Here is a 72,089-nt window from a genome sequence, read left to right as displayed (position 1 = left end):
CCCCCCCCCCCCCCACCCCCCCCCCCCCCCACCCCCCCCCCCCCCCACCCCCCCCCCCCCCCACCCCCCCCCCCCCCCACCCCCCCCCCCCCCCACCCCCCCCCCCCCCCACCCCCCCCCCCCCCCACCCCCCCCCCCCCCCACCCCCCCCCCCCCCCACCCCCCCCCCCCCCCACCCCCCCCCCCCCCCACCCCCCCCCCCCCCCACCCCCCCCCCCCCCCACCCCCCCCCCCCCCCACCCCCCCCCCCCCCCACCCCCCCCCCCCCCCACCCCCCCCCCCCCCCACCCCCCCCCCCCCCCACCCCCCCCCCCCCCCACCCCCCCCCCCCCCCACCCCCCCCCCCCCCCACCCCCCCCCCCCCCCACCCCCCCCCCCCCCCACCCCCCCCCCCCCCCACCCCCCCCCCCCCCCACCCCCCCCCCCCCCCACCCCCCCCCCCCCCCACCCCCCCCCCCCCCCACCCCCCCCCCCCCCCACCCCCCCCCCCCCCCACCCCCCCCCCCCCCCACCCCCCCCCCCCCCCACCCCCCCCCCCCCCCACCCCCCCCCCCCCCCACCCCCCCCCCCCCCCACCCCCCCCCCCCCCCACCCCCCCCCCCCCCCACCCCCCCCCCCCCCCACCCCCCCCCCCCCCCACCCCCCCCCCCCCCCACCCCCCCCCCCCCCCACCCCCCCCCCCCCCCACCCCCCCCCCCCCCCACCCCCCCCCCCCCCCACCCCCCCCCCCCCCCACCCCCCCCCCCCCCCACCCCCCCCCCCCCCCACCCCCCCCCCCCCCCACCCCCCCCCCCCCCCACCCCCCCCCCCCCCCACCCCCCCCCCCCCCCACCCCCCCCCCCCCCCACCCCCCCCCCCCCCCACCCCCCCCCCCCCCCACCCCCCCCCCCCCCCACCCCCCCCCCCCCCCACCCCCCCCCCCCCCCACCCCCCCCCCCCCCCACCCCCCCCCCCCCCCACCCCCCCCCCCCCCCACCCCCCCCCCCCCCCACCCCCCCCCCCCCCCACCCCCCCCCCCCCCCACCCCCCCCCCCCCCCACCCCCCCCCCCCCCCACCCCCCCCCCCCCCCACCCCCCCCCCCCCCCACCCCCCCCCCCCCCCACCCCCCCCCCCCCCCACCCCCCCCCCCCCCCACCCCCCCCCCCCCCCACCCCCCCCCCCCCCCACCCCCCCCCCCCCCCACCCCCCCCCCCCCCCACCCCCCCCCCCCCCCACCCCCCCCCCCCCCCACCCCCCCCCCCCCCCACCCCCCCCCCCCCCCACCCCCCCCCCCCCCCACCCCCCCCCCCCCCCACCCCCCCCCCCCCCCACCCCCCCCCCCCCCCACCCCCCCCCCCCCCCACCCCCCCCCCCCCCCACCCCCCCCCCCCCCCACCCCCCCCCCCCCCCACCCCCCCCCCCCCCCACCCCCCCCCCCCCCCACCCCCCCCCCCCCCCACCCCCCCCCCCCCCCACCCCCCCCCCCCCCCACCCCCCCCCCCCCCCACCCCCCCCCCCCCCCACCCCCCCCCCCCCCCACCCCCCCCCCCCCCCACCCCCCCCCCCCCCCACCCCCCCCCCCCCCCACCCCCCCCCCCCCCCACCCCCCCCCCCCCCCACCCCCCCCCCCCCCCACCCCCCCCCCCCCCCACCCCCCCCCCCCCCCACCCCCCCCCCCCCCCACCCCCCCCCCCCCCCACCCCCCCCCCCCCCCACCCCCCCCCCCCCCCACCCCCCCCCCCCCCCACCCCCCCCCCCCCCCACCCCCCCCCCCCCCCACCCCCCCCCCCCCCCACCCCCCCCCCCCCCCACCCCCCCCCCCCCCCACCCCCCCCCCCCCCCACCCCCCCCCCCCCCCACCCCCCCCCCCCCCCACCCCCCCCCCCCCCCACCCCCCCCCCCCCCCACCCCCCCCCCCCCCCACCCCCCCCCCCCCCCACCCCCCCCCCCCCCCACCCCCCCCCCCCCCCACCCCCCCCCCCCCCCACCCCCCCCCCCCCCCACCCCCCCCCCCCCCCACCCCCCCCCCCCCCCACCCCCCCCCCCCCCCACCCCCCCCCCCCCCCACCCCCCCCCCCCCCCACCCCCCCCCCCCCCCACCCCCCCCCCCCCCCACCCCCCCCCCCCCCCACCCCCCCCCCCCCCCACCCCCCCCCCCCCCCACCCCCCCCCCCCCCCACCCCCCCCCCCCCCCACCCCCCCCCCCCCCCACCCCCCCCCCCCCCCACCCCCCCCCCCCCCCACCCCCCCCCCCCCCCACCCCCCCCCCCCCCCACCCCCCCCCCCCCCCACCCCCCCCCCCCCCCACCCCCCCCCCCCCCCACCCCCCCCCCCCCCCACCCCCCCCCCCCCCCACCCCCCCCCCCCCCCACCCCCCCCCCCCCCCACCCCCCCCCCCCCCCACCCCCCCCCCCCCCCACCCCCCCCCCCCCCCACCCCCCCCCCCCCCCACCCCCCCCCCCCCCCACCCCCCCCCCCCCCCACCCCCCCCCCCCCCCACCCCCCCCCCCCCCCACCCCCCCCCCCCCCCACCCCCCCCCCCCCCCACCCCCCCCCCCCCCCACCCCCCCCCCCCCCCACCCCCCCCCCCCCCCACCCCCCCCCCCCCCCACCCCCCCCCCCCCCCACCCCCCCCCCCCCCCACCCCCCCCCCCCCCCACCCCCCCCCCCCCCCACCCCCCCCCCCCCCCACCCCCCCCCCCCCCCACCCCCCCCCCCCCCCACCCCCCCCCCCCCCCACCCCCCCCCCCCCCCACCCCCCCCCCCCCCCACCCCCCCCCCCCCCCACCCCCCCCCCCCCCCACCCCCCCCCCCCCCCACCCCCCCCCCCCCCCACCCCCCCCCCCCCCCACCCCCCCCCCCCCCCACCCCCCCCCCCCCCCACCCCCCCCCCCCCCCACCCCCCCCCCCCCCCACCCCCCCCCCCCCCCACCCCCCCCCCCCCCCACCCCCCCCCCCCCCCACCCCCCCCCCCCCCCACCCCCCCCCCCCCCCACCCCCCCCCCCCCCCACCCCCCCCCCCCCCCACCCCCCCCCCCCCCCACCCCCCCCCCCCCCCACCCCCCCCCCCCCCCACCCCCCCCCCCCCCCACCCCCCCCCCCCCCCACCCCCCCCCCCCCCCACCCCCCCCCCCCCCCACCCCCCCCCCCCCCCACCCCCCCCCCCCCCCACCCCCCCCCCCCCCCACCCCCCCCCCCCCCCACCCCCCCCCCCCCCCACCCCCCCCCCCCCCCACCCCCCCCCCCCCCCACCCCCCCCCCCCCCCACCCCCCCCCCCCCCCACCCCCCCCCCCCCCCACCCCCCCCCCCCCCCACCCCCCCCCCCCCCCACCCCCCCCCCCCCCCACCCCCCCCCCCCCCCACCCCCCCCCCCCCCCACCCCCCCCCCCCCCCACCCCCCCCCCCCCCCACCCCCCCCCCCCCCCACCCCCCCCCCCCCCCACCCCCCCCCCCCCCCACCCCCCCCCCCCCCCACCCCCCCCCCCCCCCACCCCCCCCCCCCCCCACCCCCCCCCCCCCCCACCCCCCCCCCCCCCCACCCCCCCCCCCCCCCACCCCCCCCCCCCCCCACCCCCCCCCCCCCCCACCCCCCCCCCCCCCCACCCCCCCCCCCCCCCACCCCCCCCCCCCCCCACCCCCCCCCCCCCCCACCCCCCCCCCCCCCCACCCCCCCCCCCCCCCACCCCCCCCCCCCCCCACCCCCCCCCCCCCCCACCCCCCCCCCCCCCCACCCCCCCCCCCCCCCACCCCCCCCCCCCCCCACCCCCCCCCCCCCCCACCCCCCCCCCCCCCCACCCCCCCCCCCCCCCACCCCCCCCCCCCCCCACCCCCCCCCCCCCCCACCCCCCCCCCCCCCCACCCCCCCCCCCCCCCACCCCCCCCCCCCCCCACCCCCCCCCCCCCCCACCCCCCCCCCCCCCCACCCCCCCCCCCCCCCACCCCCCCCCCCCCCCACCCCCCCCCCCCCCCACCCCCCCCCCCCCCCACCCCCCCCCCCCCCCACCCCCCCCCCCCCCCACCCCCCCCCCCCCCCACCCCCCCCCCCCCCCACCCCCCCCCCCCCCCACCCCCCCCCCCCCCCACCCCCCCCCCCCCCCACCCCCCCCCCCCCCCACCCCCCCCCCCCCCCACCCCCCCCCCCCCCCACCCCCCCCCCCCCCCACCCCCCCCCCCCCCCACCCCCCCCCCCCCCCACCCCCCCCCCCCCCCACCCCCCCCCCCCCCCACCCCCCCCCCCCCCCACCCCCCCCCCCCCCCACCCCCCCCCCCCCCCACCCCCCCCCCCCCCCACCCCCCCCCCCCCCCACCCCCCCCCCCCCCCACCCCCCCCCCCCCCCACCCCCCCCCCCCCCCACCCCCCCCCCCCCCCACCCCCCCCCCCCCCCACCCCCCCCCCCCCCCACCCCCCCCCCCCCCCACCCCCCCCCCCCCCCACCCCCCCCCCCCCCCACCCCCCCCCCCCCCCACCCCCCCCCCCCCCCACCCCCCCCCCCCCCCACCCCCCCCCCCCCCCACCCCCCCCCCCCCCCACCCCCCCCCCCCCCCACCCCCCCCCCCCCCCACCCCCCCCCCCCCCCACCCCCCCCCCCCCCCACCCCCCCCCCCCCCCACCCCCCCCCCCCCCCACCCCCCCCCCCCCCCACCCCCCCCCCCCCCCACCCCCCCCCCCCCCCACCCCCCCCCCCCCCCACCCCCCCCCCCCCCCACCCCCCCCCCCCCCCACCCCCCCCCCCCCCCACCCCCCCCCCCCCCCACCCCCCCCCCCCCCCACCCCCCCCCCCCCCCACCCCCCCCCCCCCCCACCCCCCCCCCCCCCCACCCCCCCCCCCCCCCACCCCCCCCCCCCCCCACCCCCCCCCCCCCCCACCCCCCCCCCCCCCCACCCCCCCCCCCCCCCACCCCCCCCCCCCCCCACCCCCCCCCCCCCCCACCCCCCCCCCCCCCCACCCCCCCCCCCCCCCACCCCCCCCCCCCCCCACCCCCCCCCCCCCCCACCCCCCCCCCCCCCCACCCCCCCCCCCCCCCACCCCCCCCCCCCCCCACCCCCCCCCCCCCCCACCCCCCCCCCCCCCCACCCCCCCCCCCCCCCACCCCCCCCCCCCCCCACCCCCCCCCCCCCCCACCCCCCCCCCCCCCCACCCCCCCCCCCCCCCACCCCCCCCCCCCCCCACCCCCCCCCCCCCCCACCCCCCCCCCCCCCCACCCCCCCCCCCCCCCACCCCCCCCCCCCCCCACCCCCCCCCCCCCCCACCCCCCCCCCCCCCCACCCCCCCCCCCCCCCACCCCCCCCCCCCCCCACCCCCCCCCCCCCCCACCCCCCCCCCCCCCCACCCCCCCCCCCCCCCACCCCCCCCCCCCCCCACCCCCCCCCCCCCCCACCCCCCCCCCCCCCCACCCCCCCCCCCCCCCACCCCCCCCCCCCCCCACCCCCCCCCCCCCCCACCCCCCCCCCCCCCCACCCCCCCCCCCCCCCACCCCCCCCCCCCCCCACCCCCCCCCCCCCCCACCCCCCCCCCCCCCCACCCCCCCCCCCCCCCACCCCCCCCCCCCCCCACCCCCCCCCCCCCCCACCCCCCCCCCCCCCCACCCCCCCCCCCCCCCACCCCCCCCCCCCCCCACCCCCCCCCCCCCCCACCCCCCCCCCCCCCCACCCCCCCCCCCCCCCACCCCCCCCCCCCCCCACCCCCCCCCCCCCCCACCCCCCCCCCCCCCCACCCCCCCCCCCCCCCACCCCCCCCCCCCCCCACCCCCCCCCCCCCCCACCCCCCCCCCCCCCCACCCCCCCCCCCCCCCACCCCCCCCCCCCCCCACCCCCCCCCCCCCCCACCCCCCCCCCCCCCCACCCCCCCCCCCCCCCACCCCCCCCCCCCCCCACCCCCCCCCCCCCCCACCCCCCCCCCCCCCCACCCCCCCCCCCCCCCACCCCCCCCCCCCCCCACCCCCCCCCCCCCCCACCCCCCCCCCCCCCCACCCCCCCCCCCCCCCACCCCCCCCCCCCCCCACCCCCCCCCCCCCCCACCCCCCCCCCCCCCCACCCCCCCCCCCCCCCACCCCCCCCCCCCCCCACCCCCCCCCCCCCCCACCCCCCCCCCCCCCCACCCCCCCCCCCCCCCACCCCCCCCCCCCCCCACCCCCCCCCCCCCCCACCCCCCCCCCCCCCCACCCCCCCCCCCCCCCACCCCCCCCCCCCCCCACCCCCCCCCCCCCCCACCCCCCCCCCCCCCCACCCCCCCCCCCCCCCACCCCCCCCCCCCCCCACCCCCCCCCCCCCCCACCCCCCCCCCCCCCCACCCCCCCCCCCCCCCACCCCCCCCCCCCCCCACCCCCCCCCCCCCCCACCCCCCCCCCCCCCCACCCCCCCCCCCCCCCACCCCCCCCCCCCCCCACCCCCCCCCCCCCCCACCCCCCCCCCCCCCCACCCCCCCCCCCCCCCACCCCCCCCCCCCCCCACCCCCCCCCCCCCCCACCCCCCCCCCCCCCCACCCCCCCCCCCCCCCACCCCCCCCCCCCCCCACCCCCCCCCCCCCCCACCCCCCCCCCCCCCCACCCCCCCCCCCCCCCACCCCCCCCCCCCCCCACCCCCCCCCCCCCCCACCCCCCCCCCCCCCCACCCCCCCCCCCCCCCACCCCCCCCCCCCCCCACCCCCCCCCCCCCCCACCCCCCCCCCCCCCCACCCCCCCCCCCCCCCACCCCCCCCCCCCCCCACCCCCCCCCCCCCCCACCCCCCCCCCCCCCCACCCCCCCCCCCCCCCACCCCCCCCCCCCCCCACCCCCCCCCCCCCCCACCCCCCCCCCCCCCCACCCCCCCCCCCCCCCACCCCCCCCCCCCCCCACCCCCCCCCCCCCCCACCCCCCCCCCCCCCCACCCCCCCCCCCCCCCACCCCCCCCCCCCCCCACCCCCCCCCCCCCCCACCCCCCCCCCCCCCCACCCCCCCCCCCCCCCACCCCCCCCCCCCCCCACCCCCCCCCCCCCCCACCCCCCCCCCCCCCCACCCCCCCCCCCCCCCACCCCCCCCCCCCCCCACCCCCCCCCCCCCCCACCCCCCCCCCCCCCCACCCCCCCCCCCCCCCACCCCCCCCCCCCCCCACCCCCCCCCCCCCCCACCCCCCCCCCCCCCCACCCCCCCCCCCCCCCACCCCCCCCCCCCCCCACCCCCCCCCCCCCCCACCCCCCCCCCCCCCCACCCCCCCCCCCCCCCACCCCCCCCCCCCCCCACCCCCCCCCCCCCCCACCCCCCCCCCCCCCCACCCCCCCCCCCCCCCACCCCCCCCCCCCCCCACCCCCCCCCCCCCCCACCCCCCCCCCCCCCCACCCCCCCCCCCCCCCACCCCCCCCCCCCCCCACCCCCCCCCCCCCCCACCCCCCCCCCCCCCCACCCCCCCCCCCCCCCACCCCCCCCCCCCCCCACCCCCCCCCCCCCCCACCCCCCCCCCCCCCCACCCCCCCCCCCCCCCACCCCCCCCCCCCCCCACCCCCCCCCCCCCCCACCCCCCCCCCCCCCCACCCCCCCCCCCCCCCACCCCCCCCCCCCCCCACCCCCCCCCCCCCCCACCCCCCCCCCCCCCCACCCCCCCCCCCCCCCACCCCCCCCCCCCCCCACCCCCCCCCCCCCCCACCCCCCCCCCCCCCCACCCCCCCCCCCCCCCACCCCCCCCCCCCCCCACCCCCCCCCCCCCCCACCCCCCCCCCCCCCCACCCCCCCCCCCCCCCACCCCCCCCCCCCCCCACCCCCCCCCCCCCCCACCCCCCCCCCCCCCCACCCCCCCCCCCCCCCACCCCCCCCCCCCCCCACCCCCCCCCCCCCCCACCCCCCCCCCCCCCCACCCCCCCCCCCCCCCACCCCCCCCCCCCCCCACCCCCCCCCCCCCCCACCCCCCCCCCCCCCCACCCCCCCCCCCCCCCACCCCCCCCCCCCCCCACCCCCCCCCCCCCCCACCCCCCCCCCCCCCCACCCCCCCCCCCCCCCACCCCCCCCCCCCCCCACCCCCCCCCCCCCCCACCCCCCCCCCCCCCCACCCCCCCCCCCCCCCACCCCCCCCCCCCCCCACCCCCCCCCCCCCCCACCCCCCCCCCCCCCCACCCCCCCCCCCCCCCACCCCCCCCCCCCCCCACCCCCCCCCCCCCCCACCCCCCCCCCCCCCCACCCCCCCCCCCCCCCACCCCCCCCCCCCCCCACCCCCCCCCCCCCCCACCCCCCCCCCCCCCCACCCCCCCCCCCCCCCACCCCCCCCCCCCCCCACCCCCCCCCCCCCCCACCCCCCCCCCCCCCCACCCCCCCCCCCCCCCACCCCCCCCCCCCCCCACCCCCCCCCCCCCCCACCCCCCCCCCCCCCCACCCCCCCCCCCCCCCACCCCCCCCCCCCCCCACCCCCCCCCCCCCCCACCCCCCCCCCCCCCCACCCCCCCCCCCCCCCACCCCCCCCCCCCCCCACCCCCCCCCCCCCCCACCCCCCCCCCCCCCCACCCCCCCCCCCCCCCACCCCCCCCCCCCCCCACCCCCCCCCCCCCCCACCCCCCCCCCCCCCCACCCCCCCCCCCCCCCACCCCCCCCCCCCCCCACCCCCCCCCCCCCCCACCCCCCCCCCCCCCCACCCCCCCCCCCCCCCACCCCCCCCCCCCCCCACCCCCCCCCCCCCCCACCCCCCCCCCCCCCCACCCCCCCCCCCCCCCACCCCCCCCCCCCCCCACCCCCCCCCCCCCCCACCCCCCCCCCCCCCCACCCCCCCCCCCCCCCACCCCCCCCCCCCCCCACCCCCCCCCCCCCCCACCCCCCCCCCCCCCCACCCCCCCCCCCCCCCACCCCCCCCCCCCCCCACCCCCCCCCCCCCCCACCCCCCCCCCCCCCCACCCCCCCCCCCCCCCACCCCCCCCCCCCCCCACCCCCCCCCCCCCCCACCCCCCCCCCCCCCCACCCCCCCCCCCCCCCACCCCCCCCCCCCCCCACCCCCCCCCCCCCCCACCCCCCCCCCCCCCCACCCCCCCCCCCCCCCACCCCCCCCCCCCCCCACCCCCCCCCCCCCCCACCCCCCCCCCCCCCCACCCCCCCCCCCCCCCACCCCCCCCCCCCCCCACCCCCCCCCCCCCCCACCCCCCCCCCCCCCCACCCCCCCCCCCCCCCACCCCCCCCCCCCCCCACCCCCCCCCCCCCCCACCCCCCCCCCCCCCCACCCCCCCCCCCCCCCACCCCCCCCCCCCCCCACCCCCCCCCCCCCCCACCCCCCCCCCCCCCCACCCCCCCCCCCCCCCACCCCCCCCCCCCCCCACCCCCCCCCCCCCCCACCCCCCCCCCCCCCCACCCCCCCCCCCCCCCACCCCCCCCCCCCCCCACCCCCCCCCCCCCCCACCCCCCCCCCCCCCCACCCCCCCCCCCCCCCACCCCCCCCCCCCCCCACCCCCCCCCCCCCCCACCCCCCCCCCCCCCCACCCCCCCCCCCCCCCACCCCCCCCCCCCCCCACCCCCCCCCCCCCCCACCCCCCCCCCCCCCCACCCCCCCCCCCCCCCACCCCCCCCCCCCCCCACCCCCCCCCCCCCCCACCCCCCCCCCCCCCCACCCCCCCCCCCCCCCACCCCCCCCCCCCCCCACCCCCCCCCCCCCCCACCCCCCCCCCCCCCCACCCCCCCCCCCCCCCACCCCCCCCCCCCCCCACCCCCCCCCCCCCCCACCCCCCCCCCCCCCCACCCCCCCCCCCCCCCACCCCCCCCCCCCCCCACCCCCCCCCCCCCCCACCCCCCCCCCCCCCCACCCCCCCCCCCCCCCACCCCCCCCCCCCCCCACCCCCCCCCCCCCCCACCCCCCCCCCCCCCCACCCCCCCCCCCCCCCACCCCCCCCCCCCCCCACCCCCCCCCCCCCCCACCCCCCCCCCCCCCCACCCCCCCCCCCCCCCACCCCCCCCCCCCCCCACCCCCCCCCCCCCCCACCCCCCCCCCCCCCCACCCCCCCCCCCCCCCACCCCCCCCCCCCCCCACCCCCCCCCCCCCCCACCCCCCCCCCCCCCCACCCCCCCCCCCCCCCACCCCCCCCCCCCCCCACCCCCCCCCCCCCCCACCCCCCCCCCCCCCCACCCCCCCCCCCCCCCACCCCCCCCCCCCCCCACCCCCCCCCCCCCCCACCCCCCCCCCCCCCCACCCCCCCCCCCCCCCACCCCCCCCCCCCCCCACCCCCCCCCCCCCCCACCCCCCCCCCCCCCCACCCCCCCCCCCCCCCACCCCCCCCCCCCCCCACCCCCCCCCCCCCCCACCCCCCCCCCCCCCCACCCCCCCCCCCCCCCACCCCCCCCCCCCCCCACCCCCCCCCCCCCCCACCCCCCCCCCCCCCCACCCCCCCCCCCCCCCACCCCCCCCCCCCCCCACCCCCCCCCCCCCCCACCCCCCCCCCCCCCCACCCCCCCCCCCCCCCACCCCCCCCCCCCCCCACCCCCCCCCCCCCCCACCCCCCCCCCCCCCCACCCCCCCCCCCCCCCACCCCCCCCCCCCCCCACCCCCCCCCCCCCCCACCCCCCCCCCCCCCCACCCCCCCCCCCCCCCACCCCCCCCCCCCCCCACCCCCCCCCCCCCCCACCCCCCCCCCCCCCCACCCCCCCCCCCCCCCACCCCCCCCCCCCCCCACCCCCCCCCCCCCCCACCCCCCCCCCCCCCCACCCCCCCCCCCCCCCACCCCCCCCCCCCCCCACCCCCCCCCCCCCCCACCCCCCCCCCCCCCCACCCCCCCCCCCCCCCACCCCCCCCCCCCCCCACCCCCCCCCCCCCCCACCCCCCCCCCCCCCCACCCCCCCCCCCCCCCACCCCCCCCCCCCCCCACCCCCCCCCCCCCCCACCCCCCCCCCCCCCCACCCCCCCCCCCCCCCACCCCCCCCCCCCCCCACCCCCCCCCCCCCCCACCCCCCCCCCCCCCCACCCCCCCCCCCCCCCACCCCCCCCCCCCCCCACCCCCCCCCCCCCCCACCCCCCCCCCCCCCCACCCCCCCCCCCCCCCACCCCCCCCCCCCCCCACCCCCCCCCCCCCCCACCCCCCCCCCCCCCCACCCCCCCCCCCCCCCACCCCCCCCCCCCCCCACCCCCCCCCCCCCCCACCCCCCCCCCCCCCCACCCCCCCCCCCCCCCACCCCCCCCCCCCCCCACCCCCCCCCCCCCCCACCCCCCCCCCCCCCCACCCCCCCCCCCCCCCACCCCCCCCCCCCCCCACCCCCCCCCCCCCCCACCCCCCCCCCCCCCCACCCCCCCCCCCCCCCACCCCCCCCCCCCCCCACCCCCCCCCCCCCCCACCCCCCCCCCCCCCCACCCCCCCCCCCCCCCACCCCCCCCCCCCCCCACCCCCCCCCCCCCCCACCCCCCCCCCCCCCCACCCCCCCCCCCCCCCACCCCCCCCCCCCCCCACCCCCCCCCCCCCCCACCCCCCCCCCCCCCCACCCCCCCCCCCCCCCACCCCCCCCCCCCCCCACCCCCCCCCCCCCCCACCCCCCCCCCCCCCCACCCCCCCCCCCCCCCACCCCCCCCCCCCCCCACCCCCCCCCCCCCCCACCCCCCCCCCCCCCCACCCCCCCCCCCCCCCACCCCCCCCCCCCCCCACCCCCCCCCCCCCCCACCCCCCCCCCCCCCCACCCCCCCCCCCCCCCACCCCCCCCCCCCCCCACCCCCCCCCCCCCCCACCCCCCCCCCCCCCCACCCCCCCCCCCCCCCACCCCCCCCCCCCCCCACCCCCCCCCCCCCCCACCCCCCCCCCCCCCCACCCCCCCCCCCCCCCACCCTCAATTTATGGCTACCAATCTTGATCCTCTTTGATCTGAGATTGCAAATGCCTTAACAGTCCAGGTGCTCGGGAGCAACAGCCGCAGAAGGCCATTGCTTTCACATCCTACATGTGAACTCCCAAAGGCACCTGGTGGGCCACTGCGAGTAGCAGAGAGCTGGACTAGATGGACTCTGGTCTGATCCAGCTGGCTTGTTCTTATGTTCTTATGTTCTTATATCTGCTGTATCCTGTTAATATACAACAGAATAGGACCAAGTAACCCTACTAATACCTTAAATTGCTTTGTTTTACTGTATAAGAGAATGTCTACCCAGTGGCAACTGTCTCTGACTTGATACCATTGCCTTGCAGTAAAGTTATTGTGCAGTAATAATATACACCATTAATAATATACAGAAAACAGCTCCCTACTCCAAGGTACTGTTTCTATTTAGGCCGATTTACTGTTGCTCTAAATGAGTGCCAAAGGACTATCAAAATGGATTTTGAGGAAGGATGTGAAAAAAAATTAGATATAGGACAGCATATCAATATTTGGAAACAGACATTCAGGTTGGGGATCTACAATAGCATGCTGGCCAAACTCTGTTCCTCGTAGGGTTGCCAGGTTCCCCATCCATCAGTGGGAGAGGTGGATCTTACCTGGCTTAAAATGAGGACTGAAAGTGACATCATCATACTGATGATGATGTCAGTTTCAGAAGGGCTTTTTTCATGTCTATGACAATGAGGGGGGAAGCTCTGGTATTAGCACAAGTAACATCCAGAAGTAACATTATCACACCAATGACATTGAGGCCTGCTAAGATCCCTGCCAGATAGACTGATGGCACACAGGGAGGAGGTGGCCAGAAGAAGGGGATCTACTGACCCAGAGTATGAAAGGTTGTCCACAGCTGGGTACCTTACCAATAATGCACCGAAACCAGGATTCTTTATCCAGATACTCTCAAACAGCTAAGATTTTAAAATTTTATTTTAAAAAAAGGAAAAGAAATAATAAAATCAGTTCTCTCTCAGCTCTAGAGAATTCCAAGTATAAAAAACAATACAAGGCTATTCAGCCTCAAGCAGAATAATAGTAAGAAGACAACAAGAAAAATCTTAAGAAGAATCCTTCATGAATCTCTTGGAAATTAAGCCCTATCTGTCCAGTTTTGAATGTGGCCTTGTAAAAGCCAATTCCATTATCTAAAGAATAACACCACTTAAACTAAACACAAACAAAGTTCACAACTTTAGTGAGGCAAAATGGTTACATTGTGAACACCCAGCAAAACCAAATGTTGCCCCATAAAAGACCCAATATGCAAGATAAATGATCTCAAAGTAAATTTAAAGGAATATATACACTTTCTTCATACTGGGGCATACCTATAGAACATAGGTGTCAAACTCGCGGCCCTCCAGATGTTATGGACTACAGTTCCCATCATCCCCTGCCAGCAATATGCTGGCATTATGCCCTGATGAAGCTGCTGCCCACTTCAACAGGGAGGACTTATCTGACCACTTTGGGGGCATGCCCCACTGAGCATTTCTTGTGCCTCTGCTCAGCAGATGAGGGGGACAGGACTGGTGGGGGCTGTGAGACCTGCCAGCTGAAGCTTCCCAGGCCTCCCTGAACTGCACAGCAGTTGGGCATCAAGTGGGTGGTGGCAGCAGCAGCACCTTGAGGCAGAGGGGCACTCAGTGCTGCTAGCCACATCCTGCTAGTGGCACCAGTGCCACTGTTGGGGCGCACTGGCTGATGGTGCTGAAAGGACTAATGACTAGGACGGCAAGGGTGACACTGCTTGCCTCAACCTGGCCTGGCCTGCGGGGGTGGGAAGGAGGGGGAAGATGGTCAACATGCACCCCCCACACTCACACACATGATCCAAGCAAATGGCACCTGGGGAGAATGCTGCCTCCCACCCCCCATGGTACACCTCTGTTCTGGCCCCCACGGGAGTGGCAACCATAGTTCTTGAGCCAGGAACAAAACCCAAGAAATCCAGTACTCCTCACAGAATGAAGCTCCAGGCAACCAATCCTAGACCAGAAATACAAGTAATAATTCTACTGACATTATCCCAGTTCCCCATCCTAATTCTATAGGCAGATCTAGCCAGGCAAAGCAGAAATAGACAGCCAGATGATTAGAACAACTTAGAAGTCTACAGCAGCAACCACATGCCTTGAGAGTTTTGGAACCCTGGTACACACTTAGTCCAATTTCATGTTACAAAATCCGTGAGAACTTTGGATCAGATACTTACTGGGAATTCTGTATTCCCCAGATGCATTAATATCAAGAACACTAGGTGCAGGGTTACCAACTACAAGGTGAGGTCTGAAGTTCTTCCAGAATGTTAACTGATTTCCAGACTAAAAAGATCAGTTACCCTAGAGCCGTAGTGGTGAACCTATAGCACGGGTGCCAGAGGCGGCACTCAGAGCCTTCTCTGTGGGCGCACGTGACATCATCTCCCCCTTCCCCCTCGCCCAACCAGAGGCTGCTGCCGGCAGACACATTGGGAGTCACGCTGTACAGGCTGGCTGTGCACAAGGCACTCTGCCGGCTGGGGCTGAGCCTTGGGGAGGTCCTAATGATGTCACCCAGGTTTGGTGCTGTTTGGTTCAGGGGGTTGAAAGTTATGGACCCCCAAAGTGGGTGCCCCCATCCTCCATTGTTTCCAATGGGAGCTAACAGGAGAGGGGGGTACCCCTTTGAGGGTCCATAACTTTGGATCATCTGAACCAAACTTCACCAAGCTCAGGTGGTATCATCAGGACAGTCTCCAAATGAGACCCTGAAATTCTGGTGCTAGTAGATTTAAAAATGCACCCCTGACAGGCACCCCAAGAAATTTGCCCAGATTCTCTGCTCTTCAGTGCCTTGGCACCATTGTACCCAAAGGGGAATTTCTGAGTGTGTAAGCAGGCTGCACATTTTTGAAGATAGAGGCACCAGACTTTCAAGGTGACTCCAGGAGGCCCTCCTGGTAATAGCATCCAGGCTTAGTGAACTTTGCTTCTAGGGGTTCAATTTTATGGGCTCCCAAAAGGCTTATTTTGTTTCTTCACTCCTACACATGAAGTCTGCTGACTGAGTTCTCTGCACAGAAATTTCCCATTGGGTACAATGGAGCCACTGCAGAGCACAGAATCTGCCAGGCTCTTCAGGAAGTTCTATGGTGGGAAAAATTAATTAACTTTTCCCACCATAGACTTCAATGGGACTTGCTGTTATGCCCAGCTGGCTCTGTGCTGGAGATTTGATAGGGGCTCATGGGGGGGGGGGGTAATCTAGGTAGGGGCATCTAATTTCCTGCAGGGCTGCTGGTGTGAGTCTCCTGAAAGGGACCAGCCAACTTTGCAAAATTTTGTTTAGGTGGGCCAAGTGCTCAGCCATCCAAAATTTAGCAAAGTTGGCTGGTTCCTTTCCGGAGACCCACACCAGCAGCCCTGCAGGAAATTAGACACCCATGTGGTTTTTCAGTTTCTTTGTTTTCTTGCAATAAGAAAGAACTGCTAATATGCTCAGAAAAGAAAAAAAATTTAGAAATTAGAAAAATGGATAGCCAAGACAGGGGAAAATCCTTGGGACATGGATTCTTTTCATTGTCCCAATTCTATTAACACCTTTAAGGATGCCTTCCAAGAACATTGTGAGGCAAAAAGTGGCATGGGTGTAAGAAAGTGGCGTGGGTGTAAGAAAGACACTGTGGCCGCATGGGGCATGTGCCCTGCAGGAATGTGTTGGACTCCTTAAAGAAACCAACACAAAATTTGAAGAACATTTGAAGGAATCTGAGGAGAAATATAAGGCTTTACAAGTCTGACAGTAAAACTAAAGCATTTGAAGAAAAATATGAGATACTACAGACCGAATCCAAAGCCCAAGCAGAAGCATTCATTACTGAAATTACTACCCTCCATGCAGAAAAATGTGATCTCATGGTGGATAAGAGCAATCTTTCATCTACCGTAGGCAAATTTTTCTCACTCTTCAATAGTAATTGTTTTGTCTAAAGTTTGAGACCATGTGATCATTGTTCAGATTCACCAATATCATTACAAAGATTTTATAATCTGTATTTAGCAATGTTATTGGGTGGTAGTTTCTTATATATTGACCTTCCTTGGTATTAGTGTAATTACCGTTTCTGTCCAAGATGTTGGTATTGCTCCGGTTACTGTTATGTTATTCATTAATAGCTGTAGAAATTAATTCATCTACAATTTTTAAAAATAAAATATACTTGTAAAACCATCTGGTCCTGGTGATTTTCCAGTTTTAAGTGGTTTTATAGTATCCCTAACTTCTTCCATTGATATCTCTTGTTCTAATATCTGTATTTTTTCTTCTGTATCATTTCCTAAATTTTTAGCTAGATATTTAGTTTGTTCTTCCTTATCTACTTCATGAGCTCCATAAAGTTTAGTATAAAATTCAACTAATTTATTCATAATATCCTCTTAACAAGTATATCTTACCCCCCCCCTTTTTTTAATTCAGAGAGGGTATTTTTGTCTTTCTTTTCTCAGTTTCCATGATAACCACCTCCCTGATTTATTAGCTTGATCAAAAAAATTTGCCGTCATAATTTTTTACTTTCTTTCCATTTTCTGAGTACATAACATTGATAGTTGATTTTGTAATTCCTTTATTTCCTTAATTAATCTTGTGTCAGATGGTGTTTCTGTTATTTGCTTTTCTTCTAAATTTCTTCTTTAATCTTTAATTCATGTATTTCCATTTATTTTTTTAATCTACTCACTTCCTTAAGAAAGAAGCCTCTCATGTAAACTTTTCACGCTTCTCACACTATATTAATCTGCTAAAATTCATTTAATTCCTTTCTCCCCCCCCCCCATTTATTATCTCATTTTTACATAATAGATACTCTTTCAGCTTCCATAATGGCACTTTCTTTTTCTTCCTTAGTTTCCAAACCAAAGGATTACAATCAGATAATACCTTGGCTTCAATTGCAATGGTTTCAGTCATCAAACTAAGGTCTTTAGTACCCATTACCATATCTAATCTCGAATGTACCTCAAAATGCTCAGAGAAATATGTATATTCCCTTGACCCCTCATTAAATTTCCTCCATATATCTTCTAATTCAAAAAGTTCGTAAAATTTAAAAAAGGGTAATTTACCTTTAATTTCATCTTTTTTCCATTGCACTTTTTTGTCTAATTGGGTCAAAATTTCCCCATTCCAATTGCCAATAAATCCCCAACTATTCTAAATCAGCAAGTCTATCCTGTAAATCTCTATAAAATTTACTTTTATTAACATTTGGAGCATAAACCCCTACTATCAATCTTCCTTTTCTATCACTTATTACTAATTTGGGTCCCAGAAATTATTTAACATAAATTACCACTTCTTTTTTCTTTTTCTTGCCAACCACCACTAATTCTTGTTCTAATTTCTTATTTTCCAACAGAGATATATCTTTATTACACATGTGCGTTTCCAGTAAACATATTATGTCATAATTATTTTTCTTCAAATAATGAAAAACCCTCCTCCATTTTGGGGGGGTGAATTGAATCCATTTCTATTACAAGAGAACACTGTAGCTTCCATAATCAAAATTAATAAAACAAAACTTATATAATATACAGTTTTACTAATCTTACACATTATCTTTCTCATTATAGTCTCTTTGTAATTACCAATAATTCTTGTGCTTGTTGGATCGAAGTCACCCTATATCTTCTGGACCAGTATGCTGTCATTAATCCTTCCAGGTCTTTCCATTTATAATTAATATTGATTTTTCTCAAATAACTTGTTAAAAAGGCATAATCCTTTGTTTTATTCAAAATCTTAGGTGGGATTTCTTTCAAAGTTAGTATTTCCTTGGCCTCCACTTGCATTTTCTTTTTAGAATTTTTCTGTAATATTTCATTTGTCTTCATTCTGGAGAAAAAACCCCAGTATATCTCTTTCCTTTTTCATGTCATCATTTCCTCGTAAGTTAATTCTTATTATCTTAATTATGTCTTCTTCAGTCACATCTTCCTCTACATCTAAATATCTTGTAATACCTTTTAGCATCTTCTGTCTTATATTTTCACCCTTTTTTTTCAGGATGTCGCAAAAACATTATTTATATATATATATATATAATATATATATATAATGTTTTTGCGACATGTTCATGCCTGATTTTGGCGCCTCTCATGTTTAATTATTAGCTGCAATAAATTAGAGTTAAGGGGTTATTACGAGTTGTTAGTTTAGTCTACTGGCTGGTATTGTGTTTCTTGTTTTTTAGTCCCTTGATTAGTTTGTATTAGCTCAGATTAGTTTATGTGCAGCTGGATTAGTCCAGTTTGTCTGATACTGTTAGTTAACATTGTTAATGTTTTTAGTGGAGTAGTTACTATTTTAGTGGTTAGCCTGGGCCCACGTGTTGTGGGAGTCCGGGTGTTTTAATTAGTGGGGAGATAGGAGGGATGGGGCACCATCTATGGGGCCAGGGATCCCAGTGTTACTGGACGGGGTAATTATGCGACGGTAGGCGGCAGTTTCCTTATGATAGAAGACATGAACGGATATACGGTTATGCTCGCTCGCCTCTTCTTGACCTCCCGCCACACACAATACCCCAATCCCCGGCGGAATGAGAGTGGTTGGGTTCAATTAGAAAATACCCTGCTTCGGCCCCTGGTGTTGTTTAATGCCAGGTCCATCAATAATAAGACCACAGTTCTCCCCGCGCGCGATTATTCAGAGAGATCAGCAGGATGGACCTGGCCTGCATCACCGCAACCTGGTGCGCTGACGGTGAGATTGCCGCCTTCATGCAGGTCGTACTACCAGATTTCGCCAGCGGTTCACCGGACCCAACTCAGGGCCGGGGCGGCGTAAGGCAATGTTCATCATCCGCGGACTCTTATCCCCTTTGTAGGGCTGTTCCTGTCCCGGAGATCACCGCATGGAGTGTGTCGGTCTAGAGTGGTTGGCCTTGGAGAGGTTGGCTGTCCTTTTGGCGTACCGGTCGCCTAGCGCATTACCTGGGGACCGCGTGCCTGCCACGGTTGCTGGAGGTGGTGACTGATCAAGCTGCTAGCGTGTTCCCTCGACTCTATTGTCTTGGGTGACTTCAACATCCATGTTGATACCGCCTTGTGCAGCAAGTTTTCGCGGGACCTTAGTGTCATCCATACACGCTAGGCTCCTCTCCTTTAGTAAATTCTGGCCCCACCTGCTATGCAGGCCGTGGCCACACACTGGATTTGGTTTTCGGGTCGGGAATCGGGTTTGGTCGCATCCTCTATTGATAGAGTGCCATGGTCCCACCATTTTGCCCTGAAGGTCTGGGTGGACCTTGTCAGCGCTAACCCTTGCTCCAGGGCGACGGGCTAATTTATGTCGCCCGCTGAGCACTTATGGATCCAATTGGTTTCCTGAATGCTCTGCGGGATCCTGAACCTGCCGCACACTCTGGATGAGCAGGTGGAGGACTGAACTCCTGCCTCCGATGCCATCGGGGTTGTTGCCCCCCCGGCGGCCTCTGGCGGCCCGCTGCTTCTCGGCGCGGTTCTGTGGTATACGGAGGAGCTCCGGCAATATGAAACGGGGCCTCAGGACGCCTGGAGCGAAGCGCGGAGGAAATCTTCGTGACGAAGTGGCGCGCAGCATCTTTATAGGACGCTTATAAAAGCTCTTATGATGATGCGCGACGAAGCGACGGCGCTAAGAGAGCTTTCTCCTCCTCCTCTCTCACATCTGCTAGCTCTCGCCCGGCACAATTGTTCTGTGTGATTCGGTCTTTGACCTCCTTATCGGAAGGTTCTGCAAATTCCTCACCGACTATTAGCTGTGAGAGGCATTTATGAGCTTTTTTTGCGGATAAAAAATCGCGATCACTCCGCCTGGCAGAGACCTTTCCCCACTCTTTATCTACAATTAGTGAACTGGAGGCTCCCTTGTCAGCTCTTTCAGGCCCATGTTTTGCCCAGTTTTCCCTGCTCTCCCGAAGCACGCTGTTGAGACAGGGCCTTGGCTGCTGTTAGACCTACTTCACTTGTCCTCTGGATCCGTTGTCCTCCTGGCTTGTTAAGCTTTTGCCGGGAGGGAGTTACTGCACTCCCCACCTGTTGAAGATCATCAATGACTTCCCTTTGAGCAAGGAGTCTTTCCCGGTGGAGTTGAAGGAGGCAGTGGCTCCACCCACTCCTTAAAGACTATCCTTAGATCCTGAGCGATCTGGCCAATTACCGCCCGTCTCGAGATCTTTCGCTTCTGGGGAAGGTAATTGAGAGAGTGGTGTTAGGAGCAGCCTTCCAGGGTTTCCTGGATGACGACTTGATCGGCGTTTCTCGATCCCTTCCAGTCCGGCTTCCGTGCTGGGCATTAGGGACAGAGACCATTCGTCGGCCACCGGTCCACAGATACGCCCTGGTGATGCGAAAGCTTGACCAGGGGCGGATCGGCGCTGTTGGTATTTGTTAGATCTTAACCGCAGCTGTTTGATATATGGTTGGACCCACGCATCTTTTGACCCACCGCCTGGCCGCCTCAGGCACGGGCAGCACTGTCCTTCAATGGGGCCGATTGCCCTGCGCTCCTCCAGGATCGGAGTCGGGGCAAGTGTGGTGTGGGGGACCAAGCTCCTCCGGGCCCGGTGCCCACTTCATTGTGGGGTGCCTCAGGGAGCGCTACTGTCCCCGGGCTGTTATTTAATATCTACATGCACCCCTTTGCTCCAGCTGGTACGTGAGCTTTGGGCTGATCTGTCATCAGTAACGCTGATGATACTCAGCTCATTCTGTTGATGGAGGGGGGAGCGGTCATCGCCCCTTCACAGCCTCCTTCCAGCACTGTTTGGAGGCGGTTGCTGGTTGGTTGCAACAGAGCAGGTTAAAACTTAATCCATCGAAGACGGAGATCCTCTGCCTCGGCTCATGCGTGGGGAGGGTGAGAATTTCCAGTCGCCCGATTGTCACGGGAGGGGGCCTCTATTGGCGCCCGGCCCCTCAGTCCGCGAGCCCTCGGGGTCCCACCTTCGGATTGGCATCTCTTTCGATGGAGACCCAGGTGGCCCATATAACCCGGGTTGCATTTTTTTCATCTTCGGCAGGCCCGGTGGCTGGTTCCCTTCCTCTCCCACACAGACCTGGCCACTGTGATCCATGCAACGGTCACCTCCAGGCTGGACTATTGTAACTTCAGCTTCTACGCGGGCCTCCTGCCCTTGCAGTTGATCCTGAGGTTACAACTGGTCCAAAATGCAGGCAGCCCGGCTGCTCACGCGGGGGCGCCTTCTCAGCGATCATATATATTCAACCAATACTGCGCCGCCTGCATTGGCTCCTTCGTGTTGAATTCCGGATCATCTTCAAGGTATGGAGTACTTACGCTTTAAGGCCTTACGCTGCCTGGGACTCCCTCTATACCTTCGTGGGACCACATTACCTCCCCCATATGTCCCTACTAGGCCTCTACGTTCAGCGGAGGCCAATTTGCTGGTAGTCCCTGGCCCCTCAATGATGCGGCTGGCCTCCACGCGGGCCAGGACTTTTACAGCCCTGGCCCCTGCCTGGTGGAACACTCTTCCTCCAGCTATCTGGGCCCTGCGGGATCTTGGTGAGTTCCGCAGGGCCTGCAAGACAGAGTTGTTCCACCGGGCCTTTGGAGTGTCCAGCCACTGATATAAGTGCCCCCGCCTCCTCCTACATTTTGGGCCCATTACCATCTATGGGCCCACTCTTTTTCTCCCCTTCTGGGAGAGTTTAACAGGGATTGTTGCGGGCATTGCTGTTATTAGTCGTTCTTAATTGCTGCATTTTAACTTAAATTATTTACAGTCTATTATGTAACTGTTATTTTATGTTGTTCACCGCCCAGAGCCCTTCGGGGGTTGGGCGGTCTATAAGACTGAGAAATAAATAAAAATAAAATAAATAAATAAAGAGATGTCTAAGAAGATTTTTTAAATCCTACCTGTCGGTGTTCTTTGTCTTTTCTTCATTTTCAGCAGTAGGGAATGAAAAGCAGACCTGCTCTCCTTCCTAAAATACACGAAAACAGAAGAATTTGGAACATCATGTATAAAGAAATCTTTTTCTTAACATCAATTACTTAAGAGCTTTATCTTTGTCACAACTCACTACATTTCAAATCTCTGTAGATTTGGTTCACAGTATTTGAACTGCATATACTTGTCTGATCTGACCATGTCTGATCGGCTATCTTTTTAAAAGACTTGTCATTAAACTATAGGCCACATTCATGGTACTCAGTGGTGAGTTATTTTTGATTTTCAAATTTGAAATTTTATTTTCAATCCTTTCAATTATAGGTTGGTATAATTATAAATAAAATGAAAACAAGGGAATAGAATAAAACAATTAATACTAAGGTCATTCAAAAACATATGCAAGAAATCTGACTACAGCTCTTAACCAACCCACATCATTCAAAAATAACAATTTCAAAATTATATAATCACTGGAGCACAAGACACCAGAGTTAATGAGTGATCTCAAAATATAATGCCTAGCCTCTGTAAGTAGAGGACAGTATAACGCCAGACACACAACAACAACTTGCTTCAATCCATGGAATGTCTTCAAGCCTTCTAGTGTATTTAGCTGTTGGAACTGAATTACATCTTGCCAGAAAAATTAAACATCTATGTCTGAGATTTTTTTTAATCAAAAGGCTGCCTCCCCATTCATTTCATCCCATGTTACCATATCCTCAGCCTAGGGTAGGGTCTGGTGATGTTACAGATGTTATAGAATGGTACCAGATCATGCATATTTATAAAATTTCAAAGTAGAAATAACTTCACTTCCTGTAAGAAAAATTACCAGTATAACCAGTTTCTTGAGAAGTTGTTTCAAACTGCTGCACTCTATTAGAAGTAAGAAAAAAATAAAAGTAGAAGACAGATGTGGCAAGTCTCCTCCCTGCTCCTGCCTGCTGGGGCTGCACTGTCCCCTCTTCACCTTCCCAGGTGGTGTTAGACCTGGACTATGCCCCTGGCTCCAGGGGCCATGATGTCCCAAGGAGCTTTTTAGCCCACAGATGTGCAACATGGGGCAGCTGGCTCTTGACTTAGTCCCTCCTTGCCCATTATTCCACATTGCCCCGCTTATCTCTGCCTCCTCCTCTGCTCGCCTCCTCCCTCCTCCTGGTTCTAATACTACTGTGCTCTTTTCTCTGTTTACACTCCACCACTCCTTCTTCCCCATCAACAACCACCGCCTCCCTGTCTTCTTCCCCCTTCTCTCATTTATCTTCTTCCCTCTACCGGCTCCCTTCTCCTCGGCCAGGCTCGCCCAGCCTCACCATTGGCCTCCTTCCCCTCAGCCTCTCCTAAGGGCCAGCGGCTCTGCCAGCAGCTCTGCCAGCGGCTCACTGTTGCGTCCGGGAATGTCCTGTCCTGTTGGGCCTCCTTTGGCCTTCTGGCCTGGCCCATGGCCTGGCCCTTCAACCTGACATGGCTGTGGCACTATTCGAAACTGTGGGCTCAGCAACCACGTTCCTGGCTGTGCATGCCCCAAGTTGGCTGTGCATGCCCCAAGTTGCACTGCCTGGCTGTGCATGCCCCAAGTTGCACTGGCCCTGCCCGGACCTGTTGCAGGCCAATTGGGAGATCTGGGGCCAGCCGGGCTTCCAGCCTCCAGACCGCAGCCGGTGCATGCCTCCCCTGCTGCCGCCTGGCCACATGCACCCTGGGCCTCACCGGCTCTGCCTGGCCCTGCCGTGGTGGATTGGGGACTGGCTGGGCCTCTGGCCTCCAGACCATGGCTGGCATGCACCCCCCCTCTGCTGGTAAGCCCAAGGGGTGCATGGGGGAACTCAGGGCTGGGCATGAGTCCGGGTAGGGGCCTCCCGTCTGACTCCAGACAACAGGAATAAAATTGTAGTAAACAAAAGAAGGCATAATTTTTGGACACAAACTTTCATTGAATTATACTAGGTAGGAATATTAGTTTGTTTGGATATTAACTTTATGAAAGCATTGACCTATTTAATAAAGTATTATCATGAATATATTACATATTATTAATTGTTGCTGAAATTATTGCATTTAAATTAAAAGATCTTTAAAATATTGTATATGTCTATAGTACATAAGAGGTTGTTTAACCCAGTGCTGCCCCTGAATTGATACAGTCCTCAGAATTTTTAAGACTTAACATTTTAAATGTTTTGTTAGACAAAGTTTTTCTTATTCAAAAGGAGAAATTATTTCATAGGAAGTTTTTTCAGTGTTCATTAAAATCTTTCAATTTTTCCACTGGAAAATCTTAAAATGGGTGCTGTGTGGTTTCCAGGCTGTATGGCCGTGTTCTAGCAGCATTCTCTCCTGACGTTTCGCCTGCGTCTGTGGCTGGCATCTTCAGAGGATCTGAAGATGATCCTCTGAAGATGCCAGCCACAGACGCAGGCGAAACGTCAGGAGAGAATGCTGCTAGAACACGGCCATACAGCCCGGAAACCACACAGCAACCAAGTGATTCTGGCCGTGAAAGCCTTCGACAATACATTGAAATCTTAAAATGTTGTTGACCTTTTTCATGAATACATTTCGAATGTGAAACGGCGTTAGAAGCACTTTGCATATTTTAACGAAAATATTTTATAGGAGTTTCATTTCAATATTTCCCCCCATTTTCCAGTTTTTCCATTGGAAAAATGGGGGGGAATGCTTCAAAAAAGAAGACCCCCCCCCATAGTGTTCTGCATTTTCCCAAGCCCTCCTGTTTCTCTGAGGGGAAGCAATAATTGAGCCCTACCTATATTTTACTTTTAGTTTGTAGTATCATTTTTGTTTGATAAATAGTGTTATCTCTTCATTGTGGCATGATTGTGAACGCATGTGTGTATGATCCCTGGAGAATGCTAATGAATTTGATAAAAATAAATGTTACATATATTTCCATTTCCCCCAATTTTTTTTTTGGGGGGGGGCTGGCTTTTTCCCATGGCTTCAAACTTTTTTGAAATTTTACATCTTTCCTGCCGTCTTCAGTTTACATATGCAGTAGTTACCACAAGGAGTAGTTAAATGCATGAGCTGGGAGACATCCCTGACATTTTGATCTGCTATCCTGAGACACTGCAAAAAAACATCAAAACCAGAGACTCAGGTCCAAAGTCCACTGTGTTTACACATCATAGATGTAATTGTTTTAACTGATTTGTTTTTAATCTGTTGTCAAAGTTTTTATCGTATCTATTTAATTTGCTGTCTAATTTGCTGTATTTCTATTTCATTTGCTGTATTTGCTATGTTGTGGCTTTAGGTAAAATCAATGCCACACTGCACTCAATGTATAAAGGTCTACCACAACCTATGGTTCCTTAAATCATACAATAACATAATTCACTCTTATTTTTCAGTTAATTCAAAATGAAACAACTCAAAAGACTGAATACCAATATTTTTCAATAAAAATTATTATAAAGTTAATGTTCTGTGTTGCTGTATTATTTTCAAATATTTTATCATAGACAACATAGGGCTGATTTTTCATGGGCAAAATGCCCCGAGGTAGATCCGAGACTGTACCTACCGCAGCGCTTTTTGCCATGCTTCTGACTTCACTTCTCCCCAGTTCTTCCTGGGATTTGAGGCAGGGCCGGCATATTATGCCCCAACTGTTTCTTTATGAGCCGGTGCTTCTCCATTTACACTGCGAGCTCTTCCGCAATGTCTTCCATGCATGCACGGACAACTTCCATTTCCCACATTCTTATTGGTGGAATCTCCCCCCCCCCCCATTCCCCCACTAACTTTCACTATTTTAGTTTTAAATTACTCTGAACACAAGACAGGCACTGAGAATCAGTGTCCTCAGGCCCCCTCTGTCTAAAATTCTTGTGTGTGCGAGAGAATCGCTGCCCTTTCATTCGCGGCATCTGCCTAAAACCCAAGGTTTCTCACTCCGTGGGGAGGGCGCCAATTCTCAGCACCTGTTCATTGGTGGGGTGGGCCAGAGTAGCAAGGCGAGAAAAATGGCCCCGGTTCTGCTGTTGTGGAGTTTTGCACAGCAGTGGAACCCACCTGAGCAACACAGGGGCATTTCAAAAGAACCTCAAATTTGGCGGTTTCTGAAATTCATGGAGCAAAGCCAATGCTGCAGGGCGGCGCTAGGGCAACAACATGGCAGACACACTGCAGCACTGGGAGCCATGAAGAACTCCCGGTTGCACCAGAATATTCTCCATGCTAACAACGGGGCATTTTTACCATGAAAAATCAGCCTAGAAACCTCTTACAATCCCCAGGCTTCTCAATGGATACAAATATGTTGCTGTGCACTAACAATTGCATGAAACTTAATACATATAATATCAACTTATATACAAAATTATACAAGATAGGGCAATATAACCTCCAGACAATAATTGGAAATAATACAGTAACAGAGAGCATTTATTCTATAATATTTTTATTGAAAAATATTGGTATTCAGTCTTCTGAGTTGCTTCATCTTGAATTATCTGAAAAAGAACATAAGAGTGGTTTATGTTATTATATGATTTGTTTTTCAGTAAAAGCTCAGATGGATTCAGGTTCATCTCAATAGAAGGTGATTTACTATGACTTACCGTAAACCTCTGTAGAGTGCCATCCTCATTTTTTAATACAGATATTTGTTCACTGGTTTCACTGATGCACAAGAAATAATTCTTCAATTTTACCTGACACTAAGAAGAGAATGGGAGAAATACTGTTGGCATGGTAGGCCATGTGAAGAGGTCTTATGCAATACTTTGAAAAGAATAGTCAAATATAAGAAAAAGCAGATTATTAAATAGGATTATGATCAGAAGTGTGAATGAGTTTGGCTAATTTGAAGCCTCAAAAACTTTCTCCCCTTGCACACTATTCCTGAAGGCTTATGGATTTAAGAAGACTTCAGGCTTAATTAAAATTGTTGTGACATCCAAACACTGGCATCTTAACAGGTTTGTTTCAAGCCAGGTAAGTGGCATTCTACACCGAGATTAAAATGAAGCTTAGGATCTGGTTTATGGAGAAGAAACAACCCCCAGTATGTTAATATTGCTTACCTGCAGACTTCACAAATAATTGAGTAAGACCAAACCAGAAAATCTTTGATCTTAGAGTACTACATGAAGGAATGAGGGAAACACAAGGCATTCAAAAAACTAAATTCATGCTAGGGATGTGAATTTTGACATGCCAAATTCAGATGGAGCTGAATAGTCAAAATCCGAAAAGTTGAAAAATTTTGAGATTTGAAAAAGGCAAACTCTATGCTGGGGATCATTAGGAAAGGAGTTGATAATAAAACTGCAAGGATTGTCATGCCCTTATATAAAAAACAGTGAATTGCAACCCAAGCGCTTGGAGTACTGTGTTCAGTTCTGGTCACCACATCTCAAAAAGGATATCGAAGAGATAGAAAAAGTGCAGAGAAGGGCAACAAGGATGATTGAAGGATTGGAGCACCTTCCTTATGAGGAGAGGCTGCAGCGTTTGGGACTCTTTAGTTTGGAGAGGAGACGTCTGAGGGGGGATATGATTGAAGTCTATAAAATTATGCATGGGGTAGAAAATGTTGACAGAGAGACATTTTTCTCTCTTTCTCTAACAATATTAGAACCACGGGGGCATTCGTTGAAAATGCTGGGGGGAAGAATTAGGACTAATAAAAGGAAACACTTCTTCACGCAACGTGTGATTGGTGTTTGGAATATGCTGCCACAGGAGGTGGTGATGGCCACTAACCTGGATAGCTTTAAAAGGGGGGGCTTGGACAGATTTATGGAGGAGAAGTCAATCTATGGCTACCAATCTTGATCCTCCTTGATCTCAGATTGCAAATGCCTTAGCAGACCAGGTGCTCAGGAGCAGCAGAAGGCCATTGCTTTCATATCCTGCATGTGAGCTCCCAAAGGCACCTGGTGGGCCACTGCGAGTAGCAGAATGCTGGACTAGATGGACTCTGGTCTGATCCAGCAGGCTAGTTCTTATGTTCTTATGTTCTTATGATCTCAGGTAGCAAATACTGAGAAACAGTAATATTTCTTTCTCCAGTGAAAGCTGCTATCAATAAGACTATAGAGTGCTGAATGGGCTGCTGCTCTAACAGTGTAAGGCAACTTTGTGCTTCAGTCTCAGGTCATGAGACTTCTGGTTCAAACCTTGAAGAATTTTGCAGAATCCTTAATAATTAAATTTTGCCAATAAAATATCAAAATGTTGCATACAGCCTTATTCTGTCTTTTCGATTTTTCTTCTTCTTGAGAATGTACAAGGTCTGCCAAGGCATTATATTTCTCCATCCACAGAGCACACTGTTTCTCTCTCTCTTCTTTCTCGTGTTCTATGAAGCGTCTTCCTCTTTCAGCCTCGTAATGCAGCGAGGTTGCTTTTTCTAAAGCTTCTTCAGCAGCTTCTGTTCGGAACCTTTGAGAGATTTCACTGAAAAAACCATAGTGTCAGAACCAAAGTTATTGGAGAATGAAAATAAACAATGGCTCTCAAAAAGCCCTCAGCAAGACCCAAGTTGTAATGCATAGCGGTGTTTTCCTCTCTGGAAGGTTTGAAGTCCCATCTGTTACTAGGTCATTTCGACCCCCTTTCAGAGCTTTTTAACTGATAACTATTTCAGTCAAATAATAAATTCTGCTTTTCCCAGTTTAACAAAACCAGAAACTATATATTAGTACAATTATTTCCCAAAAATGGAGAGTACTCTTCTGTGGAGCCATGCAAACAGATCTTGGTTTTATTTTATTCCTGAAGATGCTATTAGAATGAACAATATTTGATAATGGCCCCATCCTTGGCTGAGGGTATTCTGATATAGTTTATTAGAGAGGGGAAATTATTCTAATACATAAGTATTGTTTTTCCAGTTCATAGGAAAAGTTGGAAGGGGTAGCAAAAGGAAGGGGAGAGAAATCTCATAACCATGAGACAATGCAGTCACCCTGAGTCTACAAAACAGAATGGGGTACAATGTCACATAAAATACACATTACCTTCAAGTTTTCTTTTGGAGCATACAAATATCAATCAGCAAACAAATAATCCTTTAGAATGGGAGAAATACCCCAAAAGAATCCTAAACCAAAATCTTACTTTTCTTTACACTTTGAATTCTCTTCTATTGTTTCTTTCAATCTCTGCTTCAGTTCGTATCTTTCATGTTCCAAATAGCATTTTTCTTCACTGAGAACATCTCTCTCCATTGTTACTCTCTCTAGCTTCATCGTGCTTTCAAACTGATTCCTATCCATTTGTGCCAGGAGCTGCTGCGTTTCTATTAACTAAGACAAAAAGTGTAACTTTTTCACCTCTTTTTAAGGTAAGAAGTTGCAGTGTCAGTATCAGAGGTTATGTTGTTTCCACACTAGCTGCTTCCTCTGGAATAGACAAGTAGCTCTGTCCTAAGACCATGATACATTTCCAACACACTAGTCAGTATCCTTTGCTCACTCGGCAGAGGGAAAATTTGTGCAAGACTCCTCAACAAGGTGCAGAGATCATAGGAATTGTATTGCATTCTGTAGCAACTCCGTCTCAATCCCAGAGATCTTCTTTGGATTGTGGGGTAACATGGGTTCCTCCCCAATCTCCCAAAGGAAGATCCATTCTCAAAGCCAACTGACATGTTGAGTATGTGACAGCCATGAAGACTTTGAGCCAGATTTATACCTGGAATTCCATACTGAGAACTCAGGTGTATAAGGGTACAATTCAGCTTGGTATTGTGGTACATAGCAATGCCACATCACATCTGGGTTCCAGCTAGAAGTGATGTCATGGCATTACACAATGTCATTCCCTCTCCCCCATTTTTGCTTCTGCTGAAGTACTGAGTAGCAACCAGAGCTCAAGGGCTATTTGCCCCATTGATAAGGTAAAGATAGTCCCCTAAGCAAGCACTGGAGCATTACATCATGACATTTACTAGGTAGACTATGTTAACAGAGTGGCTTGAAACTGCCTTCTCCAGTCATCTACATTTTACCTCTAGCAAGCTGGGTACTCATTTTACCAACCTCGGAAGGATGGAAAGTTGAGTCCACCTTGAGCTGGCTACCTGAAACCAACTTCTGTCTGAGTCAGGATCAGACTCAGGTCATGAGCAGAACTTTGACTGCAGTAGTATAATTTACCACTTTGTGCCATGGGGCTCCTCTGCCCCATTGAAGAAAGATATTAATTAAAACATACATAATAAAATCACAATTTAAAATCATTAAATCACATTTAACACCCCCCTTTCCAGCTATATTTGTTTATTCATTGACTTCATTTATACCCTGTCTATCTCCACAATAGGGACCCAAAGCAGCCTTCATCATTCTCCTTTGCTTAATTTTATCCCTATGAGGCGAGTTAGACAAAGAATCTGCAACTGGTTCAAGGTCATATAGTGAGCTTTCAAAACAGACTGTTGATTCAAACCAGGGTCTCCCAAATCCTATTCTGAAACTTTAACCTATACACCACACTGACTTTCATGGGTGGCTGTATTTGAATGGTAACAAGCAGTCATTCCTGGGTGAGTCATGATCACCAGATGGTAGCAAGTCACCTGGTGGTTGCTATCTGCCTCTAAGGCGAATTCCGCATGGGCCAAAAACTGCAGTGTGAAAACAGTGTAAAAGGGTTTAAAATGGTGTAAAAGGGTTTATACCATTTTCACACTGTTTTTACACTGCTGTTTTTGGCCCATGCAGAATCCGCCTAAGTCTTCCCTCAAAGGCCAAGACAATTCAAGGAAGTATTGTCGAAGGCTTTCACGGCCGGAATCACTTGGGTGCTGTGTGGTTTCCGGGCTGTATGGCCGTGTTCTAGCAGCATTCTCTCCTGACGTTTCGCCTGCATCTGTGGCTGGCATCTTCAGAGGATCTGATTCAGAGGGAGATCCTCTGAAGATGCCAGCCACAGATGCAGGAGAAACGTCAGGAGAGAATGCTGCTAGAACACGGTCATACAGCCCGGAAACCACACAGCACCCAAATTCAAGGAAGGCTCTTTTCCTTCTGTCTTTTACTGATCAAAACAAAGGCCCACAATACCATTGCAGCTGCCTAGCAACAGTTATTGAAGACATTTATTTATTTATTATTTATTTGTTACATTTATATACCGCCCTCCCCGAAGGCTCAGGGCGGTTTCCATTCATTTCTGAAAGTTACAGGTGCTGCTTGTAGACTTTAAGGGGTTAAAACTGTGATTTTTTTTGTTTGTTTAGATTTCAGTCATAGATTTCTGCAAACTCAGGACTTTGTTTATGGCTCCAGTCTTTGGATTTAAGTATCTATTGATATGGCTATGTTGAGAATTAGATTGATGTTGAGATGATGCTTTTTAGATCTTTATATTATATTATATTATATTATATTATATTATATTATATTATATTATATTATATTATATTATATTATATTATATTATATTATATTATATTATATTATATTATATTATTTGTTTGTTTGTTTGTTTGTTTTTGAGGCTTTTATACTGCCCATCCCCAAAGGGCTCTGGGCGGTATACAACATATAAAAGCAACAATACAGGATGATTAGGGTTAATTAGGGTTAATATTATAACAAGTTGTACCTATTAAGATATTCTCTTTGATTCCTCCAACATCCTTCCTTCCCACAAAGGCCAGTGGATCAAAGCAAAATTATTATTTTTTCCATTTTTGTTGAATCTTGGGCTTTGGTTCTCCATTTGTGGATTCATAGTATCTGATTTAGAACTAGGACGGCTTTTCCAGCTTTGACCCTGTCCTTTTCCTAGGTTTGCCTGTCCTTAGTCCCCGTCAGAAAATTTAAAAGTCTATTTTCCTGCAGGCTGCTTGGTTCACTTGCTCTCCAATGAGTACTCACTGGGGGCCAACCCTATTCCCCCTCCTGTTCATTTTACTCATCCTAAGGGGGTGTGGCTTTGATGTTTCCGTGAACATGTGTTGGTGTGCTTGCATGGGTATTCACAGCACCATATCATTTTTGATGCATTTTTTTCAACCAGGTCAGTAACTCTACAGTTCCACAAGAACTGCAACAGAGAACATGTTCTTTTCATAACAATTTGTCTGGTGATGGTACCTGGCCCTGGCTTGGCTAGGCTCCTCGCACCAAGCCCAGACTTGCCCAGGCTGGGCTGAAAGAAACAGAGCCCTCCCCTCTACCCTGCAACAGAAGCTGCAAGAAAAGAGAAGTCAGGACCCATCTGGCTAGGGCATTGCCTGGATAAGAAACAAGAATGTCAGTTGAAGCAGCATTCTGTCAGAATCATTCAAGTGACCACAGGCCACACACCATGTTTTAGAAGTACAGATAAAAATACACCCAACTAAGAAATTCACTCCCAAACTGAACAGCAGGCCATTTCAGTCCATCTCTTCAAATGGTTAATAATCAGTACTACAGTTTTTCAAAATATATTTGATACAAAACTAATACCTGTTGCTTTAGCAGTTCAGTTTCTTTTTTTAGGCTAATGTTTTCCAGCTGGGCTGCTTCCAGTTGCTGTCGACACAATTTTTCCTGGGCTTCAGCTGCTATTCTGTGTTTCTCAATCTCTGCTTGGGCCAGAGATGCCTCCTCAGCAAATATGGAGTTTGTTGTAGCAGTTTGCTGAGAAGCATTCAGTTTCTGCTTCAGCTGCATAATAAAGATGAGAATAGTTGAATAGTGCTCAGGTTCAGGTAGAGTAAGGAACAAGATGCTGCTATTATTACAAAGCTGCCCTATTCCAGAACACCTGCCTAAAATCACCTGTTACATAAGTTATCTTGTATTTCTTTGCATTGCTGTACCATTTTTTATGTATTCTCCCAAGAAATCTGACAGTCACTCTAAGGGATGTGTCTTGCTATGTTTATACAGAAGAAGTCCTCCTTGTTCTCTCATTTAAATTAGGAAGTCTAATTAATTCATTTTAATTTTGTCCCTGTTAATTTGTACCTTTTAATAATGAAAAAGAAATAAAAATAAATGTGGAGCGATTTCTCAAGTTATGACGAGAAATCAAAGCTATTTACCTTTTTCGAAAACATGAAATGACTGTTAGGGCAAGTAAGGAATGCCACAGCCATAAGAGCTAACAGGAAACAGTTAATAAGGAAAGAAGTACCTAATTAACCATATAGCTATACACAGGCAATCACAGAAATTAAATTATTTGATTCATAAAACACATGCTGCTCATATTCTTTCATGGCTGTTCATGATAAACCTGATAGTATTGACCACTTCTAGGGGTTCTCACCGGAATTTTATTTTTCCTTAAACATGTCCTGCCTGAAGTGAGAAATAGGATAAAAACACAAAAACAATAAATGGCTTGATAAATGCTGTTTAATGCTCACTGTCAAAATATTAAATCAGATCCAGCCAGACATGATAACCCATATAATAACCCTTTGGGGATAATAACCCTTTGGGGATCGGGTGATTATAGAATTGACTATTAATAATAATAATGGCAATAATATGTGTAAATAATAATAATAATTATTATAATTTTGTCTGAAATGATAATTTTGTTGTGAGTATTATTGTATTACCTGAGCAATAGTGTTATTATTTGTCTGAAATGATGGTACCTGTTAAATGGTATTATTATTGTGCACAGTAAATAATAATTATTATTATTATTATTATTATTATTATTATTATTATTATTATTATTACTACTACTACTACTACTACTAATCTCTCTGTAACCAAAGAACAAGAGTCCTTTTTTTCAGAAGCAAGCAATTGCCAACAGTCCCACAAGACATCATGTCAAAGGACCGGCAAAGCAGTAAATTGGATCAGATGTCCAATAAATTGAACAGCTGAATTTAGAGTTTGCTTTGCCATCTAATTGTTTGTGATAGTAACTCTGCTCAGCACTATACTCAAGTTAGCTAAAAGAGTAAATCATTCTTCTTGTGTTTGGAAGTGATTTTGCCAGAAAAGAGCATCAGCTGAAAAACCGTCTTATTTTTTAAATTTAAAATGTTTAAATTGTTTCTTTTTTGTACTTAATTTCATAACAGTGTAAATTCTGAGGCCAACGCTATCCTGTCTTATAAAGAGGGTTTTGTCTGACCATGTGTATGGGCAACAGCAAGCAGATCAATTAGATTAATTTCAATACCTCTTTAACCACAGCTTGTAGTCCCCGGTTTACATTTCTCAGGTTTCTCATGCCAAGTTCACTTTCTGATTTCATAAAAATTCTTTCCAAGTGCAATTCATTTGACAAGCATTTGTTCTGTTTCTTCAGTTCTTCACATTCCTGATAACAAAAATGTAGTTCTTCTCTTAATATCATTCTGAGCAATTTACCACTGAATCCTAAGAGTTACTCCAGTTAAAGCCCATTCATTTTAATGGATTTAGATTGGAGTAAATCAACATAGGATTGCAGTGATAGGCTCATAAAATTTACTTACATAACTATTTCTCTAAATTCAACAATTTAAGAAACATTAATATGTGACCATTAGCATTACATTTGTCTGCCAAATGAAACAGGACACCATTCTTTCTAAAATATGGAAACATTTAATTTTCAAAAGAAGTAGATGAGTAATAATCCATATTTTGGACACTGGTCTTGCAAAGGGCACTCAGCTCAGTTCAGAAATTACAAATGGTCTAGAATGAAGCTGTCAGAATGCTACTGACTGGAGTGGACTGAGTGGAACATGTAAAGTTGGCAGTGTAGTAACTTCCCTCACAGCCAACAAATTTCTAGGTATCACTCCAAAGGCATTTTTACACATGCTAAACATTCATTTTTGATCAACTTTCAATTTGCTTTACCACTTAATTTTAATGTGTGAAATGGCAAAATCAACTTGCAAATAATTGCTAAAGCACCTTGAGAGTGGATTGAAAGTGCATTATTCAGTATGCGTGAAAGTGTTAGATTTTTAAAGGCTTAACAAGTCAAATACACGATATAACAGGGATTATTTTCTCTGGATTGTGCTACCACAGGTGCCAGGCAAAGGCAGTTTTATTATGCAAAGCATATGCGGTTGGATCCTGCCAATTTTTCTTCTGGTGAAAAGGGAAGGAGGGGATCCCCACTGACCACCAAAGGGTGATGAAGAGACAAAACTGCATGGACAAAAGTTGGTGAGCTTAATGAAATTCAATGCATTTCTAGCTAGATTCAGTCCATAGTATTTGATATATATCTAGGCTTGCCATTTGCCTGGCACTGAAAGGGAAACCCCCACTAGTACTCCCCTGACCCCAGTAGGTACTCGCTGGTGCAGTGGAGGAGGTGGAAAGGCTAAATGGCATGCTGTAATGCCATTTTAGGCTGCATAACCATGTTACCACTGGGTCACTGGACACTCTAGCATTCACCTGAAATTCTGTAATTTTTACCATAGTTTGGGTTGATTCTGTTGGAATGAGTGACTTCTGCATGCCTGGACAATGGGGAGGGGGTGCTGTGTCTCTATAAGTATGTTGCTGCCTCTCTTGCCTGCCCTCCTGACTTGCCTGCCCTCTTGCCTGCCCTCTCTTGCCCACCCACTGACTTCCTTTCTTCTCCATGCTGCAGCCACTTTTGTCCTGTCCTTTTTCCTGAGCACACGAACAATGGCTCCCTGTCTCTGTGGACCTTTCCCACATACGAAGGTCATACCCCCACACACGTGATGGTACGTTAGAGTGCCCACTTGTTTATAGGGAAGTGACCTCTTTAGTATAGGGTTTCTTTCTATCTACATTTTACCTGAAACGAAGCTGTGAACTGAAGATACTTGAATAAACGTGTTTTCCCTTTTACATTTATTTCTTTGGAAGTGTTTCTTTTACTGCACTCACACACAGATTGATCCACAACTTAACTGAAGAGCATTCCACCCTGCTGTAATTTCACAGACATTACAGGTATTTTTAGGGTATGTCTTGTCCCTGCAAGCAGTCACATGGCGCATGCTGTTTCATCATGTGGGGAGACACCAGGCACCCTCCATGTGACAAAACAGCATGTGCCCAAGCCACCTCCCACAGCACCCCGCCCCCCTCCCGGGCTCCCTGTAGGCTTGCTTCTGCCCTCCCCTGGCCCTGGGGAGAGCAGGAGCCAGCCTGCAGAGATCTGTGGGGCTCTGTGGTGGGCAACGGCAACGCCCCACCCTTCTGGGCTCCTTGCAGGCTGGCTTCTGCCCTCTCCAGGCCATGGGGAATGCAGGAGCCGAGCTGCAAGGATGTTGGGGGGGACGGGGCTCCACGGCATGTGGCGGCACCTGCCTGGGCCTTCTACCATGGCACCTTCCCTCTCGGGCTCTCTGCAGGCTGGCTTCTGCCCTTACCAAGCCCTGGGGAGAGCAGGAACCAGACTGCAAGGACGGGGTGGGGGTGGGATATGGGGATCCAAGCAGGGAAGAGGGGTGCAGGGAGGCAGTCATGCCCCCAGGTGCCATTTAGGCCCCATACGCCACTGCCTGCAAGTCTCCTGAAGTGCGGGTGCTCTTGGTACTCTTGATAATGGCTTTGCTTTAAGGCAGGGGTCCCCAAACTTTTTAAACAGGGGGCCAGTTCACTGTCCCTCAGACTGTTGGAGGGCCGGACTAAAAAAAACTATGAACAAATTCCTATGCACAAATGATTGTAAAATGTTTGATTTCACCTTTCAGCCTTTCTGTCATGGTCTATTTTTAGAACAGTGACCAAAGTATGTCAAGTACAGGGTGGGCTCCAAATATTGTTGGGGAGGCTGTGGAATACCTTCCCCTGAAAAAAAAAGAGCAGAACTTTCCCAATGAAACATTCTAACCCAGGATTAGGTATCTTCCTGGGTTCTTCCTCCCTAGCAGCCAGCGAGCGATTCACCAGCCTGGCTGATGCCAATGGGAGTGAGGCGGAACAGAAAGCCTGAGAGCAACACATGGAGTAGCCGAGAGGGAAGGGCGGAGCAGGAGTTGCCACGTGTAAGGTTTCCAACTCTGGGTCAGAAAATTCATGGAGATTTGGGGGTGCCATCATGTAATTGCAATCAACAGCCGTTGGGGCCGGTTCCTCCTCTCCCTCGAGCCCCCACTGCACATGAATGGAGCCATCGCCGCCATGCCTGGCGGGCCGGATAAATGCCTTCAGGGGGCCACATTTGGCCCCCGGGCCGTAGTTTGGGGACCCCTGCTTTAAGGCCTCACTGTTGTTAGTATAAATTTGATAGTGGTTGTTCATGATTTTATTTTATTTTTTTACTATTGTTTATTATTGTGTCGATTTTACCTTACTGAGGTTTTTAATACATAAACGTAAGTGATCACGAAGACCATTTCCACATGGGATAACTGCCCTATATTCAAATGCTGAAAAGAAGTGCACCCCCCTTTCCAGCAGCACTGTGATATATTTTTGCACTACTGGGGTTTCACAGGCTTTTCTCCAATGTTTCTCAAAACTGTTTTACTCTGAAGAACAATAAAACCTTGATAGCTGTTGTGAAAATTCACATTTTTCCACACACATATTGCAGCCATTTCCCCTGAGATTGTTCCCTCAGTGGCCATTCCCATCCGCACTCCCCTTCCACAAGAGGGTTTAAATTTTAATTGGCACTAGCGTGTCATTACACCAATATGATGCTATAACAAATGCATGTACCAGGTTCTCCCAATTCCCGCCTTTCATTTTAAAAAATTTAGACTTGAGCCTAAATTTAGACTGGAGCTATAAGGATGGCATATTTCTGCAATGAAAAGGGCTGAAGGCTTGGGGTTTTTTAAGTGAAAGCTGGGGATTCAGAGATCCTATTACACACATTTTTCTAACATCATATTGATAATATTCAATTTCCGATCTAAAATAAAAATTAAAAACACTCTAACGGCTTAGGGGAAGAATGATGACCATTGCTAAAGGACTGGGGAGGAAACTGCAGGGAAACCTGACATGTAGAAACCCCTATGCTCTACCGACTGCATAGGCACCAGCAATACCACACAAGCCCATTTCTATGTGGAAAAGCAGAATGTACATATTTTACACATACAATCACAATGTTTAATGGTACAGCAGATTTCCAGGATGACATTAGTGTAATTATAATGACCACACAAATCCTGTAATGAGCGAGGAGCCAGCAGCTGCAAGCTGTATGTTCCAGGGAGCTTTTGATCTCATTCAAGCAATGTGTACAAAAGAAACTAGTGCAAAGTGTATTAGCATCTGCCAGTCAGATTCTAATTTAATTTTCATTTATGGCTAAGAACAATGGCTGGTATGTGTGTATGTTTCTAAATCATAAGGAGTTAAAGGGTATTGTGAATATGGTGGTTTGATAGGTTGAAGAAAATGCATTGTTGGAACAACTAGTGTGGCCCAAGTATATTGACTTCATCAGGTTCCTTTTTCCAGCTTCTTCCCCTCCTCAATCAACTCCCATTTCACTAGATTCCCCCATCATTTAGTCACTCCCTAATTAGCACATATTATAGTTCCTGTCAATGGATGGAAAGCAGGACATCCATAGAGGTTCAAAGCAAGTTTATTAACAGCTAAGAACAAAAGCTAAAGAACAGTTGACAGCTAACCAGAAGCTCTCAGTTTAAACTCTAACAGGTCTCAGTTCCAACTGCTTTTCTTGGGTCTCTTAACTCCACCCATCAATTCAAACACTTAAGGCACACATCACCACCTATTATTTATGATTTTTCATTAGACAGAATTAACAAGGAATTGGGGATGACAATGGATGGGCAAGAGTTTAATTTTGGGTGATCAGATGCAGGCAACATGAACAGAGTTAATTATCTGTGTAAGGGAAATTGTGGACAAGATAACAACCACTGTGCATGTGATTTGTGCATGCCATTCTCTACTCACTGGTCTAAAGTCAAATGGGAAATATGCAAGGTTTGATCCACTAAGACTTCCTTTTGATGATTAAAAACTTTTGGGATCCAATTCAGAGATTCTGTCTGATTTGGTACTGTAAACGTCTCTGGCACATAACAAACATCCCACACAGGCACACTCAGAGCAGTTTGTTTGCAATATATTGTTCTCAGTTCATTTTCTGCATCCTCACAGATTACCAAAAAACACAAGACCTTCTTAACAAATATATTTGCCTTTATTTTCCATAGGTACACACACATATGTGTATGTGTGCCATGTGCCTGGAATTATGCTAGGAACCAAACTGAACATGATAATAGACGTAATTATGAGGACCCTAAGAATATTATATACGGATAACCAAGAAGAACTTAGTGTTTTCTAGGAGTATTATGGATTTGCATTGTTAAAAATACAATATTGCTAGGCAATGTACAAAGGGCAAATTAATGTAAGGCAATTGGAGAATACTGAATGGAATGTATCTATATTACTCCAAGAATAGATGCCATATTCTCCTAAATCTGCCCTCAACCTCTTTATTAAATGATTCTTATTGACCTATAATTAAAAAATTATAATAAATGAAAAAAATCTATTGCAGCATGATGCTGTGATAGAAGAATATTTTTAAATAAACTTTATTTAATCTAAATTATGTTTTGAGCCATGTGACTTCAGCATGAACATGATGAACTGCCACTGACCTTCCTTTTTCTCACCAGTTCTCCTTGTAGACGATTGATATGGCCAACAGAACCACCTTGGAGCACAGCGCTGGTTGGGCGAATCCAACAAATGGGCCTCACCCCACAATACAGTTTACCATGGTCTCCAAGAGAAACTGTGGAAATTTGAGATTTCCCAGTAAGTCCCTCAGGATTTGGTTTGCCATTGGAGAAGGGTGTCGCTCCAGAAGCTATGCTGTTGTTGACACTGGAAATGCCCTTGCCAATTGCTCTATTTTCCAACGGAGATGCTTTTGTTGATGGATTGGTCCTTTGCAGGTCTTTCTTTGATAATGTCTTTTGTGCCATATTTGAAATCTGTTTCTGAAAGTATATCTACTATATAAGCTATGAACTAATGATGAGAATTCTAGTTCCAGAATTTCCAGCTGGACAGATAATACCTTTTGTTTACCCAGTGAAAACAGACCTTCAAATGAACACTGGGGAAACGGCAAAGGCTGGCACACTAGTGAGCAAAAAAAATATGTCTCATCTGACATCAATTATTAACATGTTATTGGAGCCCTGAGTGAAAGAAGCAGAAAGAGAAGCTTCAGATCAGGAATACTAACAGGCTAATGAAGGTTTTTATTCTGTGGGGTCAGACAGTTTAACTAGTAGGACTTAATTAGTTTAATTGATACTCATCTGAAGCTTTAGGACTTACTACACTAGCTGAACAGCCATTGGGTACCAACTAAATATTCTGACCAAACATCACATTCCAGAATATAGAGATTCACAGCATAGTGGACAAAAAGTAGAGTTCATATGGACATAGTTGTTCCTGACTCTTTTACATGGAAATGCACCCAGAAAAGTTTTTTTAAGGCCCTTAGGTTACTAAAAAATTAGAAATTCAACAGATACCACATTGTAAATCCAATTACCCAAATTCTCTGCATATGATCTCTTACCAAGCCACCATAGCAAAAGCTGCAATAAAAACTGAACACTCCGAACAGATGGTAACAGCTTTTATTAGATGCTGCAGGCAGAGCTTTTCATTCCAAGAACTCTAGTTTTCTAAATTTTCCTCACGTGCCAACTCAGAAACCTGAAGTGTTTTTATATCATTATAATTAAGCTTTATTTTTACTTCAGCATGAATGTACTTTAAAATTTACAAGAACTAAAGTCAGTGACAGATAAAAAAAACCAATTTTCCTACTTTCATGTATTTTTTTAAAAAGTACAACACACTTTTGATCAGGCAAGGTGAGACAGCATGGTCTTGAATCAGCTACACATGATTAAATGTCCTTTCAGTGTGCCTTAAACAAACAATAACTGTCCCCCCAGATCTTATGTATGCCATGTCAGTACAAACTTGCCCTAAAGTATATCTGATCTCCAACTACAATAAAACTTAAGTATGTAGCATGTGCTAAGAGGAGTACTAGCAAGTGTACAGCTCAATAGAAAAAAAAGCCATAGTGAAGGTTCCACTTTTTAAATATTTTCCCCCGAAACATAGTTTTGCATCTTTGTAATCAAAGTTTTCAGATATAAAAGATGGACATCCTCACTTCCCCACAAATCTATCTCAAACCAAAATTTATTTACAAAACAGGCTATAAAACACAGGCTGCAACTGAAATCTAATCACTGTCATCTGATCCACCATATGAGCCTTGTTCTGATCCTTCATTGTTTGATGCCTCTGGCTCAGATTCGTTACCTGAACCCGCATTAACAGAGGCTCTATCTGAATCTCTGTCAGAATCAGCACTGCGAGAAGCTGGGCGAGATTCGTTTTCAGAACCACCTGAATGGCTTCTTCCAGACTGCACAGACTGACTTCTTCCAGACTGCACAGACTCATTGTCAGACTGTTCGGAATCTGATCGTCTTCTCTTCCTTGCTGACCCATCACTGTCCGAGTCTTCATCAGAAGGGTGGTCACTAGATCGCCTAGGACTGCCTCCCACACTGCCAGACTTATTGCTCTTGTCTGAATCGCTGTCTGACATAATGCGTTTGTTACGTGGCTGTTCTGCATCGTCTGAATCACTATTGCTGTTTCTGGCATTTCTGTAGGAGAAAAGATAGTATAATGAACATATCCCATGTAGTATTATAATTAAAGTGATCTATATTCCAAAAATGAAGAACTCTGAAGTAGTACTAACTAGGTCAAGAACTGTTACATTCTGTGACTTAATGATATGGAATTAAACCCAGTATTTTCTAATCCTTTGAGAATTTACTGAGCTATTTTTGCTCATTCTGCAGTCAGACAAAGGATCAATGCATGGTACAGAAGCTCCAGAACATGCCATTATCCATACAAATACATGTGTGTTAAGTGCCATCAAATCATTTCCAACTTATAACAACCCTCTGAAGTAATAACCTCCCAAACTACCCATTACTGAGGGATCTTGCAAAATGACAGCTGTGGCTTCCTTTACTGAGTCAATCCATCTCAGATGGATCTTTCTCTTTTCCTGCTGCCGTTAACAAAAATAGTATTTACTACAATTCAGAAACTCTGAATACTGATTATCAGTGTCACAACACAAAATGCAATTCTGCAGCATTAAAAAAGTCACAGAATATGGTATTCATGTAGAGGTGAAATTCAACTTTCCCTCCAAATCTCAGCTTTTTTTTCTTTCTTAAAGTTTCCACCTACTTCTTTTATTATTTTTGAATATATAGACATGCTGTAAATCCTCAGGGAGTCCTAGAGACATATTTGAACAAGATTTCTATGATTCAGGGTACAGCTTCAATAACGTGATCATACTGAAGATCAGTATGTATGGATCAAAGGTCAAATGTATGGATCATAATCCATAAAGTGGTGAAGGAATTTACATTTTCAGTGCAGGTAAAAAAATGAGGGACAGTACTGCAAGGCAAAAAATGATCCATACCCATCATCAGCAATTTTGAGTTTATCTTCATCCGATGAGTCATCACTTGAGGAAATTATGGCTTTAGATTTGATTTTTCCCTTCATTGAAAGAGGCAGACGTTCTGGCTTAAACTGTAAATGAAAAAAAAGTACTATAGAAACAGTAAAGAAAACTGGATTTTCAACTCTTTCGTGAAATTTGTGGTTATGTAATCTTTCACTGAGAAGTGGTGAACACTAGCATCTTGAGGGCTTTCCATTAATTTTAGACAATCTATCTGTTCTGTTATTTTTTTCAGCAGAGTGAAACACACAGAAAAGTTATCCAAACTCATTACATTTCAAACATTTACTGCTTTAGACACCACAGAAGTTAGAAAAATAGAGTATGAAATTTCAGTGAACTGTGGGGTTAGATAACGTTTTGTCAAGAAGTGCCTACTCATTTATCTAGCTTGTAAAGTATGTCTTGATTAACACAAATGTTACGATCCAATACTATTTTTCCTGTACTTTATATAGTACAAATAAGCTCACTGCCTTTGGTCCAAGTCTGCTGCCTAGACTAAGAAGTAAATGTTTACAAAAATGAACTCATCAAAATAGTTACAGCTTTTTTCTTCTCTGTTTTGGCTGGGCGACGTTTTTTAGGCCTGGGTGCAGTTTCATTTTCATCATCGTCACTACCATCATCTGCCTTTTGGGGTCTGGGGAAAAAACATAAAGAGCAACTCAAAAAGAGTTCTATAATTACAGCACTCTATTCAAATCTCTACAAACAAATTTTTTTTAATTGTATGTTAGGCAACAAGAAATAATGTTTCTTGTATCTAAGAAATTCCTTTAATAATGATTGAAATGGAGCAGTTAGATCAATTAAAAAGTAGAATTATACATGAACACACATTAAGGTTTCTGTTATAGTCTGCACACATCAGGCTATTTGACTTCCATCAAAGGTTTCTCACAAGCTCTCCTGAATCTTGAGGGTTATACATCAGGCAGTGGTTAGAGCTACTTACAGGAAAGGAGCGCTCAGAAAACTCACTGTACCCCTGGTAACTCTTTCTGTAGTTGTTTGAATTTTGCCCAGAGGGGCTTTACTGTCACAAAACAATGTACTGACCTTCTCCTCTTCTTCTTTTTCTTTTCTCCTTCCTCTTCCTCACCCTCTTGCTCACTGCCACTGCCTTTCCTTCTCTTTTTCTTTCTAGAAACCGGCATATCTTCATCACTGTCGTCATTGACAAATTCATCAAATTCCCCTGTTTTTTTGGAACGCTGTCACAAAACAAAAATGCACATCCCAATCATCATTTGTTGCTCAAAATAGTACACAAGACAAAGAATCTGCTTTAGTTATCTTCCAGTTCACAGCATGTGTTATTTGAAAAACAAAGATTTAAACTTAATTCCTAAGAGGACGTATCTTATTTAGAAGTTACCTTTTGACTTCTGAAAGGATAATAACATTACCCTGAAAGGTCATGTCTTGCAATGATCTAAATGAGGAGACTGGCTCCCTCTGGGTACTCAGCTCTATGACTCTAAGAAGTTGTATTTAAGTATTCAGTCGCTCCTTAAGCAACTATATTGACTCACAGGCAGACCTTGGTCTGAATAGATAAGTATGATAAAAAATCTGGGGGAGAACAGTAGCGTCCATGATACCCGCTAGCAGGCAGGGATCAAGGAATAGTTTCTATACAGACAATTGAGAAGACTGTCTGGGCAATGTAAACGAAGTACCCTGCTTCAGGACGTTATAGGAAATCACCACTTCAAGTTCCAAGACCTAGAAACAAACCATCTTTTCAGAGAACCTGGGTTTTGAAAATAGAATGGCAAGATTATTTGACTCACAAGCATGTATATCCCTTGTAGCTTAGAATATCAAAACTTTAAGAATAATGGAAAAATTGGAAAAAACAAGCAGACAGGAAATGAAAGAATTAAAGGACCATCTCCAAACAACTGCCAGTGCAATGCATGGAGAACACTCATTCTTCTTCAAGCAGAAATTCTTTTGACCTATGGTCAGAAGATTCCTTGAGTTACAGGATCAATGCTGATGAAACCATATAGGTGGGAGAGCAAAACTGTGATCATAATGGGAGACTGAAATGGTAGTGTTGGATCAAAGAAGTTGGGAAGGAAATAGGATTATTAGGTGGGATCAAGGAGTTAAAATATCACAAATAATTTAATTTAGAAACACAGTATTTTAAAATATAAGATGATATATTTGGGCCTAAGACAAGGGAAGATAGCAAAAAGAGATTAATTTAAGAATCAATTTACAAAATTCCAGCAGTGATCAGAATTTGATCTGTACAGTCTTCTGTGCCTACTATGTAAGCCTCCTGGGCTGGTTCATACTCCAGGGTCCTCCTCCAATAAGCTCCTTGACTCAGAATGGAGAGTGGAAGGGGTTAAATTTCATTCCATGTCCTCTCCTCCCCCACCTCTGGACCTCTCCACAAGGTCGAGACCATCTTCCTTGGCCTTTCTTTGGTCTTCTTTTTAAAGGAGGCCCTGAAACCTCATGGGCCCAGAATGCTCTTGCGAAAGGGATAGAGCTCCATAAGAGCTTGAATGGAGTGTAACTATTACGCCAGCTGAGCAGCTCGACCCTTGAACACCCCGCCCCCCCCAAGCTGGCAGATGGCCTGGCTTCCAGGTGCAGCTCCTTAAACAGGCTGAACTATTTTGCTGGTACCACTACCAAGCTTGATGCTCCAGTAGCAGCTGTCCCCTTCCCAGGCTATGGCATCAGGACAGAGGTGTTCTGTCAGTCCAGTTTTGCAGTGAGTACCTGCCCACCCTACTTCAGATCTAGTAGCATGTGGAGGGATCGTTCCTCAACCTATATAGTTCGATGAAGATTTTTGAGGTCAGACAAAAGATTTTGAATGAAACAACTAAAATATACATATTCTGAGTGACAGATCACAACACATTAAGAAGATGTTGCGTTACAAACGGAAAAACCTGAGTTAAATAGTGATCCAAGCAGATCAATCTGTGAGAGAAGGAGCTATGGAGAAAAGTTTTTAAAATTTAAGATTAGTTGGGTTAATGAGACTGCAGAAAGCAGAAAGGTAATGGCTATCAAGTTATAAAAATACAAAAGATGGAAAGAATATCCATAGAAGTTATTTTAGTCAAGAGAAAAACTTTCAAATTAGGTAATGCAGAGAAGATATAAAACGTAGAACAGGATCTGGGACTATTAGGCTGGAATGATAAGAGTATCAGAGGGCTGAAATTGGTCAGTATAGTACACGCGCCCTCATGTGCTTGTCCTTTGAGCCAAGGTTTTGTTATTGAAACCCAACAAATCACACACCCTTATCTAATGCTGCATCTACAGTTTTACAAAATATTGACAGAATGTGGAACATTCATAAATTGGCAAAAACTTAAACCATATGCTTTTATAAGAGACTGATTTTATAAATCTGTCTCTTCAGTGCCTAAAATTAGGTTTTATGTTGCTTATTGTATTCTTGTTCAACACTACAATACACCATTATTTCATTATGAAATAGCCTGATATCACATTTGAACAATTTGGGAAATCCAAGTAAAAAAACTTTATTCTGTACCCTGCCAGGTCCACCGCGTTTCTTCTCTTTTGATCCTTCAACTTCTCCTGTGAACATCAAAATATTCTTGGTCTTCTCCACATACTGTGCTCTCTGTTCTAAAAGTTTCTTTTGTTCTTCTATTTCTCTGAGGCGTTTTTCTTCCTAGAAGAGTAAGAACAACTTTAGTATACTTCTGTTTCCGATATTGAATGCAAATATTCAAAAGTATGAATTTAGCAGGACACATTGAATACTGCGTGGTGTAATGGTCAGACTGCTGGACTAAAACTGGAGAGACCCATGTTCAAATCCCTGTTGCCATGAAATGTACTGGGTGTAAAAGGCCAGTCTCTCAGCCTAACTGACCTTGTAGGACTGCTATATGAATAGAAATGAAAAATGGAGTATGCTACCCTGAGCTTCTTCAAACAAGGGAGAAATAGAAATTAACTGAAATAAATGTTAGTCTATTTTCCTTAAAATGGATCATTGTTGAAAATTCAGATGGGATTCTGCAGGGTTCAAAGATCTGGTTGTATACTAATTGCCTGGTATGTTCCCTGAACATCACTGTGTTCAGAGAATGGCAATCTATTGGTGGTCCCTGGCCCGAAAGATGTTTGGCTAGCCTCAACCTGGGGGAAAGCTCTGTCTGGTAAGACCCAGGCCCTGTGGGATCTGTTGCAGTTCCACAAGGCGTGAAGGACAAAGCTGTTCCACCAGGAATAGGATTGAGTCAGCTATATTCTTCCATCACTGGCCTCACCTCCTGGCTTCCCCTTCCTTTCAATTTGGACCTGAAAAGTTATATATCTGTTGCTGTTGGGATTTAGATTAGGTTTAAACATTAATGAAATTCTGGTTTAATGATATTTATTATGAAATGTTGGAAACAGCCCTGAACCCATGATGGAAACAGCAGCATTTAAGACTAAATAAATAAAAAGCTATAGTGTAACACTTGCAATTTTCCAAATGGACTAAGAATTCGAAACTGGACCTTCCTTCCAAATCCATGTAGGTACACATCATTAAATGCACTAATGCAATCTGGAGCCTAGTGTTAGGAGTGACATGTCAATAACCTAGCTCTGTTATAGCAGTAAAAGGAATAAAAACCTGTTCTTTGAGCAATTTCTGACGCAGCAGTTCTTTCTCTTGCTCTTGTTTTGCTCGTAGCTCCCGTTCTTCTTCATCCTGCTTGCGTGCCCGAGCCACATGATATTGAGCTTGGCTCAACAGATCGGAACATTGCCTATATAACATTGAGTTAGAATTGCAGACAGAAACAAAATGTTAAAAGTGTTCAAATGACTGGCCAAGACATAAGCCCCTTCAATAAAAGGAGCAGAGTATAAAGTTGGAAAGACTTGCACATCTGTTAATGGCTAATATTCAAGTTTTTGAAAAGCACATCTCAGGGGAAAATGTACACACAGCCAGGACTCCGTTCTTTTGTTTTTCCACTGCTAAAGAATCTGGTCACTTTCCAAATATGGCAGTGACTTCTTGGGCTAAACAATCTCCATGCATCACTCCAAACATTTTTTTTCGGAGCTTTTACGCTTGTTCAGATATGTCAAATTAATTTTCAGCCTGAATAATTAGTCAGCAAAGAGAGCTGTTTAAAGCTGTTAAAGTTGTTGGTCAACAACTAAATTACGTAGATGTGGGAAAATGACTATTAAAAGACAGGTATTTAAGAAGTTATATTCAGTAAACAAGAGCACATTTCTTTGTTAAAGCACATTCTTAAAGGAAATACAGCTCACAATATTTCTCAAGCTGAACAATTCAATAATTTCATGGCCTGCATGAAAATGAAAAACTAGAAGTTGCAATTACTACCACACCTTTATTAGCATTTCTAGAAAACTAATAGGCAACCTCTATGAATATACAAGTTAACTACCATGTTTGATCAAAGCAGGCAGACAGCAAGGAGCCACCCTTGTAGTCTTCAACATGTGTATCTACTAGTGCTTGGCAGCCTGGAAATGTGTGGTGGTAATGTTCTTGATTGCCTGCTTGGAAGGATGTTAGACCCAAACTGTTACACACAGAGACACAACCTCCAAAGCATGGGGTCAAGTGATGACTGAGTGTAGGCCATACTGACATCCAAATCCTACAGCATATAGTATGCTACTGTGCTTATTTTCATAAATTAAGCCAAACTATTGATTAAACAGGTTATAAATGAGTTGATTTTACCTGGCTTCAGTTGCAGCAAGGGCTAAGTCAAATCTCATTTTATCTCCTACTTTACTTAAGTAACTGAAATATCTGAATGGAAAATAAAGACAAGAATACTTTAGATGAATCCCAATCAAAATTCAAATTCAATCATCTTTATTGGCATAAAGAGAATAAGTTAAGATCACTATACATTAAAATTATAAGGTGAAAAAGAAAAAGAAAAGTCCAACAAATGAACTTTTGTTCAGCTGATTTCAAGTTTTTAAGAGGTCTTCCGTTTTAGTATCATTTCTTTTCTTCTGTTGAATTCCAATCTTAAAACAACGTCCAACTCATTAAAATCACTAAAAACAAATATTCAAATTCTATTTTCTACTATGATATTATCTATCAGATTAATAGATTGAGTGCACACTCAGTTCAGATCCCGCTCAACATGTTTTGCAGCGTGATTATTATAATGAACTTCACTGTGAAAGTTCACTGATTTACGGGATCTGGATGGCACAGAGTACCCTTTTGGCAGAGGATTGATGTAATGGCTCAGGGAAAGCCTTGCAGAGCCTGCTGAACAACTGGAAACCTCAAGCAACTGAAACTACTGGGACAGGAGACAGATATTTGGCACGGGCAGAAAAAGAGCAATAATGCTATGAGAAGACAACCTGCAGGATATCCAATGGGACTGTGAATAAAAACAGAAGCTATAATCCATTAAGCAAGCTTCCAAGGCAGAAGCAATATGGATACTGTCTTAAAGCTGTTTGTTGCTGGGCTCTGGCTTACTTTATAAAAACGGTTCTTTTGTGTGCAAAAAAATAGAGTAACCTTGAAGGCTAGAACCAAAGAATATGATTTTGAATGCCTGTTACTAGCTCTGTTGGGAATTTCCACAACTGGAGCTTTGGTTTTTAAACTTACGTAATTTTGATGTTTTAAATGTTTTATGTATTTATGATATTTACTGTATTTATTAGGTATGTTTTATTGTGGGCTACCTTGAGTCTTTGGAGATATGGCAGACATGAGGTTTCAGGGCCTCCTTTATTTAATGCAATAAATAAATAAATGATTTTAAAAAAACACACACACACACATACAGCTACTTACCGGTGAGCTAGCTCAAGTTCTTTGACAGCATTCAGTACTTCCTTCAAGTTACTTTTTTCATCTTTCAGGACAGAGGTAGCTAGCCTCTGCAGCACGAGGGCCACATTAAACATAAGGACAGTATCACTGGGTGCCACATGTCTAGCCTAAGGACACAAAAGTTTGATTTAAGACAGGTGTCAGCCAGCACAGCTCCAGCAATGAAAAACATACACAAGTGATGTTACATATCTAATATATTTTTAAAAATTACCTTCAACAATGTTTGCTTGCACTCTTGTAATTTGCCACATTTGAAGAGAGCTCGGGCCAAATACAGTAGTACCTCTGTGTTCTGGTGCTTGTAGAATTTTCTGAGGCAGTTTTCATACTACAAGAAAATGTATCCAAGCAAGACTAAATTCCTCAACAATGCCATTAATCTCAGCATCCAGTATAATTAAATATGAAGTGCAACAGTACAAACTCTAATAATATGTTTATTCTCTGTTCCACATAAAAATGAAAGTTCAGTCAGTTGAGGTTCAGCAGTGGAGAAAGTTGTACACTTCCGCATTAGAATATAGTCCCAAGCTAATATAACAATTAGCGTTCATTTTAACATACTGCTTTTGTCAAAGCCATTATTTTGTGCATTACTGAATATGATACTTTGATACAAGAACATTTATGCCCAAATGTAATTTTACTTTCAGATGGATGGAGGGCTAGGTAGGAACTAGGACCCAAGGGGAGCATTCCACAACAAAGACTGCCCAGAATGCTTTGTTTTACGGTGGAGTAATAGACAATCTAACTATCATCTTCATGTGGAACACAATTTAGTAAATTCAGTCAGTTGTTGCTGCATATGCTGTAATAGTGTTCCAGCTATTCAAACGGCTCCATAAGTGTCCTCAAAACTTTACAGCTGCAAAGTTCTTTACAATTATTTGGTATTTGCAGAACTGGAATTTTGCAGTGTTATTTACAACAAACACTGTTATTGTTTACTTACACCAGCCAAGGAGTCAGTCATTTTTCACAATTTGAAATTCCTAGATCTTCCACACTGAACACATAATTATATATTCACTACTATGTAGAATACTGAGCCTTTAGGTTCAGAGGTACAAATCTTGGAAATAAAAAAAAATCAGGACAAAATGTTTCAGGACCGAAAAAAATATATCCTATGAGATCTGGGATTCTTGAAATCAGCAATTAAGCCCTGTCATTATGAGTGATGGAAATGGACACTCCAACTGATTGCAGGAAAAAAGATCCTTGAACCAGATCAGGTAGTAACCATTCTGTTTATTGATTTATATAAGATTCAGAATGCTAAGGCTCTAGACAATTAGTTTTCAAACTAACTTCCAGGGAATCTTTTTTAATTATTAATTAGCCTATTATTTATTTATTTAAATTTATTCCTCATCCTTTACTACAGCAGCAGGGCGCGTTACATTAAAAGCCATAATAAAATACCAGACAATAAAAACCAATTCTAAAACCATAAAACATTCTAAACCCTAAAACCCCCACCCTAATCACTCCCCAAAGAGGGAGAGGCCTATTAAGTACCTTCTGTGCAGGTAGGATGAGTGCACATGAATGTCACATACTGCCCTCTCCAGCCCCCACTGTCACTATGTATAAACTGGTCATATAATCTACAGTCCACCTTCTTGCAGTAGCACATGGTAGGGAAAGTAGTGGGTAAGCTGTCCTTTAGTGACACCTCTCTTCTAACTACTACTGCAGACCTCCTCATTAACCCCCACCCAATATGCTCCAACACAAGGGCTCCCTGGAACACAGTTTAAAACCCACCGTTCTAGACTACATGAAGATAGATTTTTCTTATTTGATATAGAAATGTAGCAAAAAATGTCCTATCTACCTTCAATCCAATACAAACCTAGCATACGATTAAAAATAAATATTAAATTGCTAATAGTAGTTATTTCATCCTTTTAATTCAACTTGGTCATACTTTAAAACAATTCATACAAGATTTGAGTGAAAAAGTGTACAAGTCGGAAGATAAATCTACAATTAGTTGAACTCCCATCACTTTCTGAATCCAATTCCCCATGTAAAGGTTGTTGCTGGCAAACCCCCATGTTTGGGGTAGCACCTTCCCATTTCTCTATCTGCAGAAGTTATACTGGATTATCCTTCAATGCTTTTTGAAAAATCCCACTGATACTGGTAATTTCAAGGACACCTGTCCATTTGTTCTTTACTCTTTGAATAGTGAAAAAATAATATCCTCCTCTTGACATACTATTTGTTTTAGGACTACAACTTAAATCATCAGTTTATATTATGGTAATAAATCTTACTTAGCAAATATCTACCTCTATTTTGTACAGACCACTATAAACCAGTATGAAAGCTACACAGTAATTACTGAAGTGTTTCATATTTCTTTCAAGAAACATAAATATCAGTAGCATAACATTGTGCATTTTTAGAAGGACTTTTAAATGGATGGACAGTGTAAACAACACTGAAAACTTTGGTAATTTTTTATTTAAGTCTTGCCCTGAGACTTCTGATGCATTCATTGAGCCCAGTGTCAGGTCATTTGATAGGCTGGAGGATTCATTCTGTTAATGGTGACACTTTTTGCCCACACAAGAAACTTCCCCATTACAAGAAGATCTTGCAAAAGGGGAAGGCTCCTTGTACCACAGGGTTGTGACTCCATTAGGAGAATGGATCCTCAGGACCAAATCTATGGATAGCAGGCTTCTTTTGACATATTTTTCCTTGTCCTAGCTGCTCTTACCAAATAATCTTGATTAATGGCTATGGTAGTATGTACCAATGAGAGGGAAAGCTAAGGGAAAACAAGTACAAGTTAATAGAAAGATAAGTCCTTTGAACACACTAAAAGTAAAAGTGTAATGGCTTGTATCCAACATATACTGTCTGTCACTGTAAAGATATGCCTGACAGGAGGGGATTTCTACCAATATTTTTTCTCACTTCAGAACTGTACACTCAACCTACCAGTGTTCCTGCGGGTCCTCTGAAATGCTGTACGGCAGTACGCAAGTCCACATAAGTTCTTTATAGTTTTTTTCAGTGTTCCTTCAACTTTCTTCCATCAACTATTACAGATAACTGTCCACTTGTTACCCCACATATGCTGTTCCTTATTAGCAATATGAAGCAAAATAATATGGAAATACAACACTTCATGGCTGCTCCAGGAGAAAAACAATTAACCCCCTCCTAAAAAGAAAAATCTTAGAAATAGCTATGCTTTCCCCTCCCAATAGTGCTTAACAATCAGCTATCCTATTGACAAAGTTTCAAAAACATTTCTTCATGAAAATTGTGGTTGCTTTTGCAACTTTACTTCGAAATTGGGGTTTTATGAGACATGTTTTCAAGCTGCCACTTCTAAGGATTACCATCTGTACAGCACTGATGTACTGCTTCTGTTCCACATAAATATGTGCAAGATTCAGCCACACATCACTGATGTCTGCGGTTGCTTCTCTCACTTGGGCAAAAACATCACGAGCCTCACGGAAATATCCTTTGTGTGCCAGTACAGCTCCTAAAAGAAGAAATCAGAGAAGTTTCAGATGTATGCACTACCACGCAATCAGAAGCATCTAGAAGAAAATTCAGATCCAATAGTCACCTATGCCATTAGCAGCATACAAATTCTTTGAATCATTCCTGAGTACTTGTTTGTAGATGGCTAGTGCACGGTCCTGATGGCGTTTTTCCTACAAAAAATTATTTTTTAAAAATGAACGTTTACAATTTAAGAATTTAGCCAATGGTTGCTGAAAAGACCACAGAAACACAATGTGAACATACATGGCATTTAGAATTCTCTGTGTTAAGTACCATCAAGTTACTTTCACTCTATGGCAACCATATGACATCTCCAAAATGTCCTATCATTAATTGCCTTGCTGAGGTCTTGCAAACTGAGGACTGTGGTTTCCCTTAAGAAGTCAATCCATCTTATGTTGCGTATTCCTCTGTTCTTGTTGCCTCCAACTTTTCCTATCATTATTTTTCTAGCCACTCTTGTCTTCTCATAATGTGACCAAAATGTGATAGCCTGGGACGGTTTAGTCATTTTAGCTTCTAGGAAGAGTTCAGGCCTGATTTGATCTACAAGTCACATATTTGTCTTTTTGTTGCGGTCCATGGTATCAATAAAACTCTCTTCCAACACCATATTTCAAATGAATCAACTTTATTCCTGTCATCTTTTTTCACTGTCTAACTTTCACACCTATACATAGTAATGGGAATAGTATGGTATGAATTATCTTGATTTGGTTACTAGTGACTCATCCTTATACTCAAGGTTCTTTTCTAGCTCCTTCATGGCTGCCCGGTCTTAATCTCCTTCTGATTTACAATTACTATGGAATACTTGCTGTCTGTATGTATTCATCCATTCTGCATTGTTTTAGTTGCAATCTGCCTTGAGGCTGAATGAGAAAAACAGGCTAAAAATTAAGGAAATTAAATAAATTACCTTCTCTCTGTCTCTGGTGGGTTGGTGCAAAGTCTGTAACCAAACATTACCCAGAGCCAACATTGAGTATGTGTCATTCTGAGTTGATGGCTGCTTCAATATTCTTTCAAATTTCTTCTGTCCTGGACCCCACTCTTGCTTAGCCAAATGAAGATTACCAATTAAGGACCAAGCATCTGGGTGATCCTAAAACACATTAAAAGTGAGCAAGATACTATCCCAGCAAGTTTAGATCTGCTGACATTGAAAATATGTGCTTATTTATAATCTTACCACAATTCTGCTCATCCCTCAAGGTTAGAATACACAGTTCAAAAGTATTTTAAAAAATTGAGAATACTTTAAAGAGAACATTCTACTAGTTTACTACTGAAAATTCTAGTAAAGGTTCACAGAACATTCAGATACTGCACTTTCCACATAAGCCCCTGAAAACCTTTTGCAAATGTTTTCAAAAAACCCTGTTTGACTACATTCAACCCCTCAAAATGATTCCTGGCTGCCCTTTTCTGGTTGTTTCTGGGGTTTTTTAACAATCTGTAGATTTGATGCTCAAGGCTTCAAAGCCTTGTGCTGTAATTCTTAAGGGGTTGTGTCTTTGTAGCTACTAGACATGACCCCCGCTCCCCACTAAAAAAAGACAGAAATGCAAGTGCAAGATGGCTCACGCAAGCAAGAAAAATGGCACTGGCAAGGAAGTCTGGGGACTACAGAGCATGTGGGAAACAATTTAAATACCTCCACACAGCAATTTAAAACAGTTTCACAAAAGAATCGGTTTCAGATATCATTTTTAAAAGATTGCTTGGGAACAAAATCCAAATAAAAAGTTTTGAGGCAGGAAATGAAACGTTTGGGGGTAAAACCTAAGCAGAACTCCTCTCAGGAAACATTTTATTTTCTTCCTCAAAATGTTTTATTTGGTTTGTACAGAAAGGGCCGCTGTTAGTCAGACTTTCTTCTGAACCAATGTCTCAAGCAGTTGTAAAAAATGTCTTTCAGGATACCTTCCACTAATCACACAGAAAAATTATATGTCATTTCTAGTACAATGTGCAGACTGAAAGAGAATATCACTTAATTTCTATTCAGTATTCTCATCAACATAAAGATTGGACAACTCCTCAACAACTGTCAGGATGGTGTTTATCTAGTCAAGATTAATGTAACCAATTGCCTACTGTGATATATGTAACCAGCTTCGATATGTAACCAATTTCCTGCTTTGATATATGTAACCAACTGTGCTATATGTAACCACTGCCATAGATGCATTATTTCCTTGACCTAAGTTTCATGGTTTTGCATGTTTGGTAGAGAAGTAGACCTCTCCTGACATGCCTGGCCCACAGGAAAGAGTTACTGCTGTTATCTTGTCATGGGCGGGAAGCCAGGTGGCTCTAACGCTATCAGTCGCTGACCTTGGGGCTGGGCACACTCGCAGCCTAGGTACCAGAGGCTTTCTCTGGGAATTTGGGAGGGGGGGACTCAAAGGGAATATATGGAGCTGAGATGCCAGTTCAATCAGAACCGGCTTTGCCATGTTATGACTGGTCTACTTCAACAATAAATGCTGCTGAATAATCTTACAGAGACTGTTTATTGAGTTAAGATCCAGGAATCGAACAAAACCACTGAATACAAACATATACACATCTTTACAAACCTGATTGATTTGAAGTGCTTCTTTAAACCAATCAGAAGCTTCATAAAAGTTTCCCTTATCTCGTGCCATTGCTCCTAAACGCAGGTAGCCTGAATAGACACAAATACAAATAATCTAGTTAGATCCAGCTTACTAAACTAGCATTCCACTAAGCACAGGATGAAGCACATCTGCTGCACAGATGCCATAAACTGACTAGGGATGTCAACATATTATTATGATTTTATTAAATTTATATCCCATCCATTCCCAACCAGGGTTGGACTCGGCGCTTCACAAAGATTCAAAACACGACAAACAATAAAATAACATAATATTACTAAAACCTAACAATGAAGTTACTGATGGTGAAAAAAATACAACATTCTATAGCCTATAATATCTCTCCGCTTCAGCAGCTCTCCTACTTGTCTGAGGATGGGAAACACACAGAAAGAGGGAGGGTACCCAGTTCACCAATGATAAACAATTAATGATTGGGAGTCTGGTATAAAGTGGGCGAGCACCATAAGTGTAATGAACAACCACTGACTGCCTATTATTAAGCTGCTGTGAGTCTGAGGAATAGAAGGAACGTGTCTGTCAATATACTAGACCAATATTTACACCAGTCATTGGTACGCTATTCATAGTTTACATGCAAACAATGCAAACCCATACCGCTGAACTTGTCTATGAAAGCTCCTTCAATGATATTGAACTGAACTCCAAAAGAGAAGGATTGATCTGCCTAACAGGTCTCGTGAAACAGGCATTACAGATGAATATACCAGTAAGACTTAGATTAACAAACATTTTATTAGTTTTATCAACTTTGCTATTTTTCTAGTTAGACGCAAAGTTTCAAAAATTTTGAAAACTTGGGGGGACATCTCCCCACATTTTTTTCAGAAAGAAAAACAGGAAAACTTTGAATATATGCAGCAATTACTTTTCTATGTAACTTTCACTTATTTGAATGCTTTAACAATATGAAATGCATCGTTTATAACTTAGTTCGTACATAAAACTGTACTACTTGGAATATTTGTTAAATTTAAAAGTACAGATACCTTCCTTTTCTACAGGCATAGAGTGGGATTCAGAGTAAATTTTCTACTGATGGGAGGCATAATTTCTTTCAATTCCCACTTCCTGTTGCAGACCCACAATTTCCTCCTCATGCTATTTCCTATCCCCTAATGACTGTGTTTTAGAGAATTCTGGGATTTAGCAAGAAGAATAAAGCAGGAAAGTTCTGTTTCACTGATGGAAGTGCCTTTCATCAGCACAAAAGTTAATCTGGATACAACACAGAATAACAAATACAGCCAGTATTAAAAAAGACTAGAGATATGAAGTCTGGGGAATGTGGGGATGGGAGGGGTTCCCCCGTTTTTTTCTTGGGCTCCCCCAACCCCGTCCAAACTGGAAGTTTTGTGGAATACTGAAAAAAATCCTATGAAATGTTTTCTCTTTTCAAATACATGAAACAATTTTAACGACATGGCGGGCAAGTTGCAGACATACACAGCTCTAAAGTCTTAGATGCCTTTCTGCACCTAGAACGATACTGGATCTTCATGAGGCAAGCATACAGGACTCTCACTGCTTCTCATCCATTGCACACCTTCTGTTATCCTTTTTACCTGACTTGTGGTTGGCTTTTTTATCTCTTTCAAACCACTGTGACATATATACCCACAAACTGTGTAAAAAAGAAAGATCAGAAAGAGGAGGGGCAAAAACTGCACCAAAACCTCAGAGGAAAATGGAAACTTTGATCAAGAATTTATCCTTCTTTAACTAGAAAAAAACTAAGGTACATGAGCTTAATGGATTTTAATGCACCTTTGCTTTTTTGTTATACTGGGTTATATTGTCTGTTGTTGGTTTTATTGTACACCACCCTGAGCCCTTCGAGCATAGGGCGGTCTATTAAATATAATTAATAATAATAATAATAATGAAGGGAGAATGGGTGCATGAGCTTTCGGTTCTCACTCAAGGCATTTAAAATTCCATAAATATGTCAAATATTGCAATTTTATATGCTAATAAGTTACATATGTTACGCTTTATGGTGTTATAGCAGTAATATTATTAGCTTTAGCTTGTTAGGACAGTAACTATTGCATAGATTTCAATTTCTTCCAAAACTTCTGGCTTTCCCCCAGAGGGGAGAAATGTATTTTTTTCCCCGTGGCTTCAAAATTTCTGCAAATTTTACATCTGTACAAGAGACTGCTGCAAAATACTGCCTTAGCACATTTAACCTAGCTTTTAAAAACAAATATATAGAATACACAGATTTTGTATTCAATAAAACTATGTTGTGATTGGATAAAACCAGTTTCATAATGCCAACAGGAGAAGCAACATATTTGGATGGTTAAAATGTGTATCTTTAAAAACATCACACTTTTCAAAAATATATCAACTTAACTGTAGACAAAATGTGCCAAATCACACATTTTGAGTGAATAAAACCTTGCCTTAAAAAGAATTTCATTAATTCACAATAGCAGTGTTTTTCTGTTGGAAAAACTGACCATGTGCTCAGAAAAAAAAGAAGGGGGGAATACTTTTTCTCTTAATTTTTCTAATTTTTTACCTGGGCCTTTACTATATCTAAGAGTTTGTAAAGCTGATTCAACTGTTTGTTACACATACACTGGCCACTTTCGCTGGTACATTATACCAGCAAAAGAGGTCCCATTTCAGCGGTCTCTGAGGTGAATAGACTGCAGAGAAATTAAAGGAAAAGTGACTTCTGACCACATGCTGAACAGCCAAACCACTTTACACAAATTAAATGTTTAGACAAAAGAAAAAATATGTTGAAAATATGTAAACATATTCTTCAAACAAATACATGCTTGTGTTGAAGTACCCACAGAATCAGGCAGTTTGAAAAGCAACTGCACTAAAGTTTCTTACAGTCAACATAATTAGGATGTTCTCTTAAGATGTTCTTGTACAATTTTTCTGCTTCATGGAATTCACACATTGCTTCATACAGTCTAGCAAGGTTGTAGGATGTAGTCACTGATATAGCATTGTAGTAATGCTCATCATGCTCAGCTTCCGCTTTAGCACGATCCAGAGATGCCAGGAAGTATTTCTAAAGGAGAAAAAAAAATGGAGGGGGAGAGAACAAAAGTGTTCATTTTTAAGAATACAAAATTAGTGAAAGTTGAAGAAGTAATTATTGCACACAAGTTGCAGAAGTGGCATGATTCTTACCTTGGCTTCCCCTAAATTTCCAAGTCTGAAGTGGAGAGCACCCACATTGTTCAAAATCTCAGGAGGGACATCAGCTTGCACTTTCTCCTGAAGAATTCGTGTTGCTGTACCATAAGCAGAGAGAGCACCCTGAAACATTTATAGAGAAATATGGAAGAGAGTGAAGAGGTTAGTGGTTCAACTCTAGTAGTAGTTTAAAATGAGTATACTTCATCCATCTTATCTCTACCTGTATATCTGTCTGTTCTAAGATCTGTGCAAGCTCAATCCACGCTTCTACGTCATCTGGGTACTGTTCTGTGACCTTCTTTAAATGACCCTGTAAAACAGAATTGTTATTGATGCATTGTGTATGCTTAAATAATCCAAAAACTTCAGATTTTTCAACATGACAGAATTCAGTGTAACTGACTGGAGTTAGAGGCAGTCTTACAAAGCTAATAATTTTCTGATGTACTAACATTAAATATCACTATTCAAAGCCATTAAAACATCTTAATGAGAAACTGCTGAGCATCACAAAAGGCAAAATATTTGCAAACACCATAATTTTCAGTTGTATAGTGTCTTAAAACCTGCAATAAGGACATTTGTACAAAATCTGGCATTCCAAAAACTGTGGTAGAATGTATCTAATGTGCACAAAGATAGCTTTCAATGATAAAAGTTAATGATTTACTGATACACAGAACTTGATTTACAGCGCAATCCCAGGGTGGGGGGAATGGGATTAGGGACACTTACACCGATGCACCTTGCCCCCCCACAAACAACGACATCATCAAGATAATTTCTCAGGTCTACTGACTCACTATTGTAAGATAGGGAAGAAAGGGTAAACACCTTTCTTCCAGAAGACTCCTCAGAGATAGCTCAGTAATTGGTAGAGAGGGTCTGGTTTATGGACCGCATTCCTATAAAATATAGTCTGTGCAATGTGGCCACATTCCTACCCCATTCAATTTCACTGTACTTTCCCCATCCTTTACCTGTTTTGCTTTATGATACATCTGTATGGAGTTGCGCTGCTTGTTGTTGTAGTAGCCTCATAAAGGCTGAATTTGTTAATGTCTATGGAGCTAAAACCTTATTCAGCAAGTGTATATTTAGTTAGCTTTATTATTTTCTCTGTACTTGAACCTGCCACTCGAACAATGCTACTTTTAAAATCTTTTTACGTATTTTATTTTGCTTTATGATATGGTACTGTGAGTCAACCAGCTCAAACCCAAGCGAACCTTAGCCAAGTTATTACAGAGGGGCATGTTCCACAGTTTCAGGTCAAAAATAGGGAGACAAATCTCTCAGACTAAGCGGGGTGGGATGGGGAACTTTGACAAGGACTAACATATATTGAGTCAGCAATTCAAATCTAAAGAAGTGTCTTGTAAGACTGTACCTTTGCAATATCTCGTTTGTCTTGATCTTCTGAAGCAGCATAGAGAGATCCAAGAATTTTCATCGTCTCGTAATTGTTAGGGTAGGCTTTCAGAACTTTCTCAAAACACTGTGATGCATTCTCTTTGTCTCCTCGGTAAATGTACATTTGACCCAGTCCAAAAAATGGCAGAACAAAAGAGGAAGAAGCAAACTGGGTGGCTTGATAGTAGTACTGAAAAGCTTGATCATAATCTTCCTGATTTAAAGGGGGGATAGAGTTAGAATATGTGTCAAACATTAAACTTACTTTGAAAATAAAAATAGCTACTGTCAAAAAAGTACCATACCTGAACATGAAAAGACCTGGCTAACTGGTAGCAACTTTCTGCTTGCATTGCTTCGACTTCAGTGTTATGAAAAGCATGGAGAGCCAAGTGCTGGACTTTACCATAATCCTGAATAAAGAAGATGGTCAAGTAATGAAGAAATGTTTATGGTTAATCTTTAAAATTGATAAGAATTAGTTCTTTTAAAAGTAATTCTTAATAGTTTGAAGGAACAGTTGGCACATGTCGTTCTAGTACCAACTGTCTTGCGTACAAACAGAAGGCCCATGATTGCCTGCATTCGCATCAAGAAGTTACCGTAGTAACTGTAGCAAAATCTGGCTTACACACTACTTTCTCCATATGAATGTGACACACATCAGCCTCAAGAAAATATTTATGCAGTAAATCCAGAGGCACTGCTGCAAGTGTAAGCAGATCCTGCCCAGAATTCAAATGGGTTTTTAATAGCACAAAATAAGTTATAAATTCAAGAACTCCTAGACTGCTTATTTTTTTAAAAAAAAAACTAGAGAAATACAGTATTTCTTGCTCCTTGCACTGCCACCAATGTCATTAAGAATATTCCAATGTAAAGACCCATTTGCTTAGAAACATTTGAAAATATTCAACTAGTGATATCTCACACATTTTACAGTTGTCTTACCTTTTTGAAGAAGAAATGATTTGCCAAGTGGTTTAATACCATTGGATTACTAGGATCAATTGTGTATGCTCTGGAGAGCAGCTGAACACCATTCTTGATGGAATCAGCCTGAGAGAAACATGGACATGGGTTTTATTTTTACTTATACAGAATTTGTAGAATTCGATCACTTTTCTTTACTATAACTCTCCCAAAACTATTCTTTAAAATAAAATCATGTGGTTTCATTAACAAATTTATCCACTGGGCTTCCCACTCCAGTCAACTAGGCATTTGCCACTGTCTCAGTTTAGTTCCCTATCAGTAAAAAGGGGAAATAAAGGCCTGCATTACAGGCATGTCCTAGGGATGACTCAGATTGAAAATAAAGGTTATTAAAATATAATAAATACTAAGTATAAAAACATTACAAAACTAGCTATGAGAACTCACGTACAGAATTTAATTTGACAGAACCGAGAATAGAAGCACATGAGTCAGCAAACACCTTTCTCAGCCCTTTGAAACACATTTTCAATAATGAATCAATAAGTCTCATCTTGCAGCATTCGTGCTCTGCACCAGTTACAGTAAATAATCTAAGGGGTGCAGAAGGCAGACATCACAGGAGCCTTGTGAGTACCATCTAAACTGCCAGTATATTGTTAGTGGCAGTGTGGCACACTGAGGCCATGGAGATTAATGGCCTTCAGGAGAGGGGCTAAAACTACAAAGAAAAAATTAAATCAAGAGGACTCTAAAGGAAGGAAAAATCTTGAATATAGGCTTTTTGTTCCATACCTGAAAACACCTTTTTCCATGAAAGAAAAAATCAAGACGCATGAGATATGTCCTTCTAAGTATAGAAGGTGGAGATGGGGGGCGGGGGGACATGGTACACTAGACAGAAATCTATGGTAACCTGGATATAACCAGTGGTCATACATTCTCAAAAGCAAAGATATATACATTCATAGAAACAGGAAACACTGAGTTGGTAGATCTTAACAGGTTTCATTTTTGACTGTTGTTAATTTTCAAGCCAGTGTAAGAGACTTATTCTTCCTAGATTGTCAATAAAGCAAACCTACCTCTTTGTTATTGAGTTCGAGAACAGCCAATCCAACTAAAGCTCCCACACATTTGGAATTGAGCTCAAGAGCCCTGCTGAATGCCAAGCGAGCTTTTTCCAGTTTGTTCAGTTTTACAAAGCAATGGCCCATGCCCAGTCGAACCTCAGCTAAAGGGGGGGGGGGGGGGGAAGCAAACAATCAGCTCTTTTCTTAACTCTTTCCACAATTTATACTTCCTGCTCCAAGTCATGTGGTTCCATGATTTAATTCATTCATTTATAAACTTGCCTTTCTCTGGGAAGCAAGGGAGGTGCTAAAAAAAACAATACTTTGTAAAAATGTAAGGCAACAACAGCAAAAAGAGTTAAAGCTGCTGCCTTTCAGAGCCAGTGTTTAAAACAATCCATCCCATGGTCCAAAAACCTTCCTAAAAATTCATTTTGTGTGCAGAAAGTCCCTGGATAGCATGTTACCAAAAGCAATCTTCAGCAGCAAGGCAGGGAAAAACACCTACCTGTGGCACTACCATCAGTTAAATAATTTAACACTTAATTGTAGTAACTGTACAACTTCAGGTACTCAAGCTAACTTTTTGTTCTGTTGCCAAATATGCATATTTCCCATGTTTGTGCATGCTTTTTTCTCCACAGATATTTGTCCAATGAAAGATATTATATATTTTGACTCCAGAGGTACTAAGTTAATCTTAATTAAAATATATCAGTTCAACTGGAGCAATGACAGCACCACCAGGACCGATACAACCAGTTTCCATGTTTAAGTTTAGGAGACAGGTGGCTAACTTGCTTTGGGACCAAATATACTAAGAGTAGAAGGTATAAATATTTTAAAATCAATCACTAATTCAGACAACCTGGATTGAAGGACATTGTTTTGAACTTCACTGGGCCAAAAACACCTTTAATTAATTTCTTACCAGGGCAGCCAGGGTTGGTTCGTAGTGCCTTTTTGTAGTAGGCAAGAGCTCCTCTATAATCTTTCTTGTTGAATGAAATGCATGCTTTACCTATTCAACACAAACAATATAGTCAATTAAGATCTACAGAAATATTGCCATGGATACCAATTCAATAGCAATTCATACTTCCAATAAAATCCTATTAGGAAGCAAAAAAATGATAAAGGAGGGATGCTGAATAGCACTTATGTCTAGAAAGGCATACACAAGCCAAAGCTCCTTTATAGGGAAGAAAGAATATTTTACATGAAAGAGACTTGCATCTAAGTAGATGTACTTAAATTCAAAATATTTAAGGAGGATGGTGGATTTTCCTTCTTTGGGGTTTTTTAATCAGAGACTAGATAGCCATTTGCCAAGGGGCTTTGATTGTGTATTCCTGCATGGTAGGGAGTTGGACTTCATGGCCCTTGTAGTCTCTTCCAACTCTATAATTCTAATGACTAGTCTTTTTTCTACAGCAAAAATTTCTGCTTTCAATAAACTCAAAACTAAATTCAATACAAAATACTGAATGAAAATGAAAATAGCCACAGAACCACTACATATTTAACTAGGCATGGAATTCATAGCTCAAATTTTAGTGGCGCCAAGATGCATTTGGCAACTGACGGAGATATGATTTTCTATTTTCATTAACAGTTCAATCCAGAGAGCTCTGGCAAACAGGCACAGTGAGGTTGCTGCTGCATCGCCTCAAGAGGGTTTCCAGGAGGCATGGGAAGGCAGCAAACACCAGAAAATCCTCAGTCATCTGAAAACTGACTTACGTCATCCTTCCAGGTGGCATAAGTCAGAGGCTTGTGCCAGGGGCATTCCTGCTCAGTGGAAGATGACTAAAGTTGGATCAAACCCACAGGAATGCCCCTAGCCTATAAGCCAGTGCAGCTCTTTAAGCAGCAGGTTTTTCTGGGTCAGGTGCCGCTGAGTTCCACTGAGCCCACCTGTTTCCACATTTGCCCTCCCTGGCAGCACAAGTGTCACTTATGCCAGCAGGGTGGGCAAACACACCGCCACATCTCCACAGCAGTTGCAGGAGCTGCTTCGGCCTCCCCTGGATTGGGTTGTAAGAGAGCAAAACAAAGATGACGACGATAAGCTCCTGTCTTCACCAAGATAAAAGACCTGGAATCACACTGTTTCCTTGCTGAATCACACCATTTTCCCTCCTTCACTCCCTAGAATACCTAGAAATATTATCTGGAAGATGGGGAAAAGAGGAGATTTCAGATGTGCATGAGCATCTGCAACAACATAAAGATCACGACTGCTAGAAATGATTGTGAAATCTGATTATAGCAGATTTTGCAGTTGATCTTGGTGTCTCCCCCTCCTCCCTTGGTGAGCTCTTTGAATGAAAACTTAACCAATGGGTTTCTACTGCACCACAACAGTTTTGGAAAAACAGGGAAGAATCTCTCCTTACTCCTAGAGTTCTGATCCTTGAACTTCTGCCATAATTCAACAGAAGCCCACTGGATTGAAACTCTGAGAACTTAAAAAAATTGAATTGGAATGGAGCTTGATAAAAAGGTAAAGGTAGTCTCCTGTGCAAACACTGGGCCACTACTGACCCTTGGGGTGAATTCACATGATAAGGTTTACTAGGCAGACTTTGTTTATGGGGTGGTTTGCCATTGCCATCCCCTATCACCTACATTTACACCCAACAAGTTGGGTACTCATTTTACCCACTTTGGAAGAATGGAAGGCTGTGGCAACCTTGAGCTGGCCACCTGAAACCCACTTCTGTCAGGATCAAACTCAGGTTGTGAGCAGAGCTCAAGTATATAAAGGATGATCCAGAAATTTCAAAGAGTGTTCACACACCTCAAAATTGAAGTAGAAATGTTTTCCCTAGAATTTGGAAGTCCCATATCAAAAATGCAAATATAAAATGTATTATCAAATTAAAATATAGCTGGCACTTCCTTCAAACAGTATGTTACAACACTTCCAACAGGAGTTTAGCTTTGCACTTTGACAGGTTTGCAATAGGAGAAAAGTCCATAGCAAGGGAGGTGGGAGCCACTGAGAATGTCTGTGTCCTTTCTCATTCACAAAAGTATTTTTCAAAATGCCTCTAGTGGATCTCAGATATCATAATGAGAAGAACCACGGTAAGCCTAGACCTTCACGAGCATTTAACGCAGCAAATAAAGGGAGAACTCAAAATATTTCATAACTTTCTCACCAAGAAGGGCTGGAATATTATTTGGAGACTGGTTGAGCACAAAATGAAACTGTGCGTCAGCTTGATCCATTTTATCACCTTCCAGAAGACAGAAGCAGGCTCTTCCCAACAAGTGATTCTAAGTAAGGAAGAAATAGGATTCAAGTTTCCTTAAACTTCGAAAAAAAGTAATGCCAAGACACTACTAGGTGTTGCTTTTCCTAACTCCACTGATTAATCATGAATTGGTTCATTTTGACTTCCTATAGCAGAATAGAGGTAATAGCAATAGCAAATCCACACATTTCCCTGTTCATTACTTATAAACATCTTGTTTTTCAATATCTGCATGGTAAAGATACGAAGGCTTGGGGGAAAAAACTGGAAAAATTCAAGGAAAAAGTGTCCCCCTGATTTTTCTCCCAAGGAGTTTCTCTTCCCAATGATTCCAATTCAAGAGGTAAAACATAAGGACTTCTTAAAGTTTTTCCAATGGGCAAGATCAGAGAAATTTGGGGGAACACTGAAAAGAGAACTCATACACTAGATACACACATCTGCAAGAAATGTTTTATTTAAATATAAGCAGTTTTTATGACAATGTTCTGTAATATTAAACACAAGTTCAGACTTTTCATTGTTACAGTTTAGATTACTATCCAAGCATATTGGTATTGCTCCCTCTTGTGACTCAATGTGACAGCTTCCGTTCAAATAACCCACTATCTTTTGCTCACTACAGAATTTGTGTTCTACCTTCAACTTTCATTTTTACAGAATTAAGGATATATGTTATGACGATTGCATAGGACGCAGCAGTTTGCAACCCATTCTCAAGTACTAGGTATGCTTGCAAATTTTCTTATAGAAAATGAAGATATTACTACTTTTATATTCCATAAACATACCAAAAAGTAAATATATGGCAAATCAATACAATTAACAAAACTGGCCAGAAAGAACTGAAGCACACTGAAAGTATTAACATGAAACATCAAGCAATGTAAAAATTACACAATAGGATCCTACTTGTGGTAACTAAAAAACAGTAGTGTAGGCCACGGTCCCTAATCATTTATCCAAGTAATTTTGAGGCATTTTGTACAGTGCCAACCCAAGTACCTGGCAAGAAAAGCCCTCTTGAATAATTCAGTTTTTGCATAGTTTGCAGAAAGCCAGGCATGCCATTCCATAAGATGGAAACCACATGGAGAAAGAACATGAAGATACTGTTTATGTATTTTATGTTTTGATGTATTTTATGTTGTTCAAACAGTAAAACAATATTAGGTTTCATAGGAGAGTAAAGGCAGCATTTATCTCAACTGCTGCTTTTTCCCATGGCTTTGAAGTTTTCAGAAATGTTACATCTCTATGTCTAAGCACTTTATTTTCTATGTATGTTCTTCCTCAGAACCTTTATTCTACATGCACCAAATCTCCCAATTAAGTTTAAAATTGTATTGTCGAAGGTCGGATTCAACTGGTTGTGGTGGGTTTTCTGGACTATGTGGCCGTGGTCTGGTGGATCTTGTTCCTAACGTTTCACCTACATCTGTGGCTGGCATCTTCAGAGGTGTATCACAGAGGGAAGTCTGTTACACAATGAGTCCAGTGAGAAGGGAATGTTTCTGGGACATGGACAATATATACTCCACTAAAACAATCCCTTCTCACTGGACACAGTGTGTAACAGACTTCCCCTGTGATACACGTCTGAAGATGCCAGCCACAGATGCAGATGAAACGTTAGGAACAAGATCCACCAGACCACAGCCACACAGCCCAGAAAACCGGCCACAAGTTTAAAATTATTTACCTACTTTCCTTTTCCATAGGTGGCCCTGACTACTATACTCAACCATCCCTTTTCCATTAGAATTTCCTGACAGATTCTTCTTGCCCTTTTTAAATTCCCAAACATGAGTTTGTTCCTATCAGCTTCTGGCTAGCATAAGAGGAAGGCAAACAGATTTCACTCAGTTCGCCTCTCACTGATGTACCTTGTCCCAGGATTTGGGGGCATGTTGGTCCCCTAGTTTTCAGAACAGCCTTCTGGGGATTTAAAGGGGGCAGCAGGGAAAAGTGAACACCCATTTTCACCAGTAGAAAGCTAGCAGGATCTTGTCTTCAGTTTGACTGCAAGTCTATTTGAAGGATTGTTTATTATTTTTATACAGTAGCTATACATTTTAAATGATCTATTTATGGCATAAATTGGAAAAAAATTACAAATTTCAAATGAAATAGTCAAGCGTAAATTACAATAATCAAGAATAAAAAATTACAAATGAAATAGTCAAGCGTAAATATAAGTTACCAGTAAATTATGCTTGATTAAAGATAATGCTAATTTAATTTTGACCTCTACAAAGCTCAGAGAATACCACAAATGGTTCTCTGTCTCTCGGATATCTAACAGTAGCAAACAACATGCAGTTTCTGCTTATGTAACAGCTACACAAACTACACAACCGGCTGATGTAATATAGGAGAAAGCCAATCATATCTCACGGCAGGATTCTGCATGTATTATCCAATTTCAGATTCACCCACCCACTCGAGGGCTTGTTCTATGAGCTCACTGGTTGGCTAGTGTCCTCTATTATACGTCTCATTTCCTAAAAAGGATGAATATTCTTTCTTTTAAAATACCATATATGCTAAAATACAGACATTATAGAGGTCCCCAACCTTTTAACTCTGCAGACACCTGTGGAATTTTGACATAAGGTGCTGAATGGAACAAGCAATGGCAGTCACAAGCAGAAAAATCAACCACACAATGACTGCCGCCAAGAGAAAGCCCAAGTGCAAGGCAGAAGAAGAGAATTTTAAAAATATACTGGAGAAGACAAGCAAGAGAATAAAATTACCATTGTCATCACAGATTCTGCTGAAACATTATTTTAATCTGCACAGCCAATCAGATTTCTGTTAGTGAAACAGAAGCCATGCTGAGTCCCATTTGATCCCACCCACTTTCTAAAAATGCTTGGCTGGCACCAAAAAGGGGACCGCAGGTGTGATGGCCACTTTCAAAGCCACAACTGGATTTATGGATACTACATTTTTTCAAAGTATGTATACAAAATAAGATGCTTTCATAAACTGTTCTTACCTGATCATACATGATTATTTTGTCAGCCATCGTGTACAGCAAAGTAGCTTGTGTAATAAGCTCTTTCTTGTTGTCTTTATTCTTTTCCTTCCGAGCCTGTTGTACATAGTAGGCTGCTAAAGTGTCTAAGCAAGTCATCTGATCTTTTTCATGGTCTCTGTAATCCAGGTTTCCATCTATACGAGCAGCCTCGAGCAGTTTCACAAAATCTTCCGTTTTGCCTTGTTTGTAATATTCCAGCTACAAAAAATATCACTGAATATTATCTCTGTTTCACTGTCATTTTTGTACCTCAAAAAACTATCCTACAGTGTGCATCAAGAACAGTTCACACATTCACTTAAGAGCAGGGGCGTATCACCCATGGCGACAAGGGGGAGTTTCAAATGATCCCGGGCGCACTGGCAGGGTGGCGCAAAATTGCCCCCACCCCCTCCTCCCCCACGCCAACCTGGGGGTAATCTGAGCTCCCCATTCCCGTGGGCGGTACGTGCTGCCCATCCGAGCCATCTCCTCCCCTGGCTTTTGAAGGCGGGGGCGAAGACTGCTCGGATGGGCACTGCGATGGTAGGCCGCCTTCTGGGTCACCAGTCATGGTGCCCTACCCCTACCCCGCATCTCTGCAGGCCAGCTTCTGCCCTCTCCAGGCAGTTCAGATGGGCGCCACGGCAGCAGGCCGGCCCAGGAGCCAGCCTGCCGCTGCAGTGTCTGTCCGAGCTGCCCCACCCCAAGCCCCGCCCCTGAGCACAGGGCGCACGGGCCCAAAGAGGGGGTGCTCGGTGCAGGTGTTTTCCCTGAGCACCATCCCCCCCGATATGCCTCTGCTTAAGAGGCTATACTTCCTTTCAAAAACTCCACTTTTGCACAAGAATCAAAAATAGATATTTGAATTGGAGCAAAACAAGAAAGCAGGAGAAAAACACAACAGCAGGATAGTAGTTTCAAAAACAAGACACAGAAAACCCCCAAACATAATCTCAGACAACTGCTTTGTAACAAACCATGTTCCTATATTTCAAAACTAACTCTGCATTCCTATGCACATATACCAAAAAGTCCTCTTTTGAATTCAATGGGGCTTTTTCCATGTAAACACATAATAGACTGGGTTATTAGTTTCCCCTAGAAATGAAATACCAGATAAACTGTAGAATGACTGACCGCTAAAGCAATCCATATGTGCAGCTGAGTATGTTCCTGTTTAAGAATACTTATAACTTCATCCCCCTCCGGTAACTGATCAAAGTCAAGCTCGATGACCTAAAAAACAAAAAATTGCATATTGATTATTTACATATTTTTAACCCACGACAGATGCGTTTAATGAGTTACTGATTCCCACTATACTAGTAGTTATGTATCTTACAGTACATCTATTACAGCTATTTATTCTGAAGATCCTTTAAACTGTTGCCTTTGCCAGAAATGTTTAAGTAGTGATGTTTAGTAGTCTTGTGGTTTATAAGTGCTTCACACAAGACAACTTCCCTATGCAGAGACACACTGGAGAAATATCTGGGGGCAACACCTCATGCATATTCTCCACCAGACCAACAGTGATGGCAGGAAAAAATACAGATTGTCAAATGAACATCAGCATCACTCTGGTGTGTATATACTCATAACTTATCAGGGACAAATGAAAGAAACAAAATTAATATTTTATTTATTTTTATTTTATTCTTCAATTTATATCCCACCCTCCCCCATAGGGTTTAGGGCAGCAAACAACAACAGTCATAAACAATAAAATAGCAATAATAATAGCAACATCACCATAACATCAATAATCATAACATCAAATAAACAACACGAATAAACATCAGTAATCATAAAGTCACAATAATGGCTTAAACAATAATAATCATAAAATCATGATTAGGCAATACGGACAGACATCAATAATTACACCATTATAATCACACCATATAAAATCTCATCAGTGTATGATTTTGACAGGGAGGCTAAAAATCTTATGGGTTAACTAATAATCCCTAAAGTTTAAACCAAGTACAGCAGTGTTAGTGTAGTAAACCTAGCCTAGTAACTAACCTAAAATACAGAAACTTCTTAAACTAAGCCTATCATCATATTAAGAGCATCAAGAGCTCTGATTAAGAGAGCGGCAGTAGTTAAGGGCGAACAGAGAACTCCCAGCTTTATGGCCAATGACGGGAATAAGTTAGAGACTAAATAGTTACTTGGCGCTGGTTAACACTTCAGTCGATGTCCGCCGCCGCTGGCCGGAGACACAAAAAAGAAGGATTTCCGAAAAACTCCTCCGAGAACAGGCAAGCGGGGAAGGGAATGAAGGAAGATCAAACCTCTCGCCCTCCTTTCCTTTCCTTCGCAACCCTGCTCGGGTCCCTCGATAGGCACAAACACATCAACGGAAGCGATGGAAGCTCCACAGCCACACTCACCTCGTCGGTGTCCCGGAGGGGGATCTCGATCGATCCCCGGGACATGATGCCCGTAGGGGTTGTGGTGCCGCCGCCGGACCGGCTGCCTTAGCCGAACAACTTCACGGGTCGCCCCAACGCCAGAACAGCCCCCTCAGCCTCAGCCTCAGCGCATCCGCCTGTCCGCGCAGCCGCCTCGACCTCGGAAGTGGTTGTAGGAGGCGCGGCGTGCAAAATGGGGAGGAGGCCGTCGCGCCTCCGAAATCCCTCTCCGGTCTTGAGTCTGAATGGCCGCCTCCCTCTTCTCCCTGCAGGGGGCAGCCAACAGCCAGAGACGATCGTTCAGTTCAACGGGCAACTGAGTGCCCTGCGAGAATCCTGGCGTGCCTTGGCCTCGGGGTTGCCAGCTGTGACCTGGGGGACTTCGGGAGGTTTGGGACCTGGGTTTGTGCCCAAGAGAATTTGAGGGCGGACTTTCATTTAGAATCTATGGGATGCCATAGATTTTGTCCTCCGAAGCTGCCATTTTCTTCAGGGGAACCGAGCTCTACAGCTTAAAGATGAATTCGAGCCTTTTAAATAGTGGTGTTGTCCTTATGGCAGCCATAGGACTGCATTATGTCTGAAAGATAAAGCATCGACTCTCTTATGACCAGAATTTGCTTATTTGTCTTATGTATCCACTTTTAAATCTCACAGGTTTATTTATAGCAACAAATACTTAAAACATGATTAAGGCACGCGTGTATTTCAAACATCCTCTAATATGACATATTTCTTGCATAGACATGATGTCATCATTCTTATCTGATGGAGATGCCAAGATTTTTGAAGGAAGAGCTAAGTTTCTGAAATGTATATATCACAGTATTACTTGGGTGGATTCTTGCGACTGGAACTGGTTTCATTAATCTGATCTTTCCAATCAGGCTTTGTTTGTCTGTGTGTTGTCTTTTGATAGGCTTATAAGAAAACTGAGCAAGATGCAACTTGACTTTGAAAGGAGGGGGGCCCAGTTACTGACCAACAAAAGTAGTTGGTTGCTAACTTTTCACCACATGGGAACAAAAAAACATGACTGTTGTCCTTCTGTGAAATACTTGATCATTGCACAACTTTTTGTATAAATGATAGTTCTCAATAGGAATTATAATAAGGTTAAATACTCCTTATTGCTGTGGAAGCATAGAAGCATGTGTGTCATAAATAACAAATTTCTCTTATAAGGTTAGGTTTGCCATCTCTGGGTTGGAAAATCCCTGAAGTTTCGGGAATGGAACCTGGGGAGGGAAGGGTTTAGAGAGCAGAGGGACCTCAGCGTCACACAGCTTGAAGCATTTTCTCCAGGGAAACTGATCTCTGCAGGCTGGAGGTCAGTTCTAATTCTGCGGGTCTCCAAGTCCCATCTAGAGGTTGACAACCCTAGTTAAAATCTACTGGAGCCTCTGATTTCAGCATTGTAATATTTTTGTTTAAGGTAATCGATTTGGAAGCATAGGAGCAGCTTTTATTTACTTTTTGAAGCAAAAGAAATCA

At 48.9% G+C, this 72,089-nt stretch overlaps 1 protein-coding gene across 1 annotated transcript; it reads right to left on the bottom strand.

Annotated features, from left to right (window-relative positions):
• Positions 1 to 40,260: 40,260 nt before the first annotated feature.
• CTR9 (CTR9 homolog, Paf1/RNA polymerase II complex component) lies at positions 40,261 to 70,752 on the bottom strand. The gene is made up of 25 exons (XM_048484365.1): positions 70,575 to 70,752; positions 69,313 to 69,411; positions 68,152 to 68,391; positions 65,052 to 65,169; positions 62,816 to 62,905; positions 61,897 to 62,045; positions 60,827 to 60,934; positions 60,181 to 60,288; positions 59,853 to 60,089; positions 58,683 to 58,772; positions 58,454 to 58,582; positions 58,148 to 58,331; positions 55,229 to 55,317; positions 53,563 to 53,748; positions 52,705 to 52,792; positions 52,469 to 52,617; positions 49,312 to 49,428; positions 49,059 to 49,204; positions 47,964 to 48,035; positions 46,869 to 47,004; positions 45,768 to 45,911; positions 43,286 to 43,440; positions 42,770 to 42,866; positions 42,179 to 42,291; positions 40,261 to 41,330 (listed from the first exon to the last, which is right to left on the bottom strand). Exons 1-25 carry the CDS (start codon positions 70,617 to 70,619, stop codon positions 40,898 to 40,900), a joined length of 3,522 nt encoding a protein of 1,173 aa, XP_048340322.1. The 5' UTR covers positions 70,620 to 70,752; the 3' UTR covers positions 40,261 to 40,897.
• Between the last annotated feature and the right edge of the window lie 1,337 nt (positions 70,753 to 72,089).

The sequence above is a fragment of the Sphaerodactylus townsendi genome, linkage group LG02 (genome assembly GCF_021028975.2).
Source record: "Sphaerodactylus townsendi isolate TG3544 linkage group LG02, MPM_Stown_v2.3, whole genome shotgun sequence".
Lineage (NCBI taxonomy): Eukaryota > Metazoa > Chordata > Lepidosauria > Squamata > Sphaerodactylidae > Sphaerodactylus > Sphaerodactylus townsendi.
Note: the sequence above shows the minus strand (reverse complement) of the source record. Positions and strands in the feature narration are given on the sequence as shown.

Coding starts and splice junctions, on each gene's coding strand:
- CTR9 (XM_048484365.1), bottom strand. CDS start 70,619: ATGTCCCGGGGATCGATCGAGATCCCCCTCCGGGACACCGACGAG. Junction 58,583..58,682: donor TAGAACAGACAGATATACAG/GTAGAGATAAGA, acceptor TAAATGTTTCAG/GGTGCTCTCTCTGCTTATGG. Junction 41,331..42,178: donor CTCAAAATTGCTGATGATGG/GTATGGATCATT, acceptor TTTCTCCTACAG/AAATGCCAGAAACAGCAATA.